The 70459-nt window shown below is 48.7% G+C and overlaps 2 protein-coding genes across 4 annotated transcripts in view; one reads left to right on the top strand and one right to left on the bottom strand.

Annotated features, from left to right (window-relative positions):
* Positions 1-26766, top strand: part of ABTB2 (ankyrin repeat and BTB domain containing 2) — a 166251-nt gene extending 139485 nt beyond the window's left edge. The window contains exons 4-17 of the mRNA XM_039866735.1: positions 8418-8570; positions 9921-10086; positions 13006-13095; positions 13635-13736; positions 15688-15784; positions 16066-16201; positions 18133-18362; positions 19741-19919; positions 20335-20440; positions 20687-20789; positions 21321-21411; positions 24096-24164; positions 25167-25280; positions 26424-26766. Coding sequence (XP_039722669.1) covers positions 8418-8570; positions 9921-10086; positions 13006-13095; positions 13635-13736; positions 15688-15784; positions 16066-16201; positions 18133-18362; positions 19741-19919; positions 20335-20440; positions 20687-20789; positions 21321-21411; positions 24096-24164; positions 25167-25280; positions 26424-26621 — 1834 coding nt within the window. The 3' untranslated portion in view covers positions 26622-26766. The remainder of the gene's footprint in view (positions 1-8417; positions 8571-9920; positions 10087-13005; positions 13096-13634; positions 13737-15687; positions 15785-16065; positions 16202-18132; positions 18363-19740; positions 19920-20334; positions 20441-20686; positions 20790-21320; positions 21412-24095; positions 24165-25166; positions 25281-26423) is intronic.
* Positions 26767-32129: 5363 nt separating this feature from the next.
* Positions 32130-67949, bottom strand: NAT10 (N-acetyltransferase 10). Of its 3 annotated transcripts, XM_039866690.1 has the most exons (30): positions 67842-67949; positions 67121-67195; positions 65818-65940; positions 65308-65399; positions 61968-62139; positions 60503-60625; positions 58807-58868; positions 57291-57405; positions 57088-57195; positions 53916-54049; positions 52600-52693; positions 52360-52458; positions 49284-49420; positions 46531-46655; positions 45939-46089; positions 45576-45672; positions 44604-44720; positions 43662-43763; positions 43491-43565; positions 42844-42960; positions 41882-42015; positions 41624-41672; positions 39299-39395; positions 39108-39218; positions 38019-38191; positions 37381-37500; positions 36913-37011; positions 36391-36464; positions 35290-35373; positions 32876-32987 (listed from the first exon to the last, which is right to left on the bottom strand). In XM_039866690.1, exons 3-30 carry the CDS (start codon positions 65923-65925, stop codon positions 32876-32878), a joined length of 3081 nt encoding a protein of 1026 aa, XP_039722624.1. In that variant the 5' UTR covers positions 65926-65940; positions 67121-67195; positions 67842-67949. The 3 variants fall into 3 exon arrangements, with proteins under 3 accessions (XP_039722614.1, XP_039722624.1, XP_039722634.1); XM_039866680.1 differs by lacking the exon at positions 67121-67195 and having other exon boundaries at positions 32130-32987; positions 67842-67926; XM_039866700.1 differs by lacking the exons at positions 67121-67195; positions 67842-67949 and adding an exon at positions 67574-67710.
* Positions 67950-70459: the final 2510 nt, after the last annotated feature.

Genomic DNA, 70459 nt, shown 5'->3' with positions numbered 1-70459 from the left:
CATGCTTCTTTGGCACATAGTAGGTCCTCAGCACATCATAGCAGTGTGGCTTTGATGCTCAGAAGCCAATGCCAGAGTCCTGCTCGAGGCGGCAGCTGGGATGTGGGCACGGAAAGCAGGATCGAGTCCTGGAATCTGCAGCATCCTCTGTTCTTTCTCTGTCTGGTTTGGGTGCACCCCATCTACAGCTCAGGTCAAAGCCACTAGTTGCCAGTCAGAAATTCCCGCCTTTTACATGTGCATCTCTGTCAGGCCTCAAGAGTCCCAGGCCCCTACTTCCTCCTATAAGTTTCTGAAACTCTTTATCTGAGAGTCTGAATGGGTCATCTTTCTGCCTTAGATTGTGGGGAGTGGGGAAGATGGGTGCTATGTGATTACACTCAGCTGAATCCAAACAGGAATTTCTATCCGGAGACCCTAAACAAAAGACTTCCATCTCAGCCCTGCTGCCCAGGAGGTGTCTGTGGGATAAGTGAAACCATAGGGTCCTCCCAAGCCTCCCATGTTGGCAGAGGCCAATGGGTGGTGGCAAGTGCCCTTAGCGGGGGGGTGTGTTGGAACAGGTTGGAGGCATTCTTCTGTCTGCCTTCCATATGGTGAAAGAGTGTGTGGTCTCGTGAGCCATCACTGGCGCTGAGCCTGGGTAAAGAAGGCCGGTCTCTTACACATGGCAGCAGTGAGCCCCATGGGTGAGGTGTGGCCTGTGGGCAAAGGGGGCCACACCCCAGCAGAGTGGAGAGAGGCCTGCTTTCACACCTCTCCATTACAGGTGTGTGGGAAGCAGCGATACTCTGGCCTGCTGGACCAGCTACCCACCCGCCAGGCTACCGTGCTGGGGAGATTTGGCCTGAGAACTGGGCCAGATGCTCCAAACTTCGCAGCACCCAGAGCCCTCCCTGCTGCGTGAGAAAGAGTGGAGGCTGGTGGCCTGCGTGCGGTCCATGCTGTGCTGGAATCTATACCATCCTGCCCACATAAAGTGTCACCCTGGCATCAGGCCCATTTACCAAAGACGGCTGTGTCCCCTCCACCAGGGCCCAAGGCCACATCGACATCTGCAGAATCACAGCTGCCATTTCCCTTCCCGAGAAGGCTCCATCTCAATATCCTAGCTGCCCTCCCAGAAACTGCCTTAGCTCCAGCTGGCCACAGAAAGCTGTTCCTGGGCGGAAGAGTCTCCTGTGAAATGGTCGTCTTTTATCTGGGAAGCATTTTCTATTTTCCAAAGAGAAAGACCCAGTACCCAAGACAACTCAAGCCACCAAGATGGAAGATGAAGTAGTTTCCCATCTCACGAGTTCATTTGTCTGACTTAGAACCCTGGAGCTCTGCAGAGAGTTCTAGAGAAAGAGCAGACCCTTGAAAGAGCAGACCCTCTGGCTTTCCCTCCAGGAGTGAGAAATGTACCATGCCTTTATAAATTCACAGATTGCGTCCCTAACTGGTGGGCTCCTGTGCTAAGGGATAGGGAACATCAGTGAGAAAAACAGCCTCTGACTTCAGAGAAATTATAGTCCAGAGGAGGAAGCAGACAAAAAACCATACAAACAAAATAATAACAATATGGGCTAATTGCTGCAGTGCTGGAGGGAAAACCCGAGACCTACCTGGTGGGTGGGCAGGGCGGGCCTCCCATTGCCTAGAGGGGACCTGTGGGCCAGGCAGAGGCTCTTTATTTCAGTGCCCTAACACCAGGGTGACCAAATGTTTGGTTTGCCTGAGACAGCTCTAATTTACACCTGCTGTCCTGATGTTGTTGGTAATCACGCTCCTTTTCCTTCTGGGCAGTTTGATTGGTACATTATATGGCTACTGCACCTAACACTCATCCCTAAGCTGAAGGAGGTAGGGCAGGGTCCAGGAAATAGAGAAACGATTGACTCGCCTGGGAAGGAGTGGAGCATACTAGTTAGGAGCTTGCACGCTGGTGCACGCTGCCAGAGATCACATCCCAGCTCGGCCACTTACTAGGTGCATGACCTGGCGCAGGTTGCTTTACCTCTCTGGCTCCCAGTGTCCCCATGTGGGAGATGGGGATAATAATAGTACCTGCTTCATACAGTAGACATGAGGATGAAATGAGGCCATAGGTATAAAGGGCTTAAAACCATGCCAGGTGTTTAGCAAATGCCCTGTAAATGTTAGTTGTTAGTGTTTTTCTGTTAATCCTGGATGCCGCCATTGTCACGTGATCGACCTCTCATTCCACTGCTCACTTTTAGGCTCCTTTGGGCCTGACGGGCAAACCCTGGGAAGAGGCAGGGAAGTCGCTCAGCTGATCACTTGGTCGTATTCTAAATTTATGTCCATATACATATGCGGACAAGTGGAGGTTTATCTGATTCCTCTAATCTGTACCAGATGAGCTTCAATAAGAAAAGTGTATTTTCTCCCACACAGAAAGCCCTAAGCTCCGCCTCTAACAGAAGTTACCTGACCCCAAACTGAAGCTGTGCTGGGAGTCAGCTCCAGAGTCTGAGGCAGCATGGCTGCGAAGGAGGCGAGGCCTGGGGTCAGAGGGAAGATGCCTGCCCAGCTCTGACTCCGAGCTGAGCCAAACCACTCTGGTTGACCAAGCAATTCTAGAAAAGTAATTAGTCTAACATGTGAACTGGAATAGAATTGCTTCCTTTGTGCTGGGAGGCGAGTCTGACTTCAGTGGGACAAGGTCGGTTTTATGCTCCGTGGACGTTTTGGCTCTGGAAATCTTAAGGAACCTGAGGTGAGGACCTGAGAGCTGCACAGCAGAGCCAACCTCGACCCTCCCAAAGAAGTCGTGTAGACCTGTCATTCGAGTGGAAGCCACGTGGCATCTTCGCAAGTTTCACTCTCCAGCACCAGCCCAGATAGCACAGCAGGGAGGGGCGTGAGAGCCGCACACTTCACAGCACGATCTGTAAGAACGGTGAATGCAGTGGGGAAAGCACCCCCATTCAACCCCAGGGCTTGGCAGTGGCTCTTGCTCCCACTAAAGGTGGAAGAATTTAGGGCTGAGGGTGGGAGACATTCTGGCCGCCCCCTCCTATGATCCTCATCTGCAGCCGTCTGGCTGGTCCCTGTGAGATTCTTCTCTTAGACTAAGTGTGCACAGAGATGGGCTGGGCTTAAAGCATGATGGGGAAATCTCTTTAGGGAGTGAGCCTAAGACATCACGGACCATCTCAAACCTCCCAGCCCCAGGAGCCAGGCCCACATCCCAGAGCCCTCTGTGCTCCCAGCCAAGGTGGAAGTTAAGAAACCACAGCCCAGTTTTCTCAAGGCTGAGCTCTGGCTAGGTGTCCAGGCCCTGCCTAGCCAGTGGGCACATCCAAGATCTGCCTGAGTACGCATACCCGGTTCCTCGTGGGTGGGCACGGAGGGGACATTCCTGCTGGGCCCAGACTCAGCCTTTCAGTTGGAGACAGACGCACACGGCCTTCTCATGTATGGGCTCGAGTCACACAGGCCTGTGCCCCGTCTGCCAACCTGACCCTCCTCGAGGCCCCTACTCACCTTAAGAGAGAACAGAGCCTGCTTTGAGCTGGAAATTGGAGGCGTTTCCCGTTCCATGTTGTTAAGACACTGCTTATAGGACTGTAACCCCAATAAATCATAAGCTTGCTGAGTGGGGCAGGGTTTATTTTTTTTTCCAGGCTGCAGGGACCTCTTAAAACCAAGGCCTTAAGAAGTTTATTCTTTCATTTTTTTAACAGGGAAAATGGCTTTTGCAGACCTAGTCCTATTGAAGGGCCTTATGGGGCCACTGATTTCACATACTCAGGCTCAATATGATTAAAGAGCGGTAAAGAGAAACTGAGTCATGACGTGAGTCTAGCCTCCCCACTGCTACTGAACTGGTTTTGTGCCCTTGGGTACACCTGGCCTCACTGGGTCTCTATTTCCTCCTCTCACCCTCTTTTTGTAAAAGACTCCTTTTCATTGGTGTATTTCCTGGATCCCCCACATGACAATAATAGATTTTTTTTTTTTAATACGCACACTGGAGGAAGACAAATGTGGCCACTTGATGACCCTTTTAAGTGGCTTTGTTTGTTGTAGCAACAACTGACCAGAGGCGTTTGCATGCATATGGAGGGGTGGGGGGGTGCGGTTGTAGATTAGGCCAGCAGTAGTACTTGGTGCAGGCCCCTCACAGTTATTCCATGCACACCCCAATCCCCCACCTCACGTGTTCATGACCCACGGTCCCCCACGCCCCAGCATCTGTGGTCCTTGTCATTGCCCCTCTCCCTGTGTGGGGTTCCTGACGGCCAAGGCCGAGCGCCTGCACCACCAGCAACGATTTCCAGCTCCCAGCCGACCTTGTGGTCACATTTGTTTTCAGTTTTATAAGCTGGATGGAGTGGGTGGTGGGCAGCTTGCTAGCAGACTTTGCAAGTTTTACATGTTTATGCTTGCTCAAGGGCCTGTCGGGGAGAGAATTGGCCGGACCCGAAGAAGGCTGGAGTTGAGGCATTTAATAGGACCAGGTTCCTATAACCTTTTTCACTGTTATGTATTTTCTCTATCAACAGATACTAACATAGTAATAATAATTAGCCTTTATTGAGAACTTACCATGTGCCAAATTCTCTGCTAAGCATTTTACATACGTACTTCTTGTGAGGTAGTCCTAGTAGGTATATCCATTTTGCTGATGGGGCAACTGAGGCTGAGAGAAGCAAGGTAGCTTGCACAGGATCACAGTTTGATTCATTGGAATTACACAGAATTCCAACCCAGGAGTCTCCTTCCAGAGCCCAGGCTCTCGATCACCTTATAGTAGATACAGCTATCATCATGCGGAATCTGGAATAACAGCCAAAGGGGTTCCCACAATGGAAAATGTCTAAAAACTCTGACTTAACTCCTCCTTTAATAGAAACACAGGGTAATGATCTGCCCAAGTGAACAGAGCCAGTTCACTTGCCTCCTGGACACTAGAACTTTCTCTCAAGGAGGATGCTTCAGGGAAGGCAAGCAGGACCCTCAAATCCCCAGGCCAGGAGTGTGCATGCAAACTAAACACCATTCTAGGCCTGGCCAGACCGTGTGCCAGCAGGTCCAGAATCCCAGCCCCACAACCTCTGCCTTATCTTAGGGATCTATCACATCTGTCTAAGGCAGCAGTTTTCAAAGTAGTGTCCGGGGAGCCCTGAGGGCCCAGAGGTTTTTCAGATGTTCACAGGGCCAAAATTGTCATCATAATAATGTGTTATTTGCCTTTCCCTCTCATTTTCTCGCAAGGGTTCAGGAGAGTTTTCCAGAGGCTGTGGGACACGCAATGACATTATCACCCTGACAGCTGATGGGACGTGACCTTGTGCATTCATAGTTTTAACACTTTCTCAGTTTTAATTTCTGATACAGTCATTGTCAGTAGAATAACACAAAAGCTCTTTAGGGGCCTCAATCATTTGTAAGAGTACAAAAAGGATCCTGAGACCAAAGCGCTTGAGAACCACTTTTCCAAGGCATCAGACCCAGCAGACGCGAAGCCCGGCAGCAGGAGGGCTGAACAAAAGGGGCTCCCTCGGCCCTGCCCTGCCCTCCCTGGCTCTCGCACTGCCGACACCTGCCCTCTGGTACTGAAAGGCTTGCAGCCAAGTTCAGCCTAGGGGACAGGCAAGACAAGGGAAGTGGCCTTTTTCTTTGGGAGAGTACAAAGCAGAGAGGCTCTGGGGACAATGCAGACATCAGTCATTCTCAGCCTTGCTCCTCTGGAGCCCTTTCACCCTGGGGTTAGGACACAGCCACAGCCTAGGGAGTTTTTATAGGGATTTTCCAGACTGTCCAGTAAAGCAGGTGCCCAGTGGGCTAGGTGAAATTGCCAGAAAGGAAATAGGAGCCTGAAACCTACAGGTTCAGAGATGGATATTACTGAGACAGTCCATGAATTGCTTGTTATTTTACCTTCCCTTGGACCACAGACCCAGGACGTGGGTAGGCCAAAGAGAAGGGCCTGAAGAAGTCAGTTTTGGGGCTGGCAGGGCCTTACTTGTGGGCAGGTGGGCACCAGCCACCACCCCAGAGACAGAGGGACAATCTCGACCCTGGAAGATTTCTGTATGTTGAGAATATTAATCAGTGTTCAATTCACAAAACACAAACCACCCTAAGTGTTCTAAGCAGGAAGAGATTTAATGCAGAGAATTAGGCACCAACAGAATCATCGGAAGGGCTTAAGGAGCAGGCTGAGCTTCCAAGAGTGACTCCAAGGACAATACAAAACTAGTCCATGGAATCTTCATGGGCTCCCTCTGAGACAGCCCCTGAGTTGCAATTTAGGATTGAAGCTGAAATCAAAAAGTCTTTGCTGTTGCTTTCAGTAGCATTACCACTGCCTCTGAAGCACCAAGCAAGGTGGAAAATGGACACTGGAAGACTCTGTAGAAGTCAAAAAAAAAAAAAAGACCATGTATCGGCGATCGGCATTAACAGAAACAGGCAAATGGGGCACACAAGTGACCTGCCTCATATGCATTGACCAGATCTCATGCAGCTGCATCTTAATGGTGAAACCAGTCTTGCATTCAAAACCCCAGCTGCTAAGGAGTCAGGGAAATGTAGTTTTCAACTTTCCGTGTTTCTAAATAAGACGGTAAAATAGAGGCCAAATGAGCCAATCCCCCATATTGGCCCACTTGAGGTTACTGAATTGTTTTCATGTGCCAAGTTGTAAGAGGCATAAAACAGAATGGATCGTGACACCATCTGATTAGACGTCATGATTTCCCGAGTTCCGTCTTGGATTTCCCCTAGTGCAGCTGGGAGATGCCACTTAGATCTTTAGTGGCTGCACTTGCGCTTTGTTTGGGCTGCTGGCCACGACAGGGAAGAGTGGCTGACAGATCCACAAACCATCTTTTTGTTTACGCTTCATTCTCCAATGCTGGTGGTTTAGAGAAAGCCTTCGCCTCGGATCGAAAGAACTGATGCATAGAAGTGTGCCTCTGAGCTTGCCTTCTTGCATTGTCATATAAGAATTGTAAAGTTCAGAAATATTTCGGATTGTAATCAAGAAAGATCTTATAAACAGGGGTGATTCACAAATGGATTATTATTGGTCCTTTCTAGAATCTACAAGTTCTTAGCTTCCTACTCTAATACGTGAATACTGCACCCTTGAAAATTATACTCCACTCTTTTCTGGACAGAAACAGGATTTGGTCCAGAATTGAAACTTTGGATGCATTATACTAAGTTCCTGCTGCCCAACCATGCTTTTAGTCATTCAGCAAATGTTTATTGAAGACCTATTGTGTCAAGGTCTTCTGCTGGGTATATTTTGGGTAAAGCAGAGATGAAGAAGGCATCCTTCCTGAGGCAGAATAGCCCAGTCAGGAAGAAGAGCATTCGAAGGGATCTTGGAGCAGGAAGAGATTCTTTTCTTTGGAGAGAGAGGAATCCGGGAAGGTTTCTGGAAGGAGGTGCCATTAGAACTGAACCTTGAAGGATAAATGGGATCTAGCTGGCAGAGGTGAGAGCTGGTTCCTTTTCATGAGGAGATGGGAATGGTTAGGGTGGGCTTGAGAACCGTGAGTGCCCAGTGGTCTGGTGTGTCCTGGTGAAAGGTACGAGTCGGGGCTGGAAAGTAGGTTGGGGTGAGGATCTGGGCATCCTTGAAGGCCAAGGCTGGCCGGGCTCTCTTGATTGGTACACACAGTGCGCCAGTTAAGTGACTCAGACCCAGATATATTTTCTGAAATGACAGAATCAGACCATCAGAATAACTTCCAAATGAGCCATCTCCAAGATCTCATCTGATTATTTTATTTAAAAGATTAAATAAAAGTATCCTTTGCCCTCAAGGAGAGATGCTTTTGAAACTTCGAAGATGACCCAAACTTTTAGAGACCTGAGATGTGTAATGGGCAGGCAATCTCTAGTGATTCCCTGCAGTTGATTTACTTAGTGGCTGAGGAGAGAGATTAGAGGTCTTTTTCCTGGCCAAAAAACTTCCGTGCCTGCCTAGGAGAAAGATGGTGGTGACAGCAGGAGCCTAATGCTCAAGGACACCAGGGTTGTCTGTCTGTGCTGATGAGGGAGCACAGCTCCTAATGGCGAAGCTTGGTTTGGAAGCTGGGTCTGTTTGATTCTCCTTTGAACCCCATATGAATTCTTTGGAGGGGTGGGGTGGGCAGGAGTCTCCTGTTCCATATGTTGATAAACGCCTTCTTTCCCTGGCCCCCTAAGGTCCTCAGTTTTTACACCTGGTCCATGACCAGAATTCATCTGATCTATGACATAGTTTCTGTGGAATGGGACAAATTGGGGTTTCTGTGAGGAGAAGAATCAAGTCTCCTCCACACCTCACAGCCTGAGGGTTACCAGGTGACCCTGTGGCTGCTCTCTGAGAGCACGTACTGAAGGGGTCCCCTTCTGCTCTTCCGGGAGCACCCCAGCTGGTCTGACCCTCTCTCTCTGCTGCCTCACAGGCCCTTCATGCTGCTGCCACCGCTAATGGAGTGGATGCGTGTGGCCATCACCTACGCAGAGCACCGCCGCAGCCTCACCGTGGACAGCGGTGACATCCGGCAGGCAGCCCGACTGCTGCTTCCCGGCCTGGACTGTGAGCCCCGGCAGCTCAAGTATGGAACCAGGAAGGCATGAGTCGGGAGGGCCCCGGCTTCCGTTCCCACCCCTTGGCCACCCTCTCTGCTCCCCACTCCTGGAGGCTGGGATGGGGCAGCAAGCAGCTCGTAGTGTGTTCAAGCCACTCTAAGGGCATCCTCTGTGCGTGCCAAGCCTGTTAGAACTAGTAATTCTGAGCCTTGGCTGCTTTCTGGCCACATCTTCCACAGCCACTAGTTTGGTACACAGAGCAGACACAAGTTTGGATTTGGGCAGGAGAGCGCCCACAGTCCAACTCTGGGATATTTAGGGGGAAAGCAGCAGAAGTGGGCCTTCTTCCTCTCTTCCTGTAATTGTAGCCATTTTCTTAAGCACTTCCTAGGTGCTTAAGAAAGGGCACTGTGCTGAGCCCTTTCCGCATGTATTGTCTTAGTCCTCATGACAACTTTAGAGAAGAAAGGGGTATAATTCCCATATGACAGACAAATGGAGAAACTGAGGCTCAGGGAAGAGCAATAATTTGCCCACAGTTGGCAAAGTGGCTGTGGTCGAAATTTGAACTCAGGTCCATATGGCCCCAAGCCTGGACTCTTCATCTCCTTCCCAGTGTGCCTCTCTTGGATTGGATTGGTCTCCTGGAGTTCCAGAGAAGGTTTTTCTGGCCATTCGTGGCCTGTGAGAGCCTTGCATCTTTTTTTTTGACCTGCTCAAATCCCAGTTATGGCCTCCTCTGTTTTCATGGCAAATGCCTGAACCTCATTCTAGGACATAAACCGTACATACTTCGGCCTAACCAAGGCTCCAGGCCGGAGCCTCCTATCGGAAGCCTGTGGCGTGTCATCTGTAGATGCAAGTTTTATCTTTGTGGGGCAGCTTGATTGCAATGGGATTCTGGGCTGCTCTGCTCTATCTCTTCAATACTTCTGGGCCTCACCAGGAAGCCTTGAGGGGAGAGAACGTCGAGTCAGGAACCGGAACTTGGCCACAGTGACTGTTCTGTAGGCTGAGCGCAGCCTTTGTTGCAAAGAGTGTACAACCAAGCCCTGTGGGATAAGCGCAGGCTGGTGCTTCCTCCTCAGGCAGTCCCCTGACAGATCGTTTTAGAGGGGACTTTGTCTCCTGGCAATTGACAGCTCCCAAGAGCTCAGAGCACTTCTTTAATGTGTTTATAGAATAACAGAAGTATGTGCTCTTCATGTCACTGAGCCCAACAAGGCCAATCACTGCCAATCGGATGGTAATTCCCAGTCCTTCCCACTCGCCCTGTCTGCACAGCACAGCTGTGTCACGTCTCATTGAGAGGCGGTGTCCTGGCAGAAAGAGTCCACACAGTCATGCTCACACACATCCGGGTCTCTCCTGTGCAGACCCGAATGCTGTTTCAGTTCCTTCCGGAGGCTGGATGCCCGAGCGGCTACTGAGAGATTCAACCAGGACCTGGGTTTCCGCATGCTCAACTGCGGGAGGACGGACCTCATCAGCCAGGCGATCGAGGCCCTGGGCCCTGACGGGGTTAACACCATGGATGACCAGGTGCGTTCCGAGAGCTCTGCTCGCCGGACAGGTGGAGGGACCAGAGTCCGAGGGGATTCACGATTGCCAGAGTTGGTGGCATAGTCCTTTCTGTCCCAAACCTGAGAGCTGCTCAGCTGTGTGCTCCATGAGTTGGGCCGCCTTGGAAATCGTGCCCTGCCTGTTTCAGGTGGGACGTCAGCTCGGAGACCTCCCTAGTGCCCGTCGGAAAACTTTTGTAATGGGGATTCTGCTTCCTCCCACTGGAAGGCTGGAGTCTGTCCCAGATGGTGCAGGGCCGGGAAAAGCCCAGAGGAGGCACCTCGATGGCGAGCTATGGATAATAATCCCCGCGACTTGTATCAGAGCATCTTGTATGCCTACTATGTGCCAAGCGCATAGAAATCCTCGCCTTCACGGAGTTAGCATTCTCGTGGGGGAGACTGATGATAAGAAACATAAACATGTAAAATACAGAGGACGTTATTGGGAAGCGCTAAGGAGTAAAATGAAGCCAGGAAAGGAAGTGTTGGAGGTGTTTACAATTTTAGAATTTAACTTGAGTTTTTGGTTCGTTACCTTTTTTTTTCAGCTGTAAATAGTTAACACATATATAACAATGTTCCAGGCATTATTCTAAGCATTTGGCACAGATTAACTCATTGAATCTTGATAATAGCCCTACCTACAATGTAGGTGCTATTATTATCCCCATTTTATTGATAAGGAGACTGAGGTACAGAGTTGACTTATCTGTCACATAACTACTAAGCAGCAGAGCTGGCATTAGACGAACCCCAGCAATCTGACTCCACGCTCTTTCCACTATGGACTATCCAACTTGTTTATTTGGTGCTATTTTGTGAGCACTTGCCGTAGGCAATGGCATTGCAGTGTGGAAGACCACAGAGAAGCATGGGGGAAAATTAATGGCAACTAGGGTCTAGGTAAGGCTCTCAGGTGAGGTGACAGCACGATATAGGGCATAATGACACACCCGGTGAACCACGTGGCCACAGTGGACTTTGATGGATGGGGCGGCGGCAACAAGGGAAGGCCTCCTCCTCCCGATGGGGTCTGAGTCAGGCCCGAGGGAAGGAAGATTGGGGTGTAAGCAGAGGGGAGGCGTTCCAGGGAAGGGAGATGATGGGAGCAAGAGCGTGCAGGTGGGACTGTTGGAGCACACGCTGGGACAGGGGAGACCACGAGGCCGAGGGGCTGCAGTGGGGAGGTGACAGACTGGTTTCCAATCTCCCAGGGGCTTCTCTGTGAACACAGGTTCCAGAACTCCTTGGGAGATTTCATCCTGGGGGGTTGTCTTCCTCACGAGGCCCATGGCCTGTAGCTTCAGACTCACCTAAGGTTTAGCTGCCACCTCATAACCGTGGCATCTTGGACAAGCTACTCGACCTCACTGAGCCTCAGTTTCCTCACCTCCAATATAGGAAATAATAGCATAGGGCTATCGTGAGACTTTGCCACCAGTAAATGTTCAATAAACATTCATTCTGGTTTTTGTTGTTAATATGATGATGACAGTGATTATTCCTGAAATCTGTTAATTGGCCCCTTTTAATTTAACCTCTTTATGTGTCTGGAGTAAGTATGGGGCCAGCACACAAAAAGAAGGAGTTTCTCCTCGCAAGGCTCCTAGCCTGTTTCGAACTCCAAATCATGTACAGATGTATGGAGAAAAAAAAGCCAGTCATGTGCAGAGAGGGATAAAACAAAGCCAAATTTTCACTCTGTGACAGTTGGCTTTTCTCTGAATGCTTGATCCTGTTTATTCCCTCAGCCTTGGTATTTATAGAATGATCTGTGGGTAAACAGTCCTCACCCATGATTAATCTCAGGCCATTTCTTTATCTCTGGGCGTGAGGCAAGGATTTATGAGGTAAGGAGTTCTTGTCTACACACAAATAACCTAATAAATAACATCGCGGGACTCCAGACAAACGCTTGCCAGGGTCCAGCTGTGGAATAACACTTTCCACTGCTGCCTTTGCTATTACTGGCCCCAAAGAAAGATTCCTGGCCAGGAGGCAGCCCCGTTAACCACCCATCTAAACTCAGGGAGGAATGGGGCCTCAGCTTTCGGAAAAGCTCTGAAGTGCTCAGTAGCACAAGATGTTACAGTCAGACACCTACCTCTTCACCCTCTGTGAGATGCCTCAACGGGTGAGCTTCGCAGCGCAGGTGGACCTGGGACCTGGGTTCTGGTCTGAGTTCTCCTTCTCACTGTTTATGAGGCCTTAGGCAAGCTAATCCCTCTCTCTGCTTCTGATCTGTAAAATGGATAATAATAGAACCACCATAGTAGGGATGTTATGGTGGTTAAATGAGATCATGCATATAAATATGAGACAACGCATATAAATCCCTTCACACTGGCGATTTACTCTGAGCACAGGGCCTGGGGCAGGTTAGGATATGGCAATTTAATATAGTAGCAAAGATAGTGTTATTGTGTTAGTTTAGTTAACTCAATCGAGATCAAGATAAGGTTACACTGTGCTAAGCACCTTATGTCTAGTAACAAATACTCTTTACAGCAACCCTATGAGATACTGTCATTATTCCTATTCTAAAGATGAAGAAACTGAGGCACAGAGAGGTACAAGTATCTTTTACAAAGTTTTACAGCTCCCCGTGGCAGAGGTGGCCTTGCACCTGAGTCCAGCTGCCAGGCTTGCGTTCTTTACCCCTCCGGTGTCCGGAGGTGCTCATGGAAATGTCCCCTGCTCTCCCTTCAAGTGTCATATATCCAGTGGGCATAGAAGAGGCAGGCTGTTCCAGCATAAGGCACAGGCTTGCTCAGCATGAGCGGTGGGTCAAGCAGGAGGCCTGGGTTTATGGTTTCAGTGGCAGAGGCCTGTGGAATATGTGTCATCGTCATGTTCTATTTCCAGACAGTTTAACATCTGCCTTTGATTCATGTAGGGTATGACGCCACTAATGTATGCCTGTGCTGCTGGGGACGAAGCGATGGTCCAGATGTTGATTGATGCTGGAGCGAACTTGGACATCCAGGTGTGTAAGCACCTAGGCCCTTAACCAAGGAAGAGAACATCCCCAAGGTCTCTATCAGCCAGGGTGGGTGCAGTATTTTGAACAACTGGGTAGATGTATCTCAGAGGACTGGAAATACAAGATGCATGGACATCACAGTTAGCAAAGATTTGGGCTTTCTGAGAGGAGGTGACCTGCGGGAGCAGCTGAGTAGAGAGAATAGCCATGATTTTGTTACTTAGCACCTTTTCCCTTTACCAACCGAACCCCAGCCATCCCTACCACCCACAAATGCTTCTAGTTCCGCCTCCTTCTGAGGCATAAAGTGCTCCCTTGCTGCCACCTCTCTGCCCAGGGCAGATATCACTAATTGAACATCCTTTTAGCCTTGTCCACAGGGTACTCCGGGCAGACATTACCAGTTGAATGTGGAAAGCACCTGAGTTGACTCCTTCCTAGTCACTACCCTGCAGGGAACTCCCTTAGATCAGGTGCCTATGTCACTTGCCCAGGAATGTCACTCACCCAAGAAACACTGATTATTTGTGGTATTGTTCTAGGTTCCAAGCAACAATCCCAGGCACCCCTCCATTCACCCTGACAGCCGGCACTGGACCTCACTGACATTCGCTGTGCTGCACGGACACATCTCTGTAGTCCAGGTGAGCGCCTGCCAGGTGTGCCCTCAACTTACCAGGTGGGCTGGGCTTCAAGCATAGCCCCAGCCTCACCTGGGTGAGCAGCTGCCTGGAATCTGAGAAACCAGAGTCACTGCTCAAGTGCTCACCTGATCAGCAGGGCAGAGACCCACCTGGTTTGTCTCAAGGAGAGGGCTTTAGTGCAAGGATACATGTGGAATTTTGGGGCATAAGACCCAGGTCCTAGCAGTCCCAAGCCTGCCCGGAATCGTTGTATCTCTCGGCGAGTCTCGGGGCGTGCTGCAATCTGTGCCTGTGTGCTCAGTTTTCTCTCCTCCAGCCATCTTTCCAACCCTTAGCTGCTGCTGCTCCTTCGTGAACTCCCACAGAGCTGGCTCTATATCATGGCGTCCCTCCAGTTCTGCCTCTTCCCCAAACAAGCTTAGTTTACCATTTCCCCAGTTCCTGAGAGAGGACTCGGATTGGCACAGCTCACCTGTCAAGCTAAGCCACATTGTTGCCCATCTTGACCCAGGTAACTGTGACTGGTGTGAGAATGGGGTTCAGGCTAGAAGTGGAAGCTGTGGGCAGAGCAGTATTCAACCCCAGCTGGGGCACCAGCCACACTGCCACTTGATTCCCAGACTCCTTTGCTCTGTAGGCCACCAGGGTCTAGAGGATTTGGCAGTCCTTCTCAGGAGTTCATATAATGCCCTGCTGTCCGTTAGATTGTAGGGGTCATATCCAGCTTATTCACCATTGTCATCACAGCCCTGGCCTGTAGTAGGGCCTCAGTAAGTGGTGGTTTCCAGGCTGACGGCCACATCTGCCTGCTTTTTGGTTACTACCCTCCTAAAAACCTGAGCAAGGTTCTAACCTAGCCCAGACTGGTCTGCAGGGCTGTGCCCCAGACTTGCCTGGACTGGCGCCCAGTTTCGTCCCGATGTGCAGTCCTCCACCTCTGCTGCCTTGGCACATTGCCTCAGGCGGTGGTGCCATGACCAGTTTCTGACTGACAGTGGTCTCTAGCTGACAACATCCCCTGCTTTCTGCTCACTGGAGGCTGAGAGGTTAGCCTGGACCCCCCACACCTGGTCTCTAGGTGAGAGACTGGTGGAGTTTCAACGAGACTGCCAAGCACAGGCTCTGAGGAGGGTTTGGCCCACAGGAACCTAGGAATGATGGAAAGTGGCTCCCTCCCAGCCGGTCAGGAAAAGTGAGACAGTGCCGAAAGTCACCTGGCCGAGTGGTTGCAGACACCACCCCCGCCCCAAGGCAAAGGCAGGCCGGCTCAGCTGGAACTGCTTGGTATCTGTGTCCCCTGACGAGGACTGCCCTTGCCAGCAGGGGGAGAGGCCACCTGGTATCCTGGAAAGCAGGGGCATGCTGCAGCCTTACCACCTCCCAGCCATGGGGAGCTTACTGAACCTCTGATGAGCACCCTAAAAGTCACTAGTTATTGAGCCCCTCTGGAGAGCTGAGCAGCATTTCACTTAATCCCCAGCAATGCTGCAAGGCAGGCCTCTCCGCATTTCCAGATGAGAAGACCAAGGTTTGGTGAGTTGAGGTGCCCGCCCCAGGTCACTCCCTGGTCGGTGGCCAGCACTGGTACTCAGCCTTCGCCACCACCTCTGCTGCCCCCCAGAGCCTGTTTCTCCTGGTGGAGTGGAGGGGTGATACTTTCTATTCTACTCATCAGCATGAGTTCTTAGGAAGGTCACTGTAGAAACAGCTCAGAGGTCTCCACAGTTTAAGGGCTTGGTCCAAGGCCAGAAGAGTAGAGGTGAAGATTCTAGAAACTTGGAGCCCTGAGGGTTACCTATAGTTCTAAAATTCTGGTTCCCTGACTGCCTGGGTGTAACGGGTCTTGGTGACATGCCTGTAGGGAATGAAAGGTCTGTCCCCCAAAGACTCCCGCCATACACGCCCCAGACACTCCCCCGATTCTTAAGTGTCCTCCCCTGTGCCCTGACAGTTGCTGCTGGATGCCGGTGCCCACGTGGAGGGCTCAGCAGTGAATGGTGGTGACGACAGCTATGCAGAGACGCCTCTGCAGCTCGCCTCTGCAGCTGGTAGGTATAAGTACTGCCCTGTCCAGCAACGGCTCCCCAACTGCCCTAAGGCTTCACCTGCCCTGCCCCATTTTGTCACCCGCCCTGGGTGGGCTTGTAGCTAGACATTGGGCCTCACACATGGACCCCTGCGGTGAGCCCTGAAACCCCTCCTGGACCCCCTGGGTGGCTCCCTTACTTCATCCATCAGTGTCTCTGCTGAGCTCGACACCCAGGGAGGTCCCAGCAGAGGGGCAGTGATGTGGATGATGGGGACATCCTCAATCCACTTTGTCTTTCAGGGAACTACGAGCTGGTCAGCTTGTTGCTGAGCCGAGGAGCTGACCCCCTCCTCAGCATGCTCGAAGCCAATGGCATGGCCACCTCCCTCCACGAGGATATGAACTGCTTCAGCCACTCTGCTGCCCACGGCCACAGGTACCGAACCAGGGCTCCTGCCCCCTGTGATGTGGGGACACAAAATAGGCCTCAAGAGCCTTGACTCCCCAGTGAGGAGCAGACAGCTTGGCCAGGAAATCTTTCTAGACACTGTTGGGGGGGTGGGTGCAACGTGCAAGCCCGCTAGAAAGGAGACCAAGGCCCCCTAACAGCACAGGGGCCCCAGAAGTTGGAGGGCCTGGAGACACTGGGTGGCGGATCACTTAGCAGACCAGGGATTGGAGCCTGGGGCTCCTGATGCCCAAGGCAGGCCCCCCATATCCCAGAAGACCCTCTGCCCTGCACCCGCCCGGGGCCTCCCTCAGGGCCACGTCCCTTCATGCCCAGTGGTGGTTCTCCAGGGCCCCGTGGCTCCAGGTGCTTCCACGCAGCATATGGCTCGGCCACGAAACGCCTCCTGACAGCTCTGCAGGAAATCACATCTCACTCTGGGAGCAGATGGTGGGCCTTGCGTTGTGGGGGCCAAGGCTGCCAGGGGTCTGATGGGGCAGCAGCAGGCTGAGACCAGAGCCATCAGGCAGCTCTGGGGGAGCAGAGAGAGACCGAGAGAAGGTGATTAGAAGGCAGAGAAGGGCAGGCTGATGCTTACTTCCTGTTCTGAACACTTCTCAAAGCCAGCCGGTGCCCTTGCTGTGGCCCCTCCCCCAAATGCTTTTCCTCTACACCTTCTGCTGACCCTGCCCCCACACTCACTTACCTGCGCTACCATCGCCCTCGCCCTCAGCTGCCATCGTGCACGTCGCGGCCTCTCTACCCTACCCAGCACCCCGCGTTCCCCCCACTGCGGCTTCTTCTCCCTGCGTGGAGATTGCCTGTCCCCCACCTGCTTCTCACTCTCTCTCCGGAACATAGGATCTTTGGGACAGGCATGGTGGCTGCTCACCTTCACATACCAGTGCACGGCACTAACTAGGTGCTCTGCACTCGTTGAGCTAGCAAAGCTACAGGTTTTGCTAGCTCATACCCCTCGGGAATGACCCTAGCCCTCCAAGGGGTCTCTGGGCCATGAGCTTGGCTGCCTGGCACAGCCTGGCCTCTATCATGGAGTGGGGAGGGGAGTGTGGAGAGGGCCAGCAGGGCTGCTGGGAGGAGGTTCAGTCCTCAGATGACCTTTGGGTCTGCCCATGCTGCAGCCATCCCAGAGTCCCTAGCCATAGGATGTGACAGATGAGCCTAAGGCTTGGACCCAGAAGTCCTGGGTTTGCACTCCTGACCAGCGTGACCTTAAGCAAGATGTATTTATCGCTTATAAATGGCGATGTTCATGAGACCTCACAGGGTTAAGTGCAGCAGTGCATGGTAACATACTCTGTCAAGTCTAAAATTCTACACATTCGTATATATGAATGAATTTTATATAACATTCGTCTTCACTTCACATTATTCTTATTAATGGAAGGAGGTGAGCATAGCATGTGCTGTGTCTCAGACACTCTTATCTGTGTAAGGCTGGCTGCTGTTTCAGAGGACTGCTGTGTGTCAGGTTCTGCATTCCATGCCGTCACATTGGCTTCACATTAACTCCGGAAGAGGGTGGTCTGACACACCTTGTTCTACAGATGACGAGCAGGGCACAGAAAGATGGAACAACCTGTCTGAGATCACACAGTCAGGACAGCCCGCTTGGCCCCAGAGCCCAGGACTTCTCAGCAGTACCAAAATGGCAGAGGGGAAGGGTCACCAGCAAACCTTTCCCCCCCTCCCCACCACTGCCTCTCCCAGGTGTCTGGGGATGGGAGGAGCAGGGACCCCTGGCCCAGCCTACCTGGGAGGGGAAGACCCTGAGCACTTGTGACCACAGGTATGCCAGAGCAGGCCACCTGGGCCACAGGGCTCTGGAAGGCAGCTCGGTAGGCACTGTCCACGGTAAGGACCTCAGGCATCACCCTCCTTCATCCCTTGCCCCACAGGAATGTCCTTAGGAAGCTCCTGACGCAGCCACAGCAAGCCAAGGCAGACGTGCTGTCCCTGGAGGAGATCCTGGCTGAGGGCGTGGAGGAAAGTGACACATCCAGCCAGGGCAGCGGCAGTGAGGGACCCGTGAGGCTGAGCCGGACCCGCACGAAGGCCCTGCAGGAGGCCATGTACTACAGCGCAGAGCATGGCTATGTGGACATCACCATGGAGCTGCGGTCACTGGGTGAGGCCACGGGGCACGCGTGTGCACGCACACATTCTGCTGCTCCTCAGCAAGCCAGGGGCTGCCAGGGCCATGGTGGCAGATGGCCGGGACAGGAAGATGTCCTGAGCCTGACAGTCCTCATCACCTCGAGCTCATCACCCCAGCCCTTGCCCTCAGACCCTCCACCCTCTCTGGCTGGAGCGTTACTGCCCCCGCCCCGGTCACCGCCCTGGAAAGTGTATTACTGGGAGGGTCTTTAGCACTAGGAGTCATTTCTGGTCAACTAGATGCTCTTCTGTCCCTCAGCCAACCTTTTTCACTCTTTGGGTCTACAGACTTCTCCAGGGAGGCTGGTCAGGCAGGCAGGCAGACCTGGGTGAGATCCCGGCTGTGCCACATTTGCTGGCGCTGATGATCCTTGTCTAAGGATGTGATGTCATCACATGAAGCACAGGGCCCCAGAGCTGGCTCACCGAGAGCACTCAGTGCAAGATGGCAGTACTGTCATTATTGTGGGGACCATAAGACACAAACGCTCAGCACTGGGCTAAGAGAACAGGAGGCCACACGGCATTCTCACAGTCAGCCTCAGTGTTCTTCGCTGTAAAATGGGCTATATCGCTCCCACCTGCAGTCAGCAACCCACCTGCATTGTTGTGTCCCAGGGGAATGCTATTGTTCCTTTTTTTTAAATACACAGTGACAGTGATGGAGCGATACTAACAACTCTCTAATTACCAAGAAGATGACTAGTTTTTGTCATGACCTTCCCATAGTAGTTTTGAATTACTCTGTGGCCCCACTGACACACTCCAGGGAGCTGGTAAACAGCAATTAAGTGCCACTGGATGTGCACTAACAGACCAGTAACCTGGGCGCTAGTAAAAGCCCTGTGTGATAAGACAGGGTTCATTTCAGGCTTCTAGACAGGTAAACAGGTGTGGGGCCCACGTGTCCTACACGATTTTTGGACATCCATGTCCACCTGGCCACTGTTTAATAATTAATAGATCTTCCCCAGTAAATAATTCCAGAGCCTAACCAGCAGTGGGGCCACTGGGGCCCCAGACTGAGCTGTAGATTTTCGGAGCCAGGGCTCCCTGCACTTGGGCCGGAGCCATTCCTCCACCTCATCTGACGAGGACCTGGAACCCCCTCTGACCTCTGTCGGGGAAGGAATGGTCTCCTTACGTGGCTATCCTGCGTGGGTGTTCAGCATGCAAGAATGGGGCTTGGCCCCGGATGGGACAGGGAGGGAGTGCTCTCAGCTCCGCAGACATCAGGCTCATCCTGAGCCTGCCAGAAAAGGGGGTTGGCATGGGGTGGGCTCCGGGGCCTATTTGGGGAGTATTCTGCCGAGGGGAATGATTGCCGGCCTGTCCCCTTCCCGGCTCAGGTGTCCCCTGGAAGCTGCACGTCTGGATTGAGTCCCTGAGGACCTCCTTCTCCCAGTCGCGGTACTCGGTGGTGCAGAGCCTCCTGCGGGATTTCGGCTCCATCAAGGAGGAGGAGTACAACGAGGAGCTGGTGACCGAAGGCTTGCAGCTCATGTTCAACATCCTCAAGACCAGCAAGGTGAGTGTCATCAGGCAGGTCCCCACCCCAAGCTCAAGAACCCGGTTCCAGAGACCTGACCCAGGCCACAGGACAGACATGCAGACTGACACACAGGCAGACAGACACGGGACACCCTCCACACTCACGGACGCAGGTGGACACCCACCCCACACCCAGACTTGCACTGCCTGGCTGCAGGGGGCAGAGGCCGTGGATTTGTCTGGGCTGGAGGCTGGCCAAAAAAGCAATTTAGAGAATCAGTGACGAAGGAACAGGCATCTCTGGCCAAGCCAGATCCAGGGGGAACAAAAGAGCGGCTGCTCTAATCCTGGCCTGGACTTTTGAAATCAGCCTGACATATCTTCAGCGGCAAACAGACAGCCAGGGCGGGCGGGCGCGCTAACAGGGCCTCTCTCCGCCTCTCCCCCAACAGAACGACTCTGTCATCCAGCAGCTGGCTGCTATCTTCACACGCTGCTATGGCAGCAGCCCCATACCCAGCATTCCAGAGATCCGGAAGACCCTGCCGGCCAGACTAGGTGAAGGCCTGTCCTCCGCCCCCCAGCCGCTCTCCACCCGGACTTGCCAGATCTCCTTCCCCTCTCTTCTATTTCTCTCTCTCTCTCTCTCATCTTTGTTTTCCTTTCCTCGTTTCCAGGTGCCAAGGCCCTGGCCTCAGTTTCTCTATTCTCCACCTTTGCATCCCACCCCCGCACCCCCACCCCCCCACACCCCCGGAGGTGGGCTCCTCCGTCATTTCTTGTCTCTCTTCCCTTTTGGCACAGATCCTCACTTTTTGAACAACAAGGAGATGTCGGATGTGACCTTCCTAGTGGAAGGAAAGCTGTTTTATGCACATAAAGTCCTGTTGGTGACAGCTTCTAACAGGTAGGCAGCCTCGGCTAACCAAGTGCCAGCCCCCAGGAGCGAGCGCAGCTTCTTTCAGATACGAAGTGACAGGCATGCTGGAGAAGAGCCTTGGGCTGGGGCTGCCCCTGCCGTCTCTTCCCCTCAGAGTGTGTCGCATAGCAACAGACCCCCCTACCCCCCACCCTACAGGGGATGTAAGGCAGAGGGACAGGGACAATAAGGATGGGACCAGAGTTCACCAAGAGAGCACTGAGGTTATGTTCTTACTGGTCAAATTATTGCTCTTGATTAAGAAACATAAATATTCTGGAATGAAAGGTCAGTTTTCTGGCCACAGGTGTGAATGGTCATTCATATGAAACAGCAGGGCCAGCCGTTAGCCCAGGGTGATTTAAAATGTCACTCATTGGGGATTATAGGCATGTGACAGTAATTTTTAAAATGTTCCATCTCTCGGTGACCGGTCGAATGAGGGCTGGTTCCATCAGTGCCCAGTGATGAAGTAAAAGTCACGTTCAAAACCGGCCGTGTTTCACCTCTCCGTTCCAGGTTCAAGACGCTGATGACCAACAAATCAGAACAAGATGGCAACAGCAGCAAAACCATCGAGATCAGCGACATGAAGTACCACATTTTCCAGGTGTGCGGATCTCGGGGTCACATGCTTTTTGGGGGGATGCCCCCTCCCCCAGGAGCCCGGCCTTGGCTCTGTCCATTTGGGCAGGGGAGGAGGCAGCTGCGAGTCTGTCATAATCTTCCACTCCATCCCCAGCGCCTTCTGTGTTCTGCTGAATCAGTGGTCAGGTTGGAGTGTCCAGGTTCTTCTCAGGCACAGGTAGCCAGTCCATTGTGGGGTTGAAGCTTCAGAGCCTGTCTCACAGGTCCTGAGCTTTAACCACTGGACAAGGGGTCCAGGCAGACAGACATGTAAGGACAGGCACACCCCACACACACTGTGAGCCCTCGCTCCCACCAGCATGGAGATTGTCTGAGCACCTTTGGGAAATGCAGAACCTCAGGCCCCACCCCTGACCTCCCACATGTTAACAAGACCCCAGGTGGGTGGTATGCACACACAGTTTGAGAAGCGCTCGTGCTGGCCACGTCACCCCTCCCAAGCGTCAGACCCCAGCCATACTGGCTAAGCAGAAAAAGCCACGGGGACCCCATCCTGGTTGTGGAAGATAAGGTCAGGCCTTCTGACCGCTAAGCTTTGGAGAACATCAGAGTTTGCATAATGGAAACTCGGGAGGCTGGCTGCTGAGGTCTGGAGGAAGAGACAGGCTGGGATCTCAGCCGAGCCCCGGCTGAGAGCTCCTTTCTGGAAAGTGGCAACTACAGGTCTCTAGGCTGTGTGGGGGTTCTAGGCTGTGGGGGTGACCCGTAGGTGCTGAGACAGATGTCGAGAAGCAACTGGTGTGTGGGTCCAGGACCTGGTCCTGCATAGGAGAGAGATCACAGAGTCTCCCAGAAGCCCAAGAAGCCACCGTCTAAAATGGCTTCGTCCCTCTTCGTTCCCTTGGTCATCTATTGAGCATTTAGTCATTTATGGGTGCTGTGCAGACAGCAGTAAACAGGACAGGGACCCCACCCTCAGGAGGCAGGCTTGTGAAATCGTGTGGTAGGTGTGGTGGGGGGAGCGCTGGGAGGACGGGAAAGGGACAGCAGCTGATCCTGCCTGGGGTCTTTCCGAGAGCAGCCCCCAGACCCCAGCCCCAGCCCCAGCCCCACAAAGCAGATGACCCAGTCCTCCCTGGGGAGTGCCAGGCTGTACAAAATTAATCTACCTCTGCCTGCCAGCCACCCAGCTCCCACAGCAAGGCTCCAAGGGAGCAATTCTGGTCTGACTTCTGTGGACTCATAAGCATTCAAGTGACCTCAGGACACCACAGATGGCTGGGACTTGCCAAAACCAGCTCTCCAAATACAGCAGGAGGCTGCCTTCAGGCCAGGAAGGGAAGCTGCAGGCTGCCATTGCCTGTTTCCCAGCCCACACCCCTGAAGCCCCTCTGGCTGAGAGGCTACCCTGAGGCTATCCCTTAGCAAAGAATCCTGGGAGATCTCACCTACCCACCTGCTCCATTCCCAAACTTGGGCCAGGGGCTTTGCCCTCATAGTCCACAGCTGTCCTGCTGGTGCTCTGCCCAGCATGTGCGGGGAGGCGGCCGGGGGGATGGCGGAGGAACCCAGCCATGAGCCCACCGGAGGTGCACACCACCTGAAGGGACAGACAGACACATGCATGTAATTGTAAGATCGCCATAGGAACTCCAGTGGGGAGGGTCCGATGTATCCCAGGACTGGTCTGGGCCCAAGACAGCCTGGCCAGGCCTCCTCCCTGCTCTTCCCCACCGAGTTGGGGCTCCTCCTAGACCCTCTGGTGCCTCTTCCAGCCTGGAGGCGTTGTCCTAACAGAGCCTGACTGTGCCGGCTGAAGCCATGTTTACTGACACACATGCCAGCTCCTTGCTGGGGCTGTTTCTTCAGCCAACCAGAGGATATTTTTCTTTTTTCAACTGGGAACCTCCCCAGGCTCCAGCGTGATGACAGAGTTTGCAACTTAGACCTCAGCGGAACTGAACGTAGTTCTCCCCTCCTGGGCCCCTCGTTTGATATCCCAGGATCCTCTGATCCCAAGAGCCCCACATGAGACTGGGCCAGTCAGCCAGGTGACCTGTGGCCCAGACCCCCACGAGCTCTGCTGTCTTCCCAAGGGAGTGAATCCAGGAGGGAGTCAGCATGTGGCTCTTGCCTCCACGTGCAGTCCTGGCACGGACTGGAAAGCTGAGGCTGGCTGCTGAGGGCAGCCGGTTAGACTGTTGGCCCCTCGGAGCCCCACATCCCTCCCTCCTGGCCCCATATTTAGAATTTAGGTAAAAGGAAGAATGAGCAGTGTGGTGCCTGGGGTGCTGGAAGGGCTCGGGTGTGGGAGTCAGGGACCTGGGTGACTTGAGCCACAGCAGCCTCCCTCCTTGGGTCGCAATTTTCCCAGCTGTGAATAGCAGCTTTTCCCCCTGGGCTCGTGGGCTGCCATGAGGGACAAAGAGAAACCGCTCCACAGAAGGAAGCTGGTCGTACACACAGCAAGTGAGGAGAGAAGATTTGGGGGCTGACTTGTAGAGGTTGCATTCCATGGAAAACACAGACATTTCAGTCTCAGCGTGAGCGAGCGTTGGAGGATCTGCAGACATCAACACGCAGAGGACTAGAGGGCGTGGCTGGGGTCCCCGCGGGGAGCAGCTGGAGTGGCATTCTGGAAGCCGAGTGAGGACTATGGCACTGTGGGTCTATCTGGTGTTCACACGGGGCCTCTTCCCAATGCAGATGATGATGCAGTATCTGTACCACGGAGGGACGGAATCCATGGACATCCCCACCGCCGACATCCTGGAGGTGAGGAGCCGGCCGGTTCGCTCGGCCCTGGGGGCCTGGTGCCCACCTGTCCATGTCTCTCCATGCACTCCATGCCTGTGCCTCTCCAGCCGGAGACACCTGCAGCTCTCAACCCCTCTCTCAGCATTCGGAGAGCTGAGGAGGGGAGGAAGGTGGCCTCCCTGTCCTCTTTAATCTTCCCCATTAGTAAATGGCATGGTCATCTGCTCAGCTGCTCAGACTCAAACCTTAGGAGTTAGATTTGATTTAAAAAAAAAAAATCTCCTTGCTGGTCCTTTCTCTGTGTGTGACAGCAAGGGCTATTCTGAGAGACTGGAGAATTGTGCAGCCACCAAGCCTGACCTCCTGGGCCACACCCAGGGGTTAGAAAGGGACTCGCCGGTGGGGATGGGAGGCCCGGGAGTATCTGCAGGCGGCTGGGCCTCCCCCTCACCTCCTCACAGCTTAGAAAACAGAACCACTGCTGGCCGAGCACGTGGCTAGAAGGTCGTGTAGACCAGTGTTCCTCAATTCCCAGGCCACGGACCGATACCGGTCCGTGGCCTGTTAGGAACTGGGCCGCACAGCCAGAGGTGAGCGGCGGGTGAGCCAGTGGAGCTCCATCTGTATTTGCAGCCGCTGCCCAGCACTAGCATCACCACCTCAGCTGCATCTCAGTTCCTCAGGCATTGGATTCTCATGGGAGCACCAGTCCCTGGTGCCAAAAAGGTTGGGGACCACTGGTGTCGATGAAGGGTGTAGCTTATAGTTGAAGAACTCTTGAGGTCAGAGATTCCAGCTAGCATCTGTCGCCCATCCTGTGCCTCCTGGGTGTCCCAGCAAATACCTAGCTGACCTAGAGCAGAAATAAATCAAGGCCATCAGACTCAACCTGCTGATGTGGGCGGCGCCCTAAGGCTGAGAAGAAGCAGGGCACACAGCATGAAGCCGCTTTCTGTTCTATGATGCCTGGGCCCCAGGCCTGGCCCTGCATACCCAAAGCCACTTCTGCCTCTCCACTAGCTGCTGTCGGCTGCCAGCCTGTTCCAGCTGGATGCCCTGCAGAGGCACTGCGAGATCTTATGCTCCCAGACCCTCAGCGTGGACAGCGCCGTGAACACCTACAAGTATGCCAAGGTGAGGACATCCAGGATGTCCACCTGCAAAAACACATACTCTTCTCTACCCAGGCTAGGAAATGCAGGTGGCTGGGCAGCTTTAAAGGGCAGTGTAGGGAAGGAAGGAGGGTTAGTAATTCCTGCTGGAGCCTGGGGTACAGCTTGGGAGATGAGCCTTACCTAGATCCCAGTTCACATTCCAGCTGTGCCACTGTGGGCCCCGGGGCTGAGTCAAACCCATTCTACAGGTTCTTACCTGATTTTCTCTTAAACCTGCCCTCTTTAATCTTCCCCATTAGTAAATGGCATGGTCATCTGCTCAGCTGCTCAGACTCAAAACTTAGGAGTTAGATTTGATTTTTTTTTTTAAAAAATCCCCCACATCGAGGCCCTCTACCTGAAACACAGCAGCAGTCTCTCCACTTCTGCCCCCCACTGCTCCGACCTCAGCTCAGACCACTTCTTGGCTTTCATTCTGTAATCCGCAGGCCTCTTTGAAAAGTGTTAAAACCATGTCACTCCTCTCCTTAAACCCTCACATGTTCTCCACTGCTTGCAGACTAAATGAAATCCAACCCCTTATCATGCTTTACAAGGCCCCTCGGATCCCGTCCGCATCTCCCTTTCCGACGCCCCCTCTCCGTTCACCCGGCCACACAGCCCGTCTCTTTCTCAGCCTGTTCCTACTCCAGGACTCTTTGGGACCCGGCCCCTCCTCACAATAGCTGGCTTCCCCAGGCCTCCGGGGCCTCCCACAGGTCACCTGCTCCTATTTCCTTACAGCCTGTGGTTGCCTTGCTTGTTTGATTCCTTGGCTTCTCCATCTCCCCTGAACTAGAGCATCAGCTGTAAGAGCATTGCCGAGACCTTGACCTCAGAACCTGGTGCCCAGCACCTGGCCGAGAGCGGGTGCTCGGTACCTGTTGAATTCAAATAGTTATTGAGCAGCGACCACGTGAATGCTTGTGTGCTAGATGCTGGACACCCAGTGGTGGACCGTCCCTGCCCCTGCCCTTAGTAAGAGAGCTTCCAAAACTATGGGGATGACTGCCATTCAACACGCTGTCCCCCTTGCCTTCCCCAGGCCGAGGCTTAAGCAGGGCCTTGCCCCATAAGTACTATCTGGGGCTGTGGGTCTCACCTCTTCTCCCTGCCTCCACAGATCCATAATGCCCCAGAACTGGCCCTGTTCTGCGAGGGCTTCTTCCTCAAGCACATGAAGGCCCTGCTCGAGCAGGACTCCTTCCGCCAGCTCATCTATGGCCGCAGCAGCAAAGTACAGGGCCTGGACCCACTGCAACACCTGCAGAGCACCCTGGCCGAACGCGTGCACTCTGTTTACATCACCTCCCGGGTGTGAGGCAGCTGGGGGCACAGCTGGAGGGCACGCCCAGCCCTCTCTGGGCCAGAGCTCTAGACATCACAGGGGTGGGAAAGGCTGCAAGCAGGTGCTTCTGAGGACATCTGGACCAGCGTGTAGCTAGGGCCTATGGCCGCACCAGGGCCCCACTGGGCGAGGGCTGGTTGTAGGTCCTCCTGGAGCGAGGCTGACAGGGCTGTTTCCCCCTCCTTCCACAATCATCCTCTGGTGTCGCTCTGTCCTTGGGCAGGCAGCTGTGCCTTGAGCCCACCTGTCACTGGACAGCCCCACCCTCAACCCGTTTGCACCTTGAGGGCTGCTGTGTACTCACCCCTGTATGCCCGTTCTGTCCTGGAGGTCAGCAGCTCACCCCGATTCACCTCTGCTCTACCATCCCCACTCCCTGGCCCTCAGTAAGCTCAGACTTTCCCAACTGGGACTCATGGGCATCCTTATGAATGTATAGAATGTAGACTCTGGGCCCCTGGCCATTTCATTCAAAAGCTAGTCTTTTTCTTCAATGTCATGTTGGAAAGGCTGCCCAAATCCCTAAACTTATTCCTCAAGGCCATGCCTTTGAAAGGTTTGATGTGGGCCGGGGATCCCTGCACAGAGGGTCACTTTGGTGTCTGAACCGAGAGGGCCTCCCTTGGGGACCGCCAGCTTGCTCAGTTAGTGGTAGAAGGATGTTCTCCAGCTGACACCTTCAGAGCATTCAGTCTGAGCAACAGGTGCCTGGTGGCCTCAGCTTTTGTTGTTGCTGCTGGTTTTAGGGGCTAACGTAAAGGGGTGGATTCTGAAACCACAGGCATAGATGTAGGCTGCCTCTGTGGGTTCACTAAGCAGAACCCTAAATGTCTCCTCTGGTCAAATCTCTCAAGTGGAAGAGTCCTTTAATTCTGACCGGGGAGCGGGACCCACACTTCTCACTGGGAACTGTGGGTCTGAGGGAGCTGAGGGACGGGGCATTGGGAGAAGGGAAGGGCTGGGAGAAAGGGAACTTCTGCTTCCCCTCTTTTACCTGCCCTGACATCTGTAGGCTCTCCTGGGGCGGAGATGCAGCATCAGGCCTGGACACTTACATTTATGGACCAGACACTGGGGGAGCGTTCTGGACAGCTAGCTCTGGGTGTAGCCTTCTTCAGCTGTCTGGCCTCACCTTAGAAACTATTTATTCACCAAAAGCTCTGGGCACTTCAGGCAGTGTCACTTTAGTCACCCTGAAAAGCCCCCGGGGACTTGCAATTCTGGAAAATATTTTCAACTAGCTGCTTGAGCTGGATGTACAAAGGAATAGGCGTTATTTTATTGCTGTAATATTGTATGATATTGTAACTATATATTGATGTTGTCACTTATTGTAAATGTACTATGGTTTTATTAACAATAAACACTCATTAACGATTACTTTGGCCTTGCTATTCCTGGTAGAGGGTTGCTCAGAGTTCAGAGATGGGAGAGCCCATTTAGGACCAGGAAGAAAACCCAGAGCTGATTCCCCAGTTTCACAGGGCTCCTGTCACAGAGAGAAAGGACCCCCTACCAAAAGTGGCCATTCTCCACTCACCTAACCCAGGACCTGAGCCTGGATTCGACCCAGGCCAGCTGAGTGCCAGGGAGCAACTACTTTCCTTGCTGGGCCTTAGTTTTCTTCTTCTGCTAAATGAGGTAGCTGATAATATAAAGTATTTCCCATTCGTTAAGCACCTGTGTGCTACTGCGCTGAACAGAAAGTATCTGCGTGGAGGGACTGGAGCCTGGTGACAGGAATAAGACAGCTGTCAGGAGTTTTTCTGGCCTTCCCTGAACCCACGAACCCCCCTACCCCTCCCCAAAGCCCTGATGTGGGAGCCGTTGTTGGGGTCATCTTAAGAGTTGTTTACAAACCCTTGCATAGTCCAGACCTGTGTGGCCCAATGAGGTGGAGGCAGGGCGTTCTCCCAGCTCTGGCCTGATGATGGGGCACCGGTCCCTCCATAGCTGCTGCCTCCAGGACCTGCTAAGCCCAAGTTGGCTGTGCCACCTGGTAATGGAGGGAGGACAGTAAGACGGTGACTCAGGCCCAAGGGTTTTTCAGACCCAATTATAGTTTGTTTTAGGTGCAGAGTCCAGGGGTTCCTGCCTGGGGCAGGAAGAGAAACTGCTAATGTTACTGGGAATACTGACTGGGGTGGCTGTAGTTCAGTGACTGACAGGACTCGAAAGTTGGGAGACAATATGGAGATCTCATGGGGTTGGTACAAGGAAAGGCCCGTTGCCCAGCTTTGCCAGGTGGGGCCCAGGTGGGGCAGCTGGAGGCCCAGCCTAGGACTCTGGCAGAGGTGGGGAAAGGGCCCTGATGGACCCACAGTGCCCTCTGGGGGCCACAGGGAGGAGGTGCACCCTTCAGCTCCCCCATCCTGGCCAAGGCCCTCCTGAGAGGTTGAGGGGGTTATACCTCCCCAGCCTTTGCCATCTACAGGGGCAGCCCTTCAGGGGTCTGTGTCCACCCTCCCCACAAGTTCCCCCAGCCCTTCAGACGTGCCTCAGTGAATTACCCGACCTAAAAGGCAAGATCTACTACAAGCTGGCTCCAAATGGGGCTGAGCCATTTCCTTTTCTGGGAGGGGAGGCGGAGGTGCACAGAAAGTTAAGGAAAGTAGATAAAAGGTAGGGATGGGACCCGTTTGGGCCTGCTACACGTATAGCAGGCATACACCGTTAAGCAAGCACTTAAATAATTAAGAAAAAAAATAAGGCATTCTTCCAAGGGGCCAGGAGAACTATAATGGAAAAGGGAGTGGTCACCTTACCTTCTGGTGGCCAGGCCTCCTCTTCAGGGCCACTGCTCCGGAGCATGGGGGGCCAGTTCTCCAGCTGCCAGCTTCGGGCTATTAGCAGCCAAAAGCAGGCTTGGGAGGAAGAAAGTGAACTTCTCAGCAAGAGTCTCTGGGAAACAAGGGGCTGAAAGCATCGGTTCTCTGTTGGAGGGATTCCATTCTACTCCAGCTGTCCCGCTATTAGTAAGCTGGAGCTTATGCTGCTGGAGCCTGGGCCTCGTCTCCAAAGGAAACCCCATCCAGATGGGAGGGTGCCCCAGTGCGAACTGAGCACCAGAGGCTAACGCTGAGACTGCCTTCCTCCGCGGAGGGGCCTGGCCCCTTGCATTCCTCCTCCTGATACCTCCCTTTTCCTTTCTCTGCTGGTTACCTGATACCAGCCGATGCCAGGAGCATCAACGCTTTCTCCACAAACAACTTAAAGCGCCAAGAGAAAGCCTCAAGCCTCCCCGTTTTTGCCTCCCCCACCCCTTTACAAAATGCACATATTTCAACTTTAACCAATTGTTTTTAGAATCCAGGGCGCCCCCTTCGCCCAGTCGGAAGTCTGAACGCCTATTCAGGCCTGAAAGGACACCAGCCCCACCCCCTCCTCCAAGCCTGCAGGCTGGCGGCTGGTTTAATGGCCTCAGATAATGAGTACATTTTTTCAAGGTGACGGTCACTTATTTCCTCCCCTCCCCCAGCTTCGACAGCCCCCTTTGTGTCATCTCCTGGTCACTCGGGAGTCCTCTGGGACTGCGAGGCCAGATGAGCAATGGAAGCACTGACGAGGCCAGCATTAGCCTCCTCCCAGCTTGGGGAATGGGGACCATTTAGGAATCTTCTTTGTTCAGGCTCCTTCAGCCCCTTCCCTGTCCTGGTGACAGCATTCATAGCAGCCTCACTGAATTCATTTCGCAAGTGAGATTTCCTGAGACAGCCGAGCTTTACAGATGTCACTCTGTCTGGGGGCCAGATGGTGAGGTCTGAGGGAGGCGAGCTCTTTCAGGTTTGGAGGAGAACCCAAGATCACAACCACAAAGTGCAGAGACCTGTTTAAGAACATACACTGTGCAAATAAAAGGGCCAGGGCTGTACAAAGTAGGCAAAATGTTCACTTTGCTTCCTTCTTGAGCGCATGCTCCTTTATGAGTGCGTGCTCAAGTGGGATTCTTCCAGCTTAGGCTGTGGTTTTTGGAACAAAGCTGGTCCTTATTCAGCAAGTCAGCACTGGCAGGTAACTGCAGCTCCCCTGGTCACGCTCTGACGCACCACAGAGTTCGGAGACTTTTTGAGCGTTTGCCGTCTGCCAGGCACTGACTGACTGTTCTCGGCGATTCCCGTTTCACTCCACTCGGCCCTCACCACAGCCCTGAGGCAGGTGCTCTCATTACCATTCACATTTTACTGATGTGGCCCTGGACGTTAAGGAGAGGTGAGTGGTGTACCCAAGGTCACAGTGAGGGTCCGGGCAGAGCCAATGTCTAGGCCAGGCGGTCTGGTTTCAGACCACCTCTCCCTGTACCCTGGAGCAGAGCAGAGGGCAGACCTTGGGGCTAGAGAAGCAATCAAGGGCTTGGCCAGCTGGGCCCCCACACCTGGAAGACAACGTGGCTGAAGAGTTTCAAGGTACCACCCAGCTCTGCCCATTTGTGATTCTGACTTGTTCGGCCACTCTAAGATCCCCTTTGAAAGGCAGGCTCAGGAACAATGGATCAGAAATTGTGTTCATCTCTCCTCTCAGCAAACTTTCCTGCAGACCTCACAGGGGATCTTCAGACAGGAAGTTACAGAGCCAGGAGACAGAAGGCCCCTATGCCTATGCAGACAGACGCAGGGGACAGAGTCTGCTCCTCTCTCCGTGGGTGTGAGTCCCGGGGGTGCATGTTTAATCCTCTTGAGTCCAGAAGCTCCCCCTTTCCTTCCTTGTCAGTGCATTAGACTGCTACATATAGACCCAGTTACACATCAGGGCTGAGAAAAGGACCTACTTGGACACCAGCCCCACCCCCTCCTCCAAGCCTGCAGGCTGGCGGCTGGTTTAATGGCCAGTCCTTCTAAAGTCTACCCCTCAAATAAATAAGTAAGTAAATAAATAAATAATAAAAGGAAGATCAGAAACCAAGGCCACTACATGAATTTCTCAGATGAAAATAAGAAGAATGAGCGTATGAGCTGAAGGCCGATGCAGCCAGGGAGCGCGAAGTGTTGCCGACGACCCCGCAGGCCGCGGCAGGGACGACAGTGCGACCGAGCCGACTTCCACCCTGAGCCTGGTGACGCGGATAAGGAACAATCCTACAGAAACCAGCAGACCTTCGAGGTCAAGGTTTTCACAACATGGAATCAGATTTGGGACCAGAAAGTAGATACCATCAAACAAACAAAGTAAGGGTGAAGCCACCACCAAATTTCTGTTCCCAACAGATGGAAGGGACCAGACCACCCAGCAGGAGCTAGGGAGGAAAAGAGGCGCAGCTAGCTGGCTTCCAGGCGCCACACCAAGTCCCTCAGAATGACCACAGCGAGCAGCAGCCAGTGCCGGCCACTTTCACAGGAACCTGGGTTTGTAAACCTTGGCCATACTGCCAACCCCAGTCTCGATTCCAGCACCCTCCAAAGCCTTCCTGGCAGCCAATATCCATCAGAAGAAACAGGGCAAGATGCAGCTTTCACCTACGTGGAATCAATGAGTACCCACAGGCAGTTCGTCTTCCTAGGATGTTATTTATTAAAAATAGATCGAATGGATCCTCTATCCCTTCCTCACCCCTGCTAGAAAAGGTCTTTCCCAACATTTTTTCCCAAATGTATGAAATAAGTTTTGGGGACTCCAATGTCCTATCTTTCCTAAATTAAGAGCTCAGGTTTTTCTGGGACACTGGGACAGCAGGCCTCCTGGAGCCAGGAGTGGAATGGTACGCGGCAGTCCAATCCCAGTGCACGTGACAGTGGCCTGCCATGGCCACCTGGTGGGACCAGGGCTCCTGCTGCTCCAGGCCTCAGAGAGTTTGGACAAGTCTGTGACAAGAGGCCCCAGGGCTCCAGCAGCAGCCGCCTGAGCATCACCAGAAAGCTGTGTACTTAACACCTGAGAAGAGACAAGCGTCAGTGTGGCTTCTGCACATGTATGAAGGAACCAAAAAGGCCGGAGCCAAAGAAAACTATGAACTTAGGGGAAAGGAAGGCCCGAGGCCGGCGGGAGGAGAGACGGACCCCTGGCAGTGCCACAAGTTTGCCCCTCCATCGAGTTCCAAGCAGACGCATTCAGAAGTGACTTTGCTTTAAGCCAGCCTCAGTCCAGACTGAATTCCTGGCCAGGTTCCGGGTCTGATGGGGGCTCCTGTTGCTTTCCAGCGGCAGTGCAGGCCGCTGCCCCGTCCAGCCAGAAGCAGCTCAGAAAGTCAGGCTACCTCCTTACGAGTCAGCCGCTGATGCCCAAGTTTCTCCTCACTATTTCTTCCGCTTCAGTTTCATGTCTTTTTTGTTCTTCATATCTCTGTTTTTCTTCAACTTTTTGTTCTGTTTGGGTTCTTGTCTGGCTTCTGATTTCCTTTTCTTGTCACTGAAAAAAAAAAAAGCAGTAGAAAAAAATAAAATATGCACAGATTTAACATCTTTCAGACTGCTTTGTTTTGTCTGAGAAAGGGTTTCCACAATCTGAAATAATATAAGAATATCTGAAAGCCTATTAGAATGCCAGGCATTGTGCTGGGAGCTGGGGATACACCACAGCGACTCAGTTCCTGTCGGGACTGAGCTCAGCCTGTGGAGGAACAAATCCACATCTTAACATCCGAGGTCTTAATTCTCTTCAGTCTCCTGTACACTCCCCTCTCCCAAGACCTCAGGAAAAATCTAAGGCATCACAGGGAAGATTCCCTCCTGTCGCTAACCACTCAGGATCGCCCTGGAAACCAGACATGTTATCCCAGTGGCCTTGAAGACAGTCCTTAAGACAAAGCATGAGACTCCCAGGCAAATCCAACAGTACTTCTGATGTATTATTATTATTTTATTTTTCCTAAACGAGAAGAAAGCCCAAAGGAATCGCGACTCAGGTGCCACATTTCAGTGGGCCAGTGGTTTCCTCATTGATAGATTAGCATGGGAATCACTCAGTTTATGGCCACCTTCTTTCTGTCTTATATGTTAAAGATTCCCTACGGTGGCATTTTGCCCTGGGAACAAACACCTCCCTATGAGGAGAGAATGAACAGTTCTGTCCAGGGAACATTAATATCCATTAATATCATCTGAATGAAGTGACCACTCGGGGGGGAAAAATGAAGCAAGCAAGGCCTCAAAGAATACATGATGATAGACATCAGTGTTTTTACTTCCAAAGGTAGAAACTTCACACGAGCTCAGAGCCCTCAAGCACACGAGCTACCACACAGGATGGTTAATTCAGGAGGCCCCTCACTAGCAGCGACAGCCAAATGAACCACAGGAAAGGCCAAGCTATAAGTGTGGAACGGGGCCGTCTCCACACCAAGCATGTTCGCTGGCCTTTTGTGCCAAGCAAAGCCACCACACTAAAGGCCATAGCCATCATGTCATGGGCCCTGTGCCATGTCTGCTATACTGTGCAAACCAGAAATTAGGACACACTGACCGTGGGCTTCCATGCCACATCCCAGAGCACCTGGGAAACAAGACCAGCACTGATGCTGGGACCAATAGTTCCTAGAGTCAGAAGATTTCCCCTTTCTAAATGTTCCCAAAATAAACCCTGCAGGTGACCCTGTCGGTAACTGACAATGCCAAGACCTCATCCTTCTCACCAACCCCCAAATCAGCTGTGGAAGCCTCATCTCCAGAGGCCCAGGGCAGGGAGGCCTCATTCTCGCCCCCCAAAAAACTCCAATGAAGGTTCCAGGCCAGGAATCGAGGTTATCTACAAACGCAGCTCTCTGCAGAGAAGCTGCTTGGAGCAAAGGTTTTGAGTGGTCCAAGGACTCCTAGGTTGCCCAAGACCCTTCCAGGTGGTCCCCAAGGTCCAAACTATTTCCGTAATGATGCATTATTCACCTTTTTCACTTCCATTTCTCACAACTGTTCAGTTTTTCAGAGGCTACAAGATGTGTGATAGCACAAAAGATTGAATGTAGAATTCAGCTGCTTTCTCTTAAGCCAGATATCAGAGATTTATGAAAATATAAATATAAAACGTGCCACTTTTCTTACTGAAATTTTTATGAAAAAGGATTAAAAAAAAATGAATCCATTAATTCTGAATAAGCAAATTTTTAAAAATTTCTCAGTATTTAGCTTCTACTGTGGAAAATATGGATACAACGTACATAAATGAAAGCTCCTTGGGGTCCCGCAATAATTTTTATAATATAAAGGAACTCTGAGACCCAAAACTTTGAGAACCGCTGGCTTAGGGGAAGGAGAGTACAGCAGGCATAACTATGGGCACTGCAGTGGACAAACGCGGTCCCGATTCTGGTTCTGCCCGTACCAGCTGTATGCTTCTTGCTAAGTTACTCGACACTTTCAAGCCTTGGTTACTGCAGCTTTAAAGCAGTGATAGTAACAAAAGAGCCACTTGGTGTTGTTCTGAAGATGAATGAACACTGCATTAAAGCCCACAAGAAGTGCTCTGTCACCAGCAGCTCTGGGACTGTTCCCTCAAGCCCATCCCCTACATGTCTGGGAAATAAGAGCAATGCTGAGACTCAGCCCTAAAATATGGCCCTACCTGATTTGTAGGAAATGTGCTACAGAAGTAGTGATGCTCAAAAGAAAGAATCCTGACTTTTCTCTCAAAATTTTGGTTCCAACCTCTTATTTCCAAACGAAGTTACTAAGAAGTGCAGAGACCAGAGAGCCTCTCCTGTCAGATGTCAGGCCCTCACCTTTTCAGGCTGACGATCGAAGCATTCTGCCCAGCTTTGTTTAAAACCTCATTCCACTCTTCATCATCTCCACGAATTACATATCTAAAAAATAAAAGGGAAATATCAAAGCCTGCTAGAAAGAAAAGGGGACCGCTTAAAAGAAAATAAGATAGTGACAATATTCTTATCAGACATGTCCTCCATAAACGCCAGACCAAGCTGTGTCAGAGTTTGAGCTGCAGAGAGAACAGGCATGCGGTAGGGCCGTGGGATGTGGAACCTGCTCCACAGGATGGGAACTTCACAGGAGCAAGGAGGGTCACCAGGCTTGACAGCAGGGCTCGGCAACAGGACAGTCCTGCATGGCAGGCAGCTGCCCGACTTCTCATACCTAACTCTCATTAACTGCCCACTACCTTCTTGGTCGCTGCTACTGCCAAACATGTCCCTACAAGCCCTGGAACTGTGTCTCTCCCCACCCCACCGTGCCCCACCTCTTGGGATCTAGCAGTCCTGGCAAGTCAAAGTTTGATATTGCAAAGCTGAGGGCAGGGATTTCCTGGCTACCTGACCAGGGATCTCCTGGCTACCTCCATCCCGTGTCCAACAACCACCATCAGTAATGAGCCGGCAGCTACAGGAATGACAGGTCAGAGAGGCACGAAGGCCACTAATTCTGGAGTTGTCATTCCCATCAATCAACAGGGCGGCAACGCCGTTATAGTTGAAGCTCAGAGGGGACCAGGACTCCTCGTAACAGAGGGCTCCAAGCAGGGAGCTGTCTTGGATTATTTGTTGGCAGCAGAATCCTTTCTTCAAACAAATTCACGTGCAAAAGCCAAATACAGAAAAGTGGCCATTAAAACTGGATGCTCACCGAACAACATCCCCCTTTCCTGAGGGACCTGAGGCATGACAAGGAACCCTGGGGACCTCGAAACATGATTAGAAAGTCAATGTGGCAGCGCTTATTTCTAAAGTGATCCCAGGAAACACAGCTTCCAGGGTACTCGGGACCCAGGATATGGAGTAGAAGAGACCTGCACACAGATTCTGTGGCCCGAGAAGACAAGGCAGAGCCTTCCCTTCACTCCCCACGAGCAGCAGAGGGGGCCTTACTGAGAGAGATCCATGTTCTTCAGCTTCCCCACTTCTTTCTTGTGTTTCTCCTGGAACTCCTTTGCTGCTTCATCCTTCGGTCAGGGCCCCATCGACAGAGGAGGTCGGAGTCAAGCAGGGGACAAATCACAGAACAAGGTGAGGGGGCAGAGTCTCACCACGATGAGCAGACATCTTCTGCTCCTCGGTTTACCCCCTGCACCTCGGTTTACCCCCTGCACCATCAGAGGCAGCTCTTACTGAAGTGTGTATGAATATAAAGCGTACATTTTGAAAAGTCTAAAGGGATAAACAGCAGCGGCTGCTGGACTGTTTGCACACACACGTGCACACACACACACTCACACTCAGTGGGAGGCCGAAGTCTAAGGCAGTGTGTGCTTGGGTACATCTGAGGCAGGGACTCGAAGGGAGCGACACTCGCTCACACTACAGAACACCGACACCACCAAGCTCAGTCAGGCCTCTTCCTAAAGGGGTGGGGGACGGTCGGCGCTCACAAGGCCTTCCACGGGAGCGTACCAGGTCATCGCTCAGGGTCTTCATTGTGGGCTCCATGACCACATCCTTCACTGCCACCATCTGCTCCTCAATAGCCTTTTCCTGCACTTCGTTAAATAGCTACAAAAGATAACGGCCAGGAAGCAAAAGATTAAGCAGAAACAGAGACCCGGTCACTTGCTATCAACTCAATTAGTGCAAACTGCATAGTTTAAGAGTATGTGAACTCATGTTAAAAACACAGACTGCATAGACAGCAAATTTCAGCAGTGGTACCTCTGGGAGAAAACACAAGACATTACAGATATAGCTGAAGTCCCTCATTTTTTCAGAGGTATGTGCGTGCATGCGTGCGTGCGTGCGTGTGTGTGTGTGTGTATACAGACTTGCAGCAGATACGGCCAAATATTAAGATCTACTCATTGTGCGGCAAGGGGTGAGTTAACATTATTTATAACTGACCAAAACCCTGCCCTCAGCCGAAGTTACCTTCACAACTTTGCGGATGATCCGGTTGAAAAGTCCCATCAACTGGCCTGAGGGCAGCTCGATCTCCTTTTCCAGCTGGTCCACGGACTTATGCTGCAGGCCAATCCCCAAGAGAAGAGCCTGGAGAATGGAAGATCTGCTGGAGTGGCCACTGGGACAGGCCCTTGCCCATATAAAATGGCGCTGAGAACCAGAGCTGCTCTCTCTTTTGAACAAAGCTATCTGGTATAAAACATAGACTGGCGCTGTGTATTCTGGAATCTTCTCTTGCACCCTGTTACTGAAACTACCAAGAACGCTCCCTCTTCCTGAAATCTCCAAACTAACTTATCCTGAAAAACAGCTGCTTCACACTACATTAAAAGTTTGGGGTGCTCCTGGACCTCTGCTAAGGTAGAGTAAGAATCAAGGCAACATGGCTGGGTAGAAAGAATGTGGGTTCAAACTGCAACTCTCCCACTTATTAACAATGTGGCTGGACTTCAGAGCCCAAGTGTTCCTACCTGTAAAACAGAGACACTATTATCTGCCCACCCATCAGAACAAAATTATGGCAAAGCATCCAACCCCAAATTCAGTAAATAAATCACGCCACAAACCTAGCTTCTTTTCTGGCACACGAGTAGCAGATAACTTACTGACTGGGCAGCGGACAGGGCCAGGTCCCCCAGCTGGTTCAGAAAATACATCCGGGAGATGGCTGGGATCATGTCCATGATGAGGTGATAATCAACCATGTTCCGGGAATACATCTCTAGCCTCTTCAGGTCATAGGGGAGAAAGAGTGCTTCCAGCTCTTCCTGGTGTAGGGCTGCACAGGGGACAGAGCCAGACAGGTCAGGGCAGCCCGATGCCCTCCAGGGGCTGATGGGATTCCCAGACAGCACACATCCAGTCCCCATGTGGCACTTTAACAGCCTCCACATGGCCTTCAGCCAGAGCAGGAGAGGAGCCACCTGGAAGTGCCTGCCCACCAAAATAACACACCACCGAGCAGCCTGGACCTTGCAGAGACAGACAAGTGGCATGTGACCCTTGCTTAGAGATCCACGGAACACATCAGACCAAGGAAAGGCTCCCAGCCCCAGGGTTAAAGGAACACATCCCCACTCTATCACCTCTCTTCCCACTGAGTGTGAGGATGTGCGTGTGTGCACATGTGTGTGTGCATGTGCACGCTCTGCCTGGCACGGAGAACAGAGAGTTTCCCATCAAAATGTAATTGGCAAAAAAAAGCATGCACGCACATATTTAGCAACAAGAAAAAAAAAGGCCACAGTTGTTATTACTAATAATCCCTTACACATTTTTAAATATTCAAACAATTTATAAGCCCAAAATACTTCTACGTGTTGGCCACAGAAGGTTGGTAGCATAATCTTACTACAATTTCACAAATGAGGAAACTGAGCCTCAGAATTGAGCTAGTTACCTTAGTTCACAGGATTTAAATCGGGTTCCATAATTTATTAGGTGTATGACCTTAATTGACACTTAAAGTCAAATTACATCCCCAAAGTCTTGCTATGAAGAGGAAAGGCACTATGTGTGACAGCGCCTTTAAAGCAGAGCAGGGCCTAGTGAGCGGAAGGCGGCCAGTGGAAGATGAAGGCCTAAAACCAGTCCCTCGATTCCTACCCCATTCCCCCTCTGGACCACTGCATCTGCCTCCTACTTCCACGTGACCAAACCACTACGGGCCCTCCATGCCGTCCTGCCCAGCTCACCTGGTTGTGCTGGCTTTCCGACGTTCCTGTTCTGAATGATGTTCAGAGCCAGGGGAGGAGAGAATGTGCTGAACTGGTAGGACAGCAGAGCAAGGAACCGCCTTCGGAAATCTGTGGGGTACAACCACAGAGTTAGAGGTCTGGAGGCCCCCAGCTCGTCGCCTCGCTGTCCCCCTTCCACTCAGATTCACCTTTCCAAAAGGCCGCAAGCCAGGCTCCCTGGTCAGCCTCACTTTCATCAGTCAGCGTTTTCAGCATGATGCATGAGTGTTCTCCTGTCAGGTCATTCTGGAAAACACAAATTTCAAACTGCACCAAGAACCCCTTTTGTCGACAATCTGTCACCGCTAAAGGGCAAGAATACAGAATGAAAGGCTCGGTAGTTCCACGGGCCTTTCCTTCTTCCCTAGCCTGGAGAGGTACCCTCGCCTTTGCGTTCTCACATGGCCTACACCAGCGCTCTCAAAGACCACGCTGTCCTGCAGCTTCCCAGCAGGCACCACAGCAATGGAGCAGAGATGCTCAGATCTTCAGAGCATGACTTCTGCTCTGGACTCATGGAAGTGAGCCACCTGCTCACGTCAAGTAGATTCTGAACTCAGAGTTATTACAGTTTAAACTCTACATGAGCCAATCAATGTGTTTTGGTGCCTTACAAGAAAAACTTTATGTCCAAAACCCAGAGTTCCCATGCTGGCAACCGGTTTGCAAGTGCAGGCTTCTTTAGGTACTAAAATAGAGATCACAGGTTTTTAAATTTTTACTACATAACAACAAAGTCTCATACCATAAAAATAGCTAATGCATTTCAAAAGAAGAGCATTCATAACAAAACGCCAGCACCGAGTCACAAATGAGCAGCACACAGCACCAGACCATTGGGACACACAGAGGTTAGGCTGAACGCAATGGTCTATATTCTCCTTGTAGTCGACTGTCAAATTTATATCCTAGCCTTGACCTCTCAAATGGGAACTACCTGGGATACTGGCTTTGTGCTCTCAAAAATCAAGTCTCCAACGCTCCTTCCTCTTTGCTGATGAACAGCAATGAAGAAAACAGACAGTCTACAGCCATGCTACCCTGAACACGCCCAGTCCCATCCGGAAGCTAAGCAGGGTCGGGCCTGGTTAGTACTTGGATGAGAAACCACCTAGGAAGACCAGGTGCTTTAGGTACAAAAAAGAAAAAAGAAAACACCAGAACAATCCTTGCCCTTGGGAAGTATATCCTACTGGAACTATGCTGACCACTCCCAAAACTACTGCCAGCCCCAACCTCCTCCTTGAATTCCAGATGCCTATAGTCAACTGCCTATTCCATATTTCCACTGGGATGTCTAACAGGCATCTCTTAGTTACTATGCTAAAAATTCCCCACTTTTCCCTCCAAACCTGTTCGTACCCTCGTGGGTGTTATCTCAGTAAATAGCACCTCCAAACCCCAGTGTCTCAAATACCCAGTCTCTCAAGGCAAAAGCCTAGGAATTATCCTTGATCTCCTATGCACTCATCTTCCACATCCGACCCTTCAACAATTCCAGTGAGCACGACCTCCTCCAACACGGACCTCGCATCTGGCCACTTCTCCCCATCGTCACTACTGCTACCTCACACCAAACCACCAATCTCTCACTCACTCCTCTTGTTGCCTCCACTTTGGGGCCACTACCATCCACGGTCTACACAGCACCCGCAGAACCTTTGCTCTAATCCCTTCCTCCGACTTACCTAGACCTGACTGCCCTGTTCTTTTAAGACTCTCCAGCCACACTGGCCTTCTTTTGTTTCCTTCAAATCACCAATTTCACGTCCCCCTGAGGCCCTTATGCTTGTTGTACCCTCTGCTTGAAAATGCTCCTATCTCTAGGACTGTCACATGGCTGCTCCATCCTGATCATTCATGTTTCAGTTTGAAAGGTCACCTTTCAGTGACTACTCATTATACTATAATTTCAGTGTTTGGTTTTCTTCACAGCACATATCACTACCTGAAAATGTATTTGTTCATTTTTTGTTGCCTCTTCTACCCAGTAGAAAATAACCTTCATGGCTTAGCATGCCCACTGTTTGATTCACTGAAAGTTGCTAAATATTTTTTTAATGAACTCAGTCATGAACTCTCTCTCCCCTTCCATAATAATCCTCCATGGCTCTGTCATGAACTCACCTCCTAAAACCACTTTTCTTTCTTTCTCTCTTTTTTTTTTTAAGTTCAATAAAGCCCCAGGTTATAGAATTCTAGAATTAGTCGAGCAAGTCCATGTGTACTTCTGCCATTTTATAATCAAGCCCAAACCCAGAATGTACCAGGAGTGAGGGAATAAATTATGTGATTACATGGCTTTTCAGTGATGGTGACTATTCTGGTGTCCATTAGAACAAGCCTCTCAGAGGCAAAGGTACGTACACCTGCTCAGAGCATAGCTGGGAGCACCAGGGCTCTGTGCAGGAACAGACCTGTCACCAGCTATAACCACAAACCCACAGCCCTCCTCTGCCAGATGCCTCACTCACCGGGGTCTGTCTCAGATAAACAGGAACGAACCCAGCTCGTTTCCAGAATCTGCAAAGATACAGAGAGAGCAGGTCACCGTGCGCGCATTCTGAGAGTGGCCGACAGATACAGCTAGGAAGGGCCAGGAGGAGCCAGGAGCCAACGAACGTCTGATAGACCCTTGCTGGAAAGGCAGACACGCAGCCCACGGAACTCTCATTTTCAGGACACCAAGGCCAAAGACGTGATGCAGGGAGGAAAGACAGGCAAACTCTTACTTGAGGAGCCTGGGGGTCAAGCCATAGGACACACCCAGGTAATCCAGGCGCTCAGCAGGCCTCTCATTCAATTTGAGGAGCAAGGGAGGCAGGTCCTTTCGGGGAGAGACAACCTCTTCCAACAAGCTGACGGCCTAGAAGATGCCAGGGAGAGAACACAGTTCACTCAGCATAAAAAAGGGAGGTCAGTGACATATTCCTAAGCACCTCTGCCACACCGGGCTCTAGACTGAACACAACAAGCACCAGGACAGGTTTCTTGGTTTGTTCCCATGGTTTTTAAAATATAAGAACACGACTAAGTCCAGTGCTCATTCCTAAGTATACCAAACCCCTAGATGAGCATGGACTCACACTGCTCAGCACCCAGAATGTGGAAGAACCACACAGTTTAGAAATAAATACCTAACAGATATACAAAGAGACATGGTAGGGTTCTGAAGATGGGGCTGAAGACCCAGCTCTGTCACTGGACATCTTTGTGATTTGAAAAATGATAAACCTCTGAGCCCAACCTTAAATATAAGCCTTACTTCCCCAATAGGCATACTGTAAAATTTAAATGAATGTGTATGAAAGCTGTCAGAGCATTAACCATGCTTACCAAGAAAGACAAAACTCCCCTGAGTCTGGGCTTAGTACCAAGAGAGCATAGAGCTGTGGTTTTAAGCAGGAACGTGAATCAGCATCACCTGGGAGCTGGTTAAGACACGTTACTGGCTCCACCCGAAGCTTCTGATTCAGGAGCTCTGGAGCAGGGCTCAAGAATGTGCATTTTTAACAAGTTTCCAAGTGATGCTAATGATGCTGATCTAAAGATCTCAAATGTTAGGCTGGAGAAAAGCAGCAGCTTCTCCAAAATGGAAGAGGAAATCTGCTACTACTCAGAGAGCCCAGCATCTTGATGATGCTACCAGGAAAAGATCGTCCCAGAAACCAGGAGTTTGGCCAGGGATGCTTACCTCGCTGCTGACCGTGTGAATTTCCTGTGACGTCTCAACGACCTTTTCCTCAAGACAAGGGAATCTGCCCTCGTAGTACATCTGCAGCAGCTGCAGAGCTCGGCTGCCATAGCCCATCTACAAGCAAACACAGAGGGAAACAGGAAAAGGGAAGAGAGATGTCACTCTGGGTTAAAGTGCACCTGACAAAGAGAACCAATGAAATCCCTCAGTGACACCAAAGCAGAGACCCTTTTGACCGAGCATAGTATGGCCCTTGCTCTCGCACTGCCCATCAAGAACAGCCCATTTGCCACCTGAGCGTGAGGATGGCTGGCTGTGCTTTCTGGTCTACAGATCAGCAAGCCAAAAACTGATGTCTCAACGGCTAACTCCTCAGTGGGGATTTCTAAGAGACAGGAGATAATTACAGAAAATAGATCTGGTTCACAAGTCCCCTGTCCTCACACAGGAAGAGTAAGCATATGTGAGCATCCCATCCACCCACCCCCAGCCCCAGGCAAACTCCAGGACAGGAGTGCCTGGAACTGCTTGCTCCTTGACCATCTGCCTACTCAAGCAGTAGAGTACACCTGCCCTAACAGGCCGCCAGCAACACGGCTGCAGCTAGTAACAGCACACCAGGTTTATGCAAGAGAACACATTACCCCTTGATAATCCGGGTGAACAGCAATGCGAACGACCCTTCCACCTGAAAGGCCGCCGAAATCTGGATCTTGGAACTGTGTGGGAGACACAAGCCAGTAACTTAGCAACACAACACATCCTCCGACACTGCCAGCTTCAATTACTCAGACATGCCAGGGAAGGCGCGTCACCTGTTCTGACACCGTCCACGGAATCAGGTCCCCTGAAGCCTTCTTGCCTCGAGACAAGCTGTTCAAGATGGACTGGCGAGAGATCTCCCCCTCAAGGCACACCTAGGGGGAAAGCAGGACTCTGCAGACAAGGAGGCCGGGCCCAGGTACAGAGCCCACTCACACATCAACATTTTGCTAGTTCGGGGACTGAGTCAGCTGTTTCCACCCCAGGTCAGGCTTAATCCTGTAACTGACTCATCCATTTCCAATGGAAGTTTCATTACTTTGCCCTGTGGGTATCCTAACACCATCATAACAAGGCTGAGTGCTAACATCTTCCTGGCCTAAAGAGCAAAAACCACACTACAAGAGGATCTCCATGAATGGTGTACATGTGCACACATCAAGACACAGGATGCTCACGCAGCTCTGTACAGAATAGTGCAAATTCGCAATGACTCAAGTGTCTGATAGGAGAATGATTAAACACAGTTATGGTCCATGCATATAATGAAATGCAGCTTTTAAAATTATGCAGACTATAAATATTTCACACACTAAAAAAAAAATTACCAACAAAAATTACCAAAAAAATTACCACTATGATCCCATATCTATAAAAGGAAAAATAATCTAAAAATGTATAAATATATGCCAGGTGTTAAAAACATTATTCCTTCCAGTCTGTGTTTTCTTTTTTTATAAGTATCATGTATAAAAACAAGTTCCGTTTTGGGAGGAGCTGTAAGTCGGAATACAAGTGGCCAGTCCTTTTACCCATCCAAGAACAGTGAAGCCTTCTTTGATGCACCCTCATCACCTGCCTTGACACACCCAGCCACTTGGCTGCAGGCCGGGAATCAACATCTATCCTCCCATGATGCAATTACTGAGCCATTAACCCCTGACACCTAAGCAGTTCCCAAAATCAACGCCACAAGGACACCTCTGCTTCTGTACCTGGATGACAGCAAGCACTTCGGGAAGGGCATTCTGGGTGGGGGGCACGGGAGGCAGGAGGCAGAAGAGATGGTGAGCAGGCGCATCAGAGAGCATCTGGAGGTCGTTGGGAGAGTTCTATGGGCATAAACACAGGTCAGTGAGAGCCACTCCTCTTCTTATCCTTTACTCAAGAGGCTACTCAGAATCAACAGATGACTGGAGTACTGCCTTTCCCAAAGCCAAGTGATGAGCCAAAACTCAGCAAAGCACCTTTCTAGTATCTTGGGCAGCCAGCCTGAGACTCTTTGAAATGGCTTAAGTGGGACTTGGCTTCAAATGCTTGCTGCCATCTCACCATGCGTGATGAGGCTGCAGAGCAGGGGCACAGAACCACTTAGTGAGCACCCCTTGTCACAGCTGGGGAGTGAACTCTGTCCTGATGAGATGCTGCTACTTCAAGAAAACCTGTCACCACTACTAACACCAACTGTTCAGCCTTCCATTGAAGGGTGTTCATAAAAATACTACCTACACACTCAAAGTGTCCTTTTCAACATGCCCTTTAGTTTTTAACACTTTCCAATATTCTGAATTTTCATTCACTGCTCCTTAAAAATAGCCCAGAGGTACAAGGCAGGTCTCAAGTTAAACAGCACCAAGAGGTTACAACTATGTCATCTCAGCCGATCGGCTTAGCAGACAGGCAAGAAAGAGAAGTAAAAATGGGTGATGCTTTGTACCTCTCCAGCAACCAGGCATGGAGCTACAGGCAGGAATTCCACGCTCCGCATACAAAGCTGGAAGCCCAAGACAATGGCAAGGACAGTGGGAAATGCGATCTCTCCAGCAAGATGACTGGCCCTTGCCAATGTCAGGACATTTAAGTCCCAGTGGAACGGTCACCTGCACCACTGGGTAACAGAAGATGTGAAAAGCCAAGTAAAAGGGGTCTGTGGGGCTCAAGTTCACCCAAAGGCCACCTGCAGATACCTTGTAGTGAGAAGCCACGTAGAGGGCCATAAGTCGTTGGAGGAAAACTTCGGAGGCCTTGTGGTAGCAGAAAAGGGTATCTCTGTTAACGTAGTAGCTGGGTCTGGAGTTAAGCAACCAAAACAAACCAGAGAGCCCAAAACAAGACATGCCACGGGTCACCTGGATATACGGCTTTCCCTCAGCTTGAGTAGAGGAGCCCCATATCTGAGCAGAAACTCATTAGGGAAAGAAAAGAAGGGAAATCGAGAATGTTCAACTTTCCCCACTCCCAAGAGCAGAGGTTTTACTCCAAAACCTTTTGTGTAATTCCTTCTTCACCCCCTCTCCCTATCACAGGACAAATAAAACCCAGGAGGATACAGTTCACAGGCTTCAGGCAAGGGGCAGCCTGACACTATCCGAGTAATGTTGAGGCAGTCCAGGCACAGCAAGTCGTTCAGCCACTTCTCCACCGCGTCCCCAGGGGCGTATCTGATGGACTCCTGCAGGGAAACCTCATGCAGCGTTCTCGCTGTTCCCCACAAAACACACACACACAATGAGAAAGTTATTAAACACCTTCTGTCTAAAAGAGCAAGGCAAATGCTCTACTTTACCTTGGTCACAGGGTGCCAATGTAAATATAGCTCTAGAATTTAAACCAAGTGGTTTTAAACTGTTCTAATAGGTATTCGACCTACCATGACACCAATCCCAAAGGGATCTCACTGAGTCAATGCACTCCTACCCTGAGATGGGGACAAAAAGGGCCCAGGCACCTAAAGGCCCGGTCAGGCTCCCCTCTGGTCACTGGCTTGCTGCTCCTTGAGAAAAGCAACTTCACCTCTTGGGGACTGAACCTTTCTGCCTGATTGTAGAAGGTCTGCTACACCCATGACAGCACAAGGGTAAGGGACCAGCAAGAGTCTGAAGAGCTGCTGTGGACTGCGAGGCCCATTCAGAGATGAGGTACCTGAAGCCAGTCTGGCTGTCGTCGTGGTCTTGTTCTCAGCAGTGGTGCTGACCTGGCTCTGGGCACTCTGTTGACGCAGCTGCTGAATTAGCTTGAGGGACAGTGACCGGCCAGTGCCCTCGTAGCTAGGAGCAAAAGCAAAGACAATCAGGCACAAGGTCTCAAATCCACTCTCTAGAAGGGTACAGAGAACTACTTTCCTCATTCTACCGAAACACGAGACTCCTGCTCCCCAGGGACAGCCCCGCTCACCTCTGAATTTCCAACACAGCATGCGCATGCCCAAGAGAGGGGAGGCAGCGCAGTGGCTCGATGTGGAGCCATCCTAGGTTCAAGTCCTGGTACCTCTGGGCAAGGAACTCAACCTCTTTTAGCCATCCTCAAAAGGGGATGATTCTACACACCTCACAGGACTGTGCTATGAACTAAAAATATAAGGACTGAAAAGATGACATGAGTAAAGCTTTTAAAAGAATACTGCTGCTGGAATATAGTTAGATGGTCAATTAACGAGAATTGCTGTCAGCAGTAACATGCCTGAAGGAGTGAACAGAGAGTGCTTCCCTGTTTGGAAAATCAAGATGAAACAAATCTACCGCCCAAGTAATTCTCTTCATTACTACTTTCACTTAAAAGGTGACATAAAACAACTCATAAAAAAAAGGAATCATCTACAATCTAGTCACCGAACCAGCACTTTTTAACTGTATTTCTTCCTTGTCTTTTGTCACAAGCTTATGTGATCACAGGGTGCAGAGTGCTAAGCATGCTTTCTTTTTTTAGTATTATATTGTTTTGTAATACTCATTATTATAATATTTAAAGACTATAAATGCTTTATCTTACTCAAATACTTTTAAAGAATGATTTAAAAAATGGAATTTTGACATATTTCATTCTCTCTCCCTACCCCACATAATAAAGCTTTCTTAAAGGAATTCCATTCACTTACTTAAAATAAATAAATAAAAATAAAAAATCAAGAGTAAGTACAAAAAACTAAACTAATAACTTGTGCTTCAAAAGATATTATCAAGAAAGTGAAAAAAAAATCCACAGAATGGGAGAAAAATTTTGTAAAGTCATGTATCTGATAAAAGACTTGTACCTAGAATACATAAGGAACTCTCACAACTCAATAATAAAAAGGCAAATAATCCAATTAGAAAAATGAGCAGAGGATGTGAATAGCTGTTTTCCCAAAGAAGATACATAAATGACCAATAAACATATAAGACGCCCCACATCATCAGCCATAAGAGAAATGCAAATGAAGACCATATAAGACACCACTTCGCACTCACCAGGATGGCTATAATCAAAAAGACATGGCAAAGATATGGAAAAACCGGAACCCTCATACACTGCTAGTAAGAACGAAAAACGGTGTAGCTGCTTTAGACAACAGTCTGGCAGTTTCGCAAATGGTTAAATGAAAAGCTACCATCTTATCCAGTAATTCCACTCGTAGGTACATATACCCAAGAGAATTGAAAACATGTCCACACAAAAACCTGGACACAAATGTTCACAGTAGCACTATTCTTTATTGCCAAAAGATAGAAACAACCTGAATGTCCATCAACAGATGAATGGAAATACAAAATGTGTATAAAAACACAATGAAATATTATTTGGCCATAAAAAGGAATGAAGTACTGATACCAGCGACATGGATGAACCTTAAAACATTATGCTAAGTGAAAGAAGCGAGTCACAAAAGACCACCTACTGATTCCATGAATATGCAATGTCCAGAATAGGCAGATACTATAGAGACAGAAAATATATTCGTGGTTCCCTAAGACTGGAGGGCAGGGAGAGATTGGTAGATGATAGCCAAGGGTACTGGGTTTCTTTTTGGGCTAATGAAAATGTTCTAATATTGATTGTGGGGATGATTGCACAACTCTGTGAATACACTAAAAACCACTGAATTATACACTTTACGTGGGTAAATTGTGTGATATGAGAATTATGTATCTCAATAAAATTATTACCAAAAAAAGTAAAATTCAACTTATTTAAATTTTTTAATTTCAGTGCAAGTAAAGCAGTCATAATAATAAATTTATCATATAGAACTATCTTTCTAAGATGTGACTTCCATACAGAAATCTTTCTAACATTAAAAATATGTATTCACGGACCTGGAAAGATTTCCGTATATTGTAATGTAAAAAACATTTTAAAAATAATAAACAATGTTCTTGTCGAAAAAGTAAAGTGCACAGAAAATGACACTGAAATTCTAACAGAAGCATCTCTAGATGGTTGAATCACCAGTGCTTTTTGTTTTTTTTTCTAATTTTTCTATAGCAAACATGAACTAAATGTTTCAAAAATTTTAAAAACCTCTTGAGCCATTACAGGCTAGCCTTCTTATGCTAATTATAGTTACTTTATACTGTACATTCACATAATTCTAAGATACAAGACATCGGTACTACCATCCATATACTTTTAAAAACTTGATCAGGCCTACAGACAGCAGACATTCATCACCTGGATTATGAAAGTCTTCAGTCTTGGGGTGCCCATTTAATGTCAGACCAGAGGTGAGCTACCGATGATTACTAAGAGGCCAGCTCCCATTTGCAGAAGCCCCGGGAGAGAGTGAAGCAGCTGTTAAGACTCAGATTTCGGGAATCAGACCTATTTACTTATCCAGGCCCAGGCCACATTCGTTACATGCCACCTAATCTGCAAGGACATACAATAATAAGTGCAATGACTACCCCAAGGCGCCTCACCCATTGATGGTGGATGCCATGAAAACAAGGTAAGGGCCCAGAAGACTTTTCACCAGAGGAAGGGGGATGGCGGCAGCTTCATCAATCACAACAAGTTCAGCCTGGCCCAGTTTCACAGCATCTGCAGGATGTATATACTGTGGGAAAGAAAATTTTCTATTACTCACTTGGCCGCCTAATGTCGCAACTATGATCACTAGCATTATTGATTATGATCGTCCTTCCCCATTTCTTCTTTCTCTCCTTCCTCCTTTCCACTTTCCCTTGGCAGGAAAATGGGCTTGGAGCCAGACGCCTGGGTTTAAACAGTTCGACCACTGATTGTGTGACCCTGGACAGGTCACTTATGTCACAGAGCCTCAGATTCCTCTCCTGTGGAGAACATGCCTGTCTGATGGCTGCTTCAAAGAAAACTCGGGTAAATCTGTAAAAATGCCATGCCCTGTGCCTGGCTAGTGTTGGTAGGTGTTGCCTCTCTTTCCTTTCTCTCTCTGTCTTCTCATGCCTCCCCGCAGCCTCACTCTGGCCAGTGAGGCAGATGACTAATGGGAGGATGTCAGGTTTCTCAGGCATCTACTGGGCGTTAGGTACGGTGCACCCGGCTTTGATACCATCTTTACAAAGGCCATGTCTCCCTGCAGTGGTGGGATTCTTTGAAGGCTTATTCCCTTCTTAATATACACAAACACATTCACGCATTAATTTATATTATTAGCTTGGCCACCTGAGGCCATAAACTTGCCATAAGCCTGACATCTTTATGCACACAAACAGCCCCTTCAGTTTCTTCAGGGTTTCCTGCTGTATTTAAAGTTTGCAAAAGGGCGTGAAGAGGTATTTTACAGGAGAGGAAATCTGATTAGCCAATTAACATAAACAAAGGCACTCAGCCTCACTAGTAATCAATGCAGCACTGAAGACAATAAGGAGATCCCATTTCATATGCAGACAGGTAAAACCTAAATAGCTGCAAAACAGCCAGCAGTGGTGAGGACTTGGGGAAAAAAAACTCGAAAAAAGAAAAAAAAAAAATGCTGGTATGAAGATAAATTTAAAGGAAAATTTGGCAAAATCTAAGAAACTGAAACTTCTCATCCCTAAAACCAACAATTCCACTTCCAGAAAAACAAATAAACTGCAGTATACACACACACACACACACACACACACACACACACACACACACACAGAGTGGTTGAAATCAACCAGATCTACAAGTTTCAATCTGGGCAAGTCTTAAAAACAAATGTTGAGTCAAAAAAGGTAAGCTGAAAAGGACCTGAGTGCTGTGTATCTGAGTGTTACACTGGTCTCTGCCTTTTTCTGTTATGTTTTCGTTACAAGTAAGATTTTGTAACTCCTTTCCTATAAGTTGATGGGTCGGGAAGGCAGTGACCCCACTCATTTCTAACAGCAAGATAAACATCCTCAAACAGGTATAGTATGTTACCATTTATATGTAGTAAAATATAAACACATGAATTGAAAGGAAACACACCGATTTCAAAATAGAGTTACTTATGGGGAGTGACAGAAGGGAATGGGATGGGGAGGGGTACAAGAGGGACTTCACTCTGTCTGTGATGTTTTAGATCTTTAAGACAAAAATATAAATGACTTTTTAAAAACAAAACAAACTTAGCAAATAGCAAAATGTCAACATTTCTTAAACCTGAATGCTGTGTATCTGAGTGTTACACTGGTCTCTGCCTTTTTGTTATGTTTTCGTTTCAAGTAAGATTTTGTAACTCCTTTCCTATAAGTTGATGGGTCATCAGGAAGGCAGTGACCCCACTCATTTCTAACAGCAGGATAAACATCCTCAAACAGGACCCCATGTCTTGCATTCTTAAGGGGAACAACTAAACAAGCACCTCATAAAAGCAACAGAAAGCAGTCCCCTAAGGGGAGGCATAGCAGACTTGAATCTAATATTCCTCTTTTTCAATTTCCAGCAAGAAGGAGGCCGCAAAGAGACATAAATGGAGCCTCATAAAGTCAGGTCACCTCGTCTGTGCTTAAACTCCAATCTAGAGACAAAAGGACTCTGGTAATGTGAGGGAGCCTCTGATTAAAAATCCAGGGAGCGGCAAGGGCTGAGCCAGGGCATTTCAGGGAAAGATTCTCCTTCTGCGGTATGTGTGTGTGTATTTTTCTTGAGTTTTAACAGGTCTCTGTAGTCTCACTGCCCACAGCCTATCTCCCCTGACCCCAGCCCACCCCAATACCAGTCTTTCCTCCTCTCAGCTAAGGGAGTAAGACAAAATGGGAAGAAATGTATAGAATGAGATGCTAGAGACATAACAAGAAAAAAATTAAGATCCTTAGGTAAAAGGCATAAACACTTAACATCATTTATAATCTGGACTCTGATAAAAGGTACACCTCTTTCACAAGCATTTACACCTCCCCGACAGGCATAAAGGTTAAAGGCTAAACTGCTAAATTTACCTAGCTCACTTCCCACCCCAACCCAACTCCAAAAATAATCAATGAGCCTCCTTCACTAGGAGCCCATGGGTCTCCATCCCTTCTGCAAACCTGTCGCACTGATGCTTCTCTACGATTTAACAAAATTGCAGCCTTTGGACAAGCGCAGACCATTCAGGCTTACAGAGCCCCGGGGATTTAGGGAGCGCTCAGGGAAACACTGTTTAAAAAGGAAAACAGGCCACTCGCTAAACCACAAAGATTCAGAGTACATTTTTGCAAAGTTCTTCTTTTTCTTTTAAACGGTAAGGTTATTGTTCTAGTTACAGATGCACCATTTTAAAACCTGCTGTAACTAAGCAAAATTAGAACTGATGTCAGAACGATGATTATATTTCTCTTGGCAGATTAGCATACTCTCAATCCCACTTACTCAATTTGTGTGGGACAAAACTATAACTTTTCAATCTGGCTACATACATTTGTTAAGTTCGCTTCAAAAAAAAATTTTTTTTTTTTAAGAAGAAAGTGAAGATCTGCAACAGTTTTATCATAAAACAACTACCTATAAAAGAAAACATTTCAGAGTCATTTAAATACAGCAAGACACTGGCCCCACACACCAAGGTTTTAGAATGAGCCTCACCTGAATGGTCTGCCTGTGTTCTCGGAATACATTCACTCGGATCACTGCTTTGTTAAATTCAGGATTTAGAGACTGAATAATCTCATAATCCAGATGCTCCTGATGGAGAAAAAGTCAAACAATGACAAACTTTAGAAATAAGCTTTAGAAACTACATATTAAGAAAGTAAGTATGCATTCTAAAGACTTCAACTGGATTTAAAACCATGAATGAATCAAATTCTTATCTTAATTTCCTACCTGATATTGCAGAGCATCGAATCCTTTAAATATAAATTCGAACAGTGTGTGGAGGTTATCAGGGCTTGGGGAGGTAACAAAGATATTGGAGTACCTATTGAACAGAAAAAGCAGCAATTTTTTTTTAAGTAATTAGGAAATCTAAAAAATGTTTCTGGAACTTAAGAAAAAAAGAAAACATTTCTAGTTGCCCCTGTCACACAGGTGATAACCAGAGACAATGGCAGGGGGAAAAGTCAGGAAACCTTTTGGGGAGGAGGTGTACAGCAAAACTCCAGACCTGAGGAAATTTTTCCTCCCCCACTAAAACACATTAACGATCTGAAGGAAGCAATTAACTAAAGACATGTCTGCAAGCACACTGCTGACAGGCACTGTGGGGACAACTCCTTCGACATGCAGAACCAGCACGCTGCTCCCCAATCCTACCCCGGGACAAGGGGGCCGGCTTCACATTCGTCACTACCTGTGCTGAGAGGGTTTCAAACTGTGAAGCCAGAAAACTCCACTGGTGCCAAGGCCAAGGCCACGGCAAACCTCTGAGAGATTTTTGTAAATGCAAAGGATGCTAATGGCTAAGGGGCCGAGTGGTGTTGCTGGAACAGCAAGAGAAACAAATAACTAAGAGTCAGGAGCTGAACTCAGTGCCAGTGCTACTGGCGATGGCTTGCTGGGGGATCTTGGCCGAGTCGCTGAAACTCCTGGGTTTCTCCATCTGTAAAATGCTCATGGAGCAATAAGGAGCACCAAGACAGATGATGTGCAGGGGAGAACACCATCTCCTAGATCCAGTCCAGGTCGACTGTTTATGCCTGTAGAGTTAGAAGCACGTACTCTGCTGGAAGTTGCATGAGTCTCCCACTCAGGGCAAAAGAACAGAAAGTAATGTCACACTCGAGGCAGCTCCTCAGAAGTAAACAAGATCTTCTACTGATCAAAATCATTAAAATGTCAAACGTGAACTTCTCTCAGTCAGCAAAGCTGGTCATATACATTCTCATCTCCTGAGAGTTTTAAAGTTTCTTACTTATTTCTTTGCTTTTCTGTTTGTTCAATGTTAAATAGTGATCACAAAGGCCCTGGTGTGTGTGTGTGTATCTCTGTGTGTGTGAGTCTGTGCCTGTGCATGTATATGTGCACCTCTGGGGAGCTGGGGGAAAGTGATTGCTGTTTCTAGACAGGAACCTAAGACCTAGAGAAATCACACAAGAGCCTGCTCAGACCCAGAACAGTCTCCCAGTCCCCTGAGCCCTAATCCTTCCCACTTCTTCCTCAGAGCCCAGAGCGCCTAGAGATGGGGAACAGGACTCCCTTACCCAAAAGCCACTGCCCCAGCAATAGCCAATCCCAGGGCTGCAGACTTCCCCCTTCCTCGGGCAGCTGTGAGTGCAACAGTACTCCTCAGGGTCTTTTCGGAGATCCCCTCGATGAATTTCAAGACAGCTTTGGCCTGTGGAAAGAGACACATATAAGGTGAGCTCTGAGAAAGGCCAAGTTTCAGCCATCTATCACCACTGCCGTGAAGTCAGGCTGACGCCAAGTCCAAATAAAATGGAGACAGTTCTTATAAGTCAGAGTGCACCTGGACTTCCACTCCCGTGGTCACCTGCTCTTGGTCTTGAGGCTTTAAATATCAGTGAGATGTGGATAACCCCCAAATTCACACCTAATCTTCCCAACACACCAGAGTCTTATACACATGCAACTGCCCCTGCACATCTCCACGTGTACCTCTAAAGGATAAGTCAACCTTAAAACCAAATGCCTACTGTGGCCCTCAAACCTCTCCACCTACAATCTTCCCCATCTCAGTTAACTGTCCAACTGTTTAGCCTTCTGCCTTTTCTCCCTGCACCTGATTTATCAGCAAATCCCACCAGTGCGACCTTAAAAACATACAAAGTCCTACCATTCCTCACCATCATCCTCCTCTACCACTCTAGTAGAAGCCACCATCCTGTCTTGCCCCCATTATTACAGTAGCCTCCTAATTAGTCTTTCTACTCCCACCTTCATTCCCCTATGATCTAGACTCAACACAGCAGCCAGAGATCCTTTTAAAATTAAGCCTGGGATCCCTCTGGCAGCTGTGCTAAGAGACTATAATCCTAAAACTTACCTCCACTAAACCCCATCTCTCACAGAGTAAGCGCCAAACCTCTTCCAGTGGCCTGCACTAACACGTACTCTCTGACCCCCATCACCTCCTCCTGCTCCCATCCACTCACTCTGCTTCAGCCCAATGCTAGTGCTCAAGCGCACCAGTCAGACTACCTCAGGCCTGTGTATCTGGTGAGCCCTCTGCTGGAAGCACTCTCTCCCCAGAGAGCCACGTGGCTCATTCCCTCAACTCCTTCAAGTCTGCTTAAATATCGCCTTCTCGATGAGGCTTTCCCTGGCCACTCTATCTAGAACCACAGCATCCTGCCTGCTCCTGGCACTGTCTATCCCTCTTTACTGCTTGTTACATTTCTCCATCGTACATAGCACCTTCTACTGAACTATAGGATTTGATTATTTCCTTGATTTGTTGTCTGTCTCATCCTACCAGAATGAAACAGGTGTGTTCCTATTGTTTACTACTGAGTCCAGTAGCTAGAAGAGTACTTGGCACCGGGGAGGGTATGTAAGATGCCAGTGACACTGAATGAAAGGAGGGACTACCACACTACGCAGGAGCCAAACTCTGCTCCCCAAATGGAATCTACCCTGGGAACAGGCCACTGAGACTGGGAAGAAAGCCAGAGCCCTGGCCTGTTGGGTACTAGAGAAGCTGCCTTATGCACCTGGACAGTGACACAAAGACACTGAAGAGATGCAGGCCCAGGCGGATGGAAGGAGAGGGCCACAGGAAGCCAAAGTCTCTGCAGATGGAAGCACTCAAAGGAGATCCAGGATCTACTCGTCCTAACTCGGCCTTTGCCGAACACTGTATTTTACCTTTTTGTCTTTTACTTCAGAGTAGGGAAGTACAAACTCCAACAAAACATAACAGGAAAAATCCACTAAAACAATAAAAGGGCACAAAATCTGGACTACAAATGCATTCTAAAACATTTTTCTAAAATGAAAAACCAATACAAAAAAGCAATCTGGTTTACAAAACAAACAAACAAAAAAAACGGGTGATCAGTAATTATGTGAAAGGTGCCTGCTTCTCTCATATTTAAATAACACAAAATAAAACAATGATCCTATGTTCCCATATCAGATTGGTAAAGACTTACAAGTTTCCTAGTACCCAGTGTTGGCACGGCTGCAGGGAAAGAGGTATTTTCACACACTGCTGGTAGTTCCATGTATTGGTGCAACACCCATTTTAATATACACATACTCTGATCCAGCAATTCTTCTCCTGAAAACTTATTCTAGAGATAGTGCCCACAGATGTATCTGTAAGAACATCCTAACGGCATTGTTAATAACAGCAAAGAAGTGGAAATCAACCCAAATATCTAAAAGGGGATCATTTATACTCTGTACAGTGTGACCTCTTCGTATATTTTTAAAATATCCATTAACACGCGTAGAAAAAGATCCAGAAGGATACACAATAAATTGTTAATAGTAATTGTCTCTGCAGACAATTACTATTAACAAGTAAAATCTCCGCTATTTTTTTCCAGTTTTATTAAGAAATAATTAACATACATTACTGTACAAGTTCAAGGTGTATAGCATGGTTTACACATACAAGTGACCCTTGAACAATGTGGGGTTAGGGATACCCACCACCTACAAAGTCAAAAATCCACATATAACACCCTCCGCATATGCAGCTTCCTGACCGCCAGCTGACCCTTGACCTGTGTGGGTCAACTGACCAAAATCCACATGTAAGCAGACCCGTGCAGTTCAACCCCACATTGTTCAAGGCTCAATTGTATTGTAAAATAATTACCATAATACATTCAGCTAATATCTGTCTTCTCATATAGCTACAATAAAAAGAAAGAAGAATAAAGGAAGAAAATTTTCTCCTTGCGATGAAAATTCTTAACATTTATTCTGCAACACTACTACTTACACTGTAGTGTCTCCCTCTCCTGCTCTTTCCTCCATCTTTTCACTCACTCCCTCTCTCTGGTGATGAAGAGGGTATCGGGAAGTGGTTCTAAGCTGTAGAGCTTACAGCTAAGACTGCATAGAGAGCTATGTAGTTGGAGATTCTATTTCCGGAAAGAAAAGGAATAGCCTACTGGGGCTCAGCCCCGACTGGTAGGTGTCACTGCAGCTGTTTTCCATCATGACATCAGAGCCTACTGCCCAGAGGCCTGTGCTGTCGTCCAGCTAAGGCTAGAACAGAACCCTGAACAACTACTGTGAACCCAGACGACTGGGAACAGCCCTGCTGTCGCTGCATGAGTTTGAGCAAGAGAAAAGGCCTCTGCCCCAGGGAAGATCCAAGTCTTGACTTTTCCTGACTTGGCTTCTCTTGCTTTCTGCATTGTTTATACTGGGGCAGGACATTCTGAACACCACACCCACCTGGTCGAGGGTCTTGCAGCAGTCCACCAGCACGCCCACAGGCTGGGTGTCCTGCAAGCTCTCCTTCAGCTCCTTCAGCTCCAGATCAGATGGACCAAGACTCTCATCCTACCAGAGAGAGAGAGAAGGATTGCCACTGACACAAGAAGGAAAACACCGAAAATGCAGCCTCCCCCAGATTCTCAAGCCCCTGGCTGGCTCACCGGGGTCTGCGGGGGCAGGGCCTCAATGCTGGCAGCGTGTGAGGAGATGGGCAGGATGTTGAGCTGGTCATCAATGACGAGACACTTCTTACAAGAGGCCAGAGAAAGAATAAATCTGAGGGAAAAAACCACCATAATGAGGTGTTGGTGGGGAGGGGGCCAATGTCTGCACAACAAAGCTATGGCTTTTCTTCAGGAAAATCATTTGGCCCCACGTCTCTAAGCCAAAAGCCAGTTGGAGAGCAATGTGAGGTGATTCCGAGCCTCCTCTGTAAGGCACCTGAACACACTTTATACAGTAAAGAAAACTGAGAACTCTCTTAAGAGACTGGTTACAAGCATTCCTCTTGTGCACAGCTGCCACTGTGCCCTGAGCCATCTGGCCTTTCCGCATCCTCCTAGGCTCACCTTTCAGCACAAAGGTGTCTCAGGCCACCCTTAAATGGGGAACTCCAAATCCACCTCACATATGCTCACCGGTCACACGGGGAAATATATACATACACAAATGGATTTACCTTGTGTCACAAGGAAGAAAAAGTTAAAGAGAGAAGAGGAAAGCTCCCTTAAGAAATATAACATAAACTTGCATGTAGAAAAACACGTGCTTGGCTATAAAATTCAAACTTCTCCCACGACCGCAAGAAACGGGTCTCACACGCTTTCACAGTTTCGATTCAATCTGGCAGCACACAATGACCTCCTGGCCCACTCCTTTTACTGAGTTAAAGCAACAGAGATGATTGAAATGCGAAAGGCCCCAATGTTCATCAACGCCAGGATTTCGAAACCTCAGCACTACTGATATTCTGAACCAGATTTTTTGTTGGAAGGGTTGTTCTGTGCCTTGGAAGCTGTTTAGCAGCATCCCTGTCCTCTATCCACTAGATGCCATAGCACCCTCCACAAATCCCCCTCTCCCCCAAGTCAAGACAATCAAAGTGTGTGCAGACCTTGCCAAATGTCCCCTGGGGCAAAACTACTCAAGCTGAGAACCACTGATCTAGGCCTCAGTTTCTTAAGGTGCTAATTGCTGTTCCCTAAAAAAGGACCCTGTGGCTCAGTTTCAGAAATAATCAGTTAAACAGGCCCCTGCTGCTACAAGGCTTTTCAGAGGCTGCAACAGGCAAATGTGAATCTTCATGAAGGAAAAACATATCAACATCCCCCAGACATACTGGGCCAGAAAACCCTTTTGTCATAAGGTACCTCTTAAAACGCCAGTGTTCTACAAAACACATTTTGGGAAATAGTCACCCAGACAGATCACTCCCTTGACAGAAGAGTAAGCTAAGAGCCAGAGGAAGAGGGTGACTTGGTTAGGGCCAGAAGCAAGACAGAATCCAGGTCTCCTGGCCCCAGCTTTCCACTCACTTTCACTGCTTCTGGTTAGCTTTACGAGAGTCAGAACACTCACCATTTTGGACTTCCCTCAGACAGAAGTCCAGCTTTCAGCTGGGTCCTCCCACTGTGGCTCTCCACAATTAAGGGACTGAGAACTGTGCTGCAGACCTACCTCTCATTAAATCTTCCCACTACATCCTGATGGGCCTCAGTCCTGTATCTTGAATGCACGTCCTAAAAGAGACAAAATCCATTAACAAAGGCATCTGTATAGTGCTGAGGCTAAGGGCCGAATGTGAAGAAGTTCTATGGAGCAACCCTAGGATAAAGGAGGTGCCAGCGATGCTGCTGGAAACAAAATCCACTTCTCCATAACCTGCTGTGCCAAACTGGCCAAACGCTATGCGCTGGGAACTGGGATGAAACACTAACTAAATGCAGTGTTTTCTTATTACAACTAACATCCCCTGACTTCTACCACATTTTATCCAGCATCATGAAACATATTCATTCAATAAAATGTACATGCCAATGCCCGACATGCTGGGTACACACTGGTGTGTTTCATAGAGCATGACCTGTTCTCATGGAGCTTACAGTCTCATGGTTGCAGGGAGACAAATGAGTAAATACATACAAATTTTGGCAAATGCTACAAAAGAAAAACAGGGTGCGGTGATAGCAAATGTGTGTGTGGTGGGGAGGAACCTACTTATACAGGGTAGTGAGAAGGCCCTCTGAAGTGATAAGCAGGCAGCCACTGGAGAGGTGGGGAAGAACAAACCAACTGCAATGGGCACAAAGTCATTTGTTTGTTCATTCACAAACATTTAATGAGTGCTTACTGAAGACCAGGGACTCTTCCAGCATCTGGGAATATACAGTGAGGAAAACAAGCCTCTGCTTTCATGAAGTTTAGAGACGAGCACAGATAGGCATACAATGAACAAATAAATATAAAACTTTATATAGCTGTAAAATTCTCTGACCAAAAATACACCAGTTTAAGGAGTGATGGACAGAATCTCCTGTTCTCCACAGAGTGTGAGAAAGGACCACACTGGGGAGGTTATACTTGAGCAGGGACTTACAGTGAAGAAGGGAGCCACACAGATACTCCTATGGGAATATCAAGTGCAAAGGCCCTCAGGTGAGAGTGTGCTAGGCATGTCTGAGGACCTTCAAGGCCAGAGGGGCTATACTGACAAGTAGGGAAGGAGTTGTGGTGACAGGAAGCAGGTACTAAGAAGTGAGAGAAGTCCATGTCACCAAAAGAATGCAGCTCGCAAAATCCTGAGGCCAATCCAAACACCATTCCCAAGCAGCGGGGTGGGGACAGGACTCACACCCTGCCACTCAGAACGCCCGTGTGGCACCTGGTGAGACACAGCCCCACACCTCACCACATCCTCAGCTCTGGGAGAAAACCTCTCCTGCCAGAGTCAAAGTTCTTGCCAACATGGGGTGTAACCAGCAAATGTCCCATCATTATCCACTGGCGGAGGAGGGCCGCTGAGGAACTCTGTGCAGTTTCTTTTTTTGCAATACACAAATACAGGCAGTGGCACGACTCTGCGGAATACTATTCAGAAATCTAACTACATGACAGCTGCATCATATCTGCATCTCACTGGTGTAGAATTTGCAAATGCTTGGCAGCAAATGCGAAATTCAGAGGTTCCGAGGCACACACAGGGTCACTGAGATTTCTCTGCAGTGGCTTTCTCATTGGTTGCAGTCAAAGAGCTCCCTGCCCAGAGGTTATGCTGACCGCTCCCTGGAATTGCTCACCCAGAATTTTTAAAAGTGGCCTACCATAAAGGCATAGGTTGATTTGAACCCACTACAATTAAGTTAAACAGACTTACCATGGTCATTGTGTACAACTGCTTGAGTGAATTCATGGTCCGTAGAAGGATAACCACCAGCCCACCACCTTCCACTGTTTCTACAGTCCTGGCCAGCAAGTTTGGAGTTAAAGCTTCAAAATCCTGGAAGAAGGAGATCTTAGAAAGGGCTGGTCATACTAAGAGCACCCGCAGAGAAGTTCGATCAAGGGCCAGTGATAAGGTAAAAGCGGGGCTTTGGAGCACAAACTCAGGACCATACCCCTCACTCAGCTCACCAGAATGGACGTGCACACCCTCTCTTCCTCTCTCCCTCTCTCTCTCTCTTCCTCTCTCTCTCTCATAGCCCCTTACTTAGTAGTAACACAGAAGAAAGTCCAGCCCTAGAGAACACGTATACCTGGTTTTATGTCAAAAGTGTTTCTAATAATCTCTGATAAAATCAAATTTGGAAAAAAGTCCTCCAATCTTCACAGATTCACACCTGAATTTCAGAAACACTTCACATTCATTTTCTATTGTTTATAGATCAAAACTACTTGACAGAACTCGACTGCACCACATGAGGGAGCTACTGCTTAAAGGAGCCATTATCACCGCAACTGGTAACAGTGGTGAGCTTGAGCTCAGGTGAGAATGAGGCAAAATGTTATTTTCTGGCCTCCAAGGTAAGATGCAAACCAGCAGCAGATGAGACAACCCACTGGAATGCAAAAAGAAAAAATCTTCTATTCATGATTTCTCCCCATATTTCTTAAGTTATGTTTTGAAGGGACGTTTCATAATGTATATAATGATAATATTACATGCAGATAATAAATAGATACCAAAATGTGGGGATTTGTGCTTAAATGTCTTCTTTTTATGGTGGGAGGAGGGGTGTCAAAGAATCAAAGAATAAAAAAAAGACCACCACCACTCAAAACAAAGAAAAATGTGAAACTTAGTCTATTAACCTCTCAGGCAAGAGAATATATACCAGTGAGGAAATTCATCAGGTAGTTCTCGGGGATTTTAAGGACTAGAGGGGGTGGGGATGTGGAAGGTCCTGGTGGTGGACATGCTAGTCAAGCACTCTGAACAGGACATATGAGCACACAGGTCTGTACCCAACTGGTAAGACAAGTCCCACCGCTCGCTTGTCACCAAAGTCTTCACTTAGTTCCAATAATGATCTGGGGTCCTAGGGTCGCCTGAAGTACGCAATGCTTTATCAGCTTTAGCTGGTTAGAGCCAGTTGTGACAGAGCATCACTGCTTATTTTGGTATCTCTAAACAAGTGCCACTTTAGGCAGAAAATTTTATTTTAATATGGGATGAATTATCAAGTTTCCTTTGGAAAGTGGCCCCGTCCTCCACTGATAATGTTTAGGGGAGGAAGGTGTGCATCTTCTCTCCTTGCTGTACACCTGTGCTCCGGGAACCAGGCAGCCCAACACCCCCTGAGTGCTCCAGCTCCAGTCACAGGCTGGCAGATGCCACCCACCTGGAGAACACACATGCCGAAGGTGTTGCCCAGGATCTTGTGAGTCTCATTGTAGTAGCAGTAGCGAATGTTTGTGGCTGCGACAAAGAGTTCAAAGGGGTCATCTTGCTTTATGTTCAGAGTTCCGTTCTTTATTTTCTTCTGTAGCTGTCGCATTCTTTTCTTCCGGTGACTGCAACCAACCCCCCATCCCATGAGAGACAGTTAACTAGAGGTGCTGAAGACTTGGGAGCAGGAGATGAACACAATAATCATTCACTTAGAGCTTCAGAGCTAGAAGGCAGGCTGGAAATTGTAGGACTAATCCCCTCCCTTTAAAGGTGAAGAAAACTGGAACGGGGTGATTAAGAAGATGAGATCAGAGGGAGACAGTGGTCAGTCTGTGCATCAGCTCTGCTATTTTGCTCTGTCACCTTCAGCAGATACTTCACTTTCAAAGGAGGGTAATGAGAGTATCGAAACTTCATTTGGCCAGAGCTTGAAACCAACCTCGGTGGCCTCATTACCTCAGTCTCAAGCCACTGCTTCAACTACACGGTACTGCTCCCCAGAGGACTTGGGTGGGAAAGGCACAGTGATGGCGGGTTACTTTATTCATTTTTCCTAAATGAATTCCTCCACTTCCTTCCCAGACTGTGGGATCAAGTCCTCAATGGCAGCTCTAATCTAAGACAATACTGATAGGGGATATGAGTCTCTCAGAAATTCCTGAATATTTTTGTCTTATAAACTCTGAATATCTGACTGTCTTTTATAGGGAAGGGAGAACAAGAAAGCTCCAGAACTGAGGATTATAGCTGATCAAAATTTTATCATAGTTCTCTAATGAATAGCTAGAACCAAAGCCTTCCCTCTGGGCCTCCACTTCCTCATCTGTGACACGAGGCAGTTAGAAGAATTAATTTCCACTGTCCCTCTGACTCATGCCTTAGCCCATAACTTAGAAGAAATCATCAGCTTTAACCTGGTGCCCTGTGACATCAAGAAAGGGGTGGGATTGCTACAAGAGGCAGAGAGAGACTTTTAAAAGTGAAATCAGCTGGCTGAAGTTCAAAAGGCAAATCTTCCCAGAACACTGGGAACTGCCTAATTCTGCACCCATCTGACATCTATCAACTGAACAGAGAATAAGAAGCCCCCAAAACTTACAATTCTGCTGACAGGCAACAGGCCTTATTTTCAATCTGTATTAAAATTAATCTGCCCAATTATGAAAGAATATATACAACAAAATATCAATTATGGTTTAAAACTACATACCAGTGACATACAGCTAGACACTAACAATACCTAAGTGTTGAAACTATGGGTGCTTTTTGTTTTCACCTTTGTGATTTTTCTATATTTCTTACAATAAAGCTTTTATAATTCCTTTTTAAAAAGCAAAACTAGTAACCCAAAATCTAGTTTCTCTTAGGCGAATCAAGTCTCTTTAAGACCAAAGGAAAGAAACTAATCAAATGTAACCTTTCGCTTAGTAAAATTAAAATACCTTAGTACTTGTTAATGCGTTCAACTCAACAAACGTTAACTGAGCACCTACTACAAACATGACAGATCATTTAAAAGTATGAAAATATAAAGATAAGCAGAAGAGTCCTCCTAACTAAATGAACTTATCACATGGAAGTAAAAAAAAGACCAATGTGCAAGGGACTATTTCCAGAGAAAGCGAGAACATAAGGTGACAGACACTGTAAGAGAAGGCAAGTGCTGAAGAGGTGGAGGAGCCATGCAACTGAGGGATGGAGGAAAAGCTTCGGGAAGGAGGCAGGCCCTGACAGGCAAGGAGCATTCCACAGGTGATGACCGAGGTGGGAGTAGCATCCGGAGCAGGGAGGCAGCAGGGGCAAAGGCTGGGAGCTTCATCACAGCAGAGAGCAGTCAGAGCTGGAGACAGGATTTCAGAGTCAATTATCAGAGACAAACACGTTTGGGACTACAGGAGAGAGAAGAACCCAAGGACAGAATCACACATGCTAATTGGGCTTGGCTAGGAGATAATATGATCAAGAGAAAGAGAAGAGTTCAGGAAGGTTGTTTGAGTAACTGACCTAGAAGCCAAGAAAGGAGAGCATTTCTGAAGTGACCACATAGAGAGTTATTTGCCATGTAATAGCGCTCCATACCCCAGACTCCTCCGTACAAAGCATTGTAGGTAGAACTGCCAAGTTTCTACCAGGTGATCAACCCCACCTCCCTTGGCCCAGGGATGGGCTTCTTCCCACAAGAATTTGGAAGACTGATCGCCATATATTTGGACCTGAAACATGTAAAACTCCTGTACTGTTTCTGCCATGGGGACCACAAGAAACAGAAAGCTGATCTGAAGTAGGAAAAAACAGAGCAGAATGGAGAGATGAGGGACTGAGCAAGGACTGAGAGCATCCGCACTCTGGCTCTACGCCCCGAGGCAGAGATGAAGTCTCGTCCCCTTAGGGTTCACAAGCTCTCCTATACTTCAATAAACTCCCTTGGTGCCTAAGTGTTTGTGTTGGAGGTCTGCTATTTACAACTAGACGTCTTAAGTTCTACAGCTTCAAATAAGTAAGATTAGCCACCTGTCAAATACATCAGTAAAGTGGTAGAGGAAGAGCTCTGAAAAGGAGAAAGAGGAAGAAAAGTTGTCTCATTAGGCATCGCGTCATCAAATGATTTCCAAGAGCACTATTTGGTCACAACGGGAGAAGCAGCCAGACAGCAAAGAGGGTGACTGGGAGTGCAAAAGGCTTGTTTCAAAGTATAAGGCAATAAAAATGAGAAAATGCTATTCTGAGGGATAAAGCTGGATATGTAGCTAATCATTTTATTTTAATTTTATTTTTCTTGAGAATAGAGAGCTGAGCATGTTTAACAGGAAAAAAGAGAAAGTTTCAAATAGGACATGGAGTGGCTGGCAGAGGAAAGAAGGTGAAGGTCCTGCAAGAAGTGAGAGGAGAGATCCAGAGGAGATAAACGGGTTTGCTGTAAACACGGGACAAGGTATGGCCTCCTCAGAACAAAAGGGGAAAAGGGAAGGTAAAAACACAGAGTGAATCTGAGGTACGAAAAGGAAACTGAAGGAACTTGAATTAAGTGACCTTAGAAAAGTAGAATGAAAAATCATGTGCAGAAAGCAAGGAACTGGACTGGAGACTTAAAGACCATGAAAATAATTTAAAACATTGTCAGGAATGAAGAAAGGATATCAACTCTATTGTTTTCTCTATTTGGAAATGTCCTCAGAGACAGCACTTCCACTAACAATCCCTGAAAAACTATGTCAAAAAATCATTTCCTGACATTTAACTACCGAGCAGGAATTGGAAGTAGCATAGGACACTCAGAGGGCGAAGCTTACCTGCTAAACCCCAGCTCTTTCTTATAACACCACAACACTGAAGGCCGAGCCTTCACAGTTGCTTTGGATAGCATGTGATGGAGTATGACCACCTGCCAAAGAAAAAAGTCACAGAATCTCAGGGTCATAAGAGACTTTGAGACTGCCAGGCCCAAGACCTCATTTGACATACATAGAAACTAAACCAAGGGCCAGGGAAAGGAGGTGCCTAAGGTCACAAGGTAAGTAGTGTTCAGGTTGGGACTAGGAGCCAGGTTACAAACACTTAACCTTGTGCTCAGTACACCATCCCAGGTGTCAAAAGCTGTTAACCTGTCTGCTAGGAATTCTAAATGTAGAGTTTATCACTAACAAAAACCAAAGGAAGGGCCACACTAGGCATTTTTGTTAACGAAAACTAGTCAACGGACCTAATCTCATTATGTGCTGAAACCCAAGAGGACCTGTGTAACATGCTGACTCTTTGGGACAGGATACAAAATCAGTCAAGAAGCGTGTACCAGGTCTTACCTGATCTTTTCCTCGATCTCCGACTACAACAAAGAGAGACCTTTGACGCTCAGCTACCCCATTCTCAATGAGAATCCGGATTCGGTTATCGACTTTCTTCCGATGCATGGTCAAAGATTATCACTAAAACAGAAAGAAAGGAAACACACTGGACATGAACACCAGATTCTGGATGAGGAACATTAGCTGCTGCTTCCTGTGGGGACCGTACTAGACACATTTATAAGTATCATCTTAACCCTCAAACAGCTCCTTTGGGAAGATATTACCCTCATTTTTAAAATAAGGAAACTGAGGCTTTGAAGATGAAGAAAATGTTCTCTCAACATGGGCAGTTAATGGGGAAGCTGTAACTTACACCTCTGTTGAGGAGTTTTTTAAAAAATCAGAAAGTGTTCAAAAAAATAGAATGATTAAAATACATAATGGTATATCTATGGGATAATAAGGTAGTTTTGTAAAGAACATTTTCAAAATCATTTTTAAAAGTTATCTAAGAGTATGGATGTACCCTTAGATATGTACCCTCATGAGAGAATAACATGGCAGGATAAAGTATGATACCATTTTTTATGAATATAAATAATACATAGAGAAAAAAAACTGGAAGAAAATACCAAAACATAGTTATCTCTGGATGGTGAGATTACAGATGATTCTTTTTGTTCCTTTCTTTTTTAGAGTGTTGCTTATTTAAAATTCACATACATTACCAATAAAGTCAGGGGAAAGAAGTAAATGATTACTATGATGAAATGTGTCCAGCTGTTTCCTCAAGGGAGGGAAAACTATACTGAAGCCTATATAGACAGACCTCAAAATTTACTGTAATTACACACAATAAAATACTACATAATTACACCAAAGAAATATCAGATATATTTATATTGCTACAATGCAAACTTTAAAATGACACATTAGACATTCCAGTGCCTGCTACATCCTAAATATAAAGCCCATTAATTGAAACTTAATCATGCCTTATCTACCCTTCTAATCTCCCAATCCAAATATGAATTTTAGCAGTTCTAACGCTTACTATTAAACAGTGTCACAACCAGTAGTTCCTATTTTATAAGGAAAGGAGCAAGCATAACCACTGAAGTAGCCAAAGGAAGAAAGTGACAGAGGATTGACACTTAGCTCTGCCTGACTCCAAAGCCTGAGGTCTTTCCAGTTCGCCAAACTGCGCAGCTTGCAGGTTGTATTACTGGCCACATAAAGACCCCACGATGATCAATCAGTAACTAATTATTGGGACTGCTTTTTGCCCTAGTTACTGTGGGAGCCCCAGAAGTAGTACCTCATAAAGCCTTGACTTCAAGGGGCTTTCATTCTCCTTGGAGAAGATAATTACGAGAAAGAGATGAGGGACAATCTGTGTAAAGACAGATAAAAACAGATGTAAAAATAATAGCTACAGCTAGTGGCCTGATGAAATTCTGAGATTACCGTGGCTTGGAGTTGCCACGGAAGGCTTAACGGATGAAGAAGGCCTTGAAGGAGGAAAAATATTTTTCATTCACTCATACATTCGTCTAATACACATAGCATCTGTGTGCCAGGCACCATTCTAGGTGCACTGGTAAATAAAGTTCTGAACGTGACTGTTGAATAAAGCGTATAAATGAATGAGCATAGTGAAGTAGCTAAGAGTGTAGGACGATCTGGAATCGGATGGCCTTAGTTCAATCCCCAGCGCTAAAACCAGGAACTGTGGGCAAGCTCCGCGGAAAGCAAAAGTGTTGTCACTCACCCACGTACCCGACTCCTCAGCTAGAGGTCCCTAGAGAGTGGAAATGGAGCCATGCAACCTCCGAGAGTTATGGAGAAGCACGCCCGAGTGGCTGCCTATTGGGGAAAGAATCCTGCCATCTAGGAGCGCCAGACTGAGGCGGCAGTCGGTGTGGGCCGGGCATCAACATGGATGCGGAGGCTTCGTCCTCGAGCCAGTCACCCCGGGGCCCAAGAAGGACACTGACAACCACTTCGGCACCCACCGCCAACCATCCCGTGATAAGTACCTGCGCCCGGAGCCCGGCGAATTCCAGCCAGCAGCAAAGCAGAAGCACGTGGGGGAACCGAACTACTCAGGAGAGGAGGCGCAGCAGGCTGCCCCTAGCGGATGCCTGCCGCAAGCTGAGTTCGTCTGGCTCCCGGGCGCGCGTCCTGCTCAGGCGCTAGTAGACGGCGGGTACGCGAGCGCACTAACAGTGCTGCGACGGCGAGTGATGGGGGACCTTTCTCAACCCTGTCGCTGCGTGATGACGTCAGAGGCCCAAGAGGCGGAGTTGCAGCCTACCTCCCAATTGCGGCTGTGCGGTTCAGCTTCTGCCTTTGATGACTGGGTTGCCAATGCAATTTGCCTCTCTCCCCATATCAGAATTAAAATGCCCTGGCTGTCAAGGGCAAAATAAGCATACAGATGTGCACCCCCAGGCCCTGCTACTGTGCCGGGGATAGCTCAGGTGACCAGATAGAATCCCGGCAGCACACGGTAAGTGGTAGTTTTCAATGTTAGCCTGGTGATGTGAGACGGTTGGCTCCAGGACCTGTGCGTAATTTTACCGATTCTCTTATTTAAATACTTTCCCATTTTTATGTGACAAGACGAGGGAATTCGACCAGCAGACCTAGTTCATTCATCTCACGTGACCCTCTACACCGCAGTAATAACCTCGTAGTCTGGAATTCAGATTTTCTACCCATTGCATCCGCTGTACTTTGCACGTTCCTAACTTCAGGCCTGTTATCTGGCCGTCAAATGTTGGAGCTCTTCTGAAAACCAGCTCTGGGGCTCTACTGTTGTTACTCCCCCCAAGTCTAGCTCCCAGGCGAACGCGCCCAAGCACGTGACTACAAGGGCCACCCATATGTATTTTTACATTGTCTTTGGTCCGGATCGTTGAACTTAAATTAAGCAAACAAATCGAACTGCTTGCTTTACATTTCTTCTCGGACACCTCAAATTCAGAATGTCTGAAGCCGAACTCATTTCCCTTGCTCGTTGAAACTCCTTCCCCAAATCGAGACACCTTCAAATCTAAGGTGATCATCAGCACCACCACCCATCTAGTCCAAGATCCGTCATCAAATTCTTTTATAATTCAACAAATGTCAACATGCCAGACACAAGGAATAGTGACCAAAATGTTTGCTCCTCGTGAAGCTTATGTAGTTCTAGGTTTTTAAGTGATGTTAAGAATAAAGTATCCAGTGAGTAAAAAGTGACTGAGGGTACTGCTTTAGAAGTGAACATGAAAGGTCTCTGAGGTGTTGACACTGAAGCAAAGACCTGAACTTAGTACACATCTTAAGAATGTTTGCATGAAAAGCCTGCCCATGCAGAAAACGTTCACGAGTAGGAAAAAATCTTGGCAAAGCAGCCAGTGTGGACCGAGTAGTGAGCAATAAGGAAAATAGTAGAAAATTAGACCAGATAATGAAGGGCATGTGGGCCATATTTAAATTTTAATTCTAAGTGTGATGGGAAACGACTAAACTTTGGGGATCAGAGAAGTGACAAAACCTCACTCGCCTTTATATGGTTCATTCCAGCCACTGTGCAAAAATTATACCACAGAAACCTAAGTAGGGAGAACCATCATAAGCTACCGTAGTTACCTATTCTAAGCTGGTAGTGTGGTGGTTACAAGTGCTAAATGACTCAGGATATATTTCCAAGGCTGAACTATGTGGATGTGCATAAGGACTAGATACAGGGTATGAAAGAAAATCAAATATGATGTTCAAGGTATTTGTCCTGAACAACTGGATGAATGTAGGCTAATCAGGAGGTCAATGTGGAATACTCATGACATTCAAATCAAGATACTGAGTAGGAATTTGTTTTTGGGAGTTTGGGACATAAAAATATTTAGGACTAAAATGCTGATTGTATCAAAATCATGGGACCAGATGAGATCACCTAGAGATTAGCTGGAGATGAAGCCTAATAACCGAGGTCTGGAGAACTTGGCAAAGGATACTGAGCAGCGGTATAATCGGAAATACATAGAACCCATTCAGCACCACCCTTCACTTTATGGTGTCATTTCTTACACGGGCTACTCCAGTAGCCATCTTTTGCCCTGTACAATTTGTTCTCAACACTGCACTGAGTGTTCTTTAAATGGCAATTTTATTAGGTGGCCCACGATCCTTTCCCCCCTCTCCCCATCCCCCCCGCCTACACACAGCTTAAAAATCTTCAAGTTTTCATTTAAGAGACAGAACTTAACATGGATTAAGTACGTCCACAGTAGCTCTTAGGTTTCTTCAGGCTCTAACTCCACTAAATCTGTACTCCCTCCACTAGAGCCAGATAGTTGTCTCAGTCACTGGAGACTGGACCTTTGGCCACGCTCTTCACTCTCCTTCTTTACCTACTTTACTACTCATCCTTCAAGTCTTATTTCAATTATCTTTCAATGAAGTCTTTCTTGATCATTTCGACTAGGTCATATCCTATCAGTCAAAGCCTTAATATCTACCATCGACCATGTTGCTCCATCATGGCCATTTGCTATACTTCAGTGTCATGACATCAATATCTTTGACTAGACTCTTCGAAGTGAAAGCAGGAACCAGTAATTTTGTCACTATTGAATGCTCAGTGCTTGGCATGATGCCTGGGGCAAAG

The sequence above is a fragment of the Pteropus medius genome, unplaced genomic scaffold (assembly GCF_902729225.1).
Source record: "Pteropus medius unplaced genomic scaffold, Ma_sr-lr_union100, whole genome shotgun sequence".
NCBI classification, from domain to species: Eukaryota; Metazoa; Chordata; class Mammalia; order Chiroptera; family Pteropodidae; genus Pteropus; species Pteropus medius.
This window is presented reverse-complemented; position numbering and strand designations above follow the sequence as displayed.

What these genes read in the sequence shown, in the direction of transcription:
- NAT10 (XM_039866690.1), bottom strand. Translation starts at nt 65,925, where the DNA reads ATGCATCGGAAGAAAGTCGATAACCGAATCCGGATTCTCATTGAGAAT. An exon ending in GAGATCGAGGAAAAGATCAG is followed by an intron (nt 65,400 to 65,817) that starts GTAAGACCTGGT and finishes TTTCTTTGGCAG; the next exon opens with GTGGTCATACTCCATCACAT. An exon ending in GCTGGGGCAGTGGCTTTTGG is followed by an intron (nt 52,694 to 53,915) that starts GTAAGGGAGTCC and finishes TCTGTTCAATAG; the next exon opens with GTACTCCAATATCTTTGTTA.